Below are 72089 nucleotides of genomic sequence, written 5' to 3'. Positions count from 1 at the left end.
TTACTTATGATACCTCTTTGGTGATCAATGAGCTGATTGTTTATGTCCATCCAATCAATCTTGTGTTTTTTCTTATAATCCAACACCTAGCCCCTTATTCTTCGGAGACTATTCTGCAATTTCCTTTGTAACACAAAGGAAGGTGACCCTGACTTGTTTCCATCCCATTCTTCCTTTATGATCTCTTGAATTTTGGGGTGTTTCAAACTCCAAGCATCGAGCCTGTAAGGCCTTCTCTTCCTTATCTTGTTTTGAGCTTGCAATTGAAGGACGATTGGGCTGTGATCCTTCAATTGAAGGACGATAAATGGTGTTTTGGGAAGTTATATATGCTTACAAAAACTACTAAAATTTGGGGTTAATTGGCTAGAACAATACAACCTTTGGCTCAAGTGCAAAGAACAACACAACCTTAAGCGGGTGCAAAGCGTAGCACCAACTTAAATACGTGGTGCTGAAAATAGCATAAATGGCACCGAAGCACGGAGGTTCCACTGGAGCTAGGGAATCTTCATTTAAGGTTATGTTGTTCCTTGCACTTGAGCCAAAGGTTGTGCTGTTCTAGCCAACTTCCAACTTCAATCTCAAAAAAAATTGATCTCCTCCTTACTCTTCTTCGCTGTTGTGCTACTTCCTCATTTTATGATTTTCTTCCGTGTTCGACGCACCACATATCTTCACATTATCAACAAATTGCATCAGCGCCAATATCGAAATCAAGTCGCTGGATTTACTTCTATCATCATCAATAATTGATGTGTAACAATTGTGGAGGTTAATCTTAGTTTCTCCTAGCTCAATATTCACTGTTGATTCACCAAAGATCACTCCACGTGCTGTTTGTAAAAGGGTTGGTTTGATGAGCGCCTGCTTCGAGGTCGCGTCATGGTCGCTCAAACTTTCTGGAACTCTTCTGTTTTATGGTGAATTAGTACGGAGTGTCTGCTCTTGTGTGCTGGGACTAATGCGAGGTTGTGGTGGATATGGTGTTTGCTGTGGCAGAGGATGACATTGCTGGAGTTGAGGTGGTGTTTGGTGTGGTGAAGGAAGATGATGGTGTTGAGGGCGGTGGTGGCGTTGTAGTGTTGTGGGCTAGGGAAAAGGGTGGTGGTTATGTAGTGTGGTGTAGGGTAGATTTAGTGTCGTGGAGGTTAAGGAATAGTGTGTTTATTAAAATAAGGGTTGTGTTGTTCCTTGCACTTGAGCCAAATGTTGTGTTGTTCCTTGCCAATTAACCCTTAAAATAATGGAGATTCCGTAGCTCTGGTGGAATCTCCGTGCTCCGGTGCCATTTATGCTATTTTCTACACCATGTGTTTAAGTTGGTGCTATGGTTTGCACCCGTTTAAGGTTGTGTTGTTCCTTGCACTTGAGCTCAATGTTGTGCTGTTCTAGCCAACTAACCCTAAAATTTGTCGTTGAGTTTGCAAATTACCAAAAGCCTTCAAAAATAGCAGTGTCCGATTTCATTATTGAGTGTGATAATTTAATTGTTATCAACATCTTTTGTAACCTATACCAATTTTGCTCTGATCATTCACAGTTCACACCATTATTATTAATTGTGCCTTCTTTTTTCAAATTCCATGTGTCCGATTAGGCATATCCTGCAAAGAAGCTAACTATGTTGTCGACCATCTTCCGAAAATAGGACACTGGCTACCATCAACATCTCAAAGTAATACTTCGATAATTATTTTATGATAGAGATCTTATTTCTTAGGAATACTATATGAGGTAGTTAAGGGAAACCCTTAAAGCAAAGATTGCCCAAAATTTTGTTTGTGCTTCCTTTTCAAAAAAAACAAAAAAATTGGGATTATAGTTTGTTCTTTTATTCTATGCAATGTAGTTTATATTTGTAATCCAATCCTAGGTTTGTTTAAAAAGAAAAATAAACTTGAGTATAAGTTATACCAATTTAACTTTAACATCTTTAGATATAAATATCGGTTTTTTCACCATATATTTTCGACAAAATTTTTTTTGTACTGTATATCCCTGTAAGTTTCAAAACTTACCATATACTCCACAATTTTATAAAATTCAGAAAATTTGCTTAATGACTAACAGTCGTTAACTCCGTTAGCCATTAAGCCATATTAAACCCTTTTTAAACCTAATCAACCATCACACCCTTAATTACCCCTATCATAATCTCTCTCTTTTCCTTTTATGTCCCATAACCCACCATTTTGCTTCTCTTCTCCATTCCAAAAAAGTTCACTTCACTACACCTGTAACGCCTCGACTACTAATTCACTATTTAAGATAATCTAATTAGCAGCGAAATACCTATTTAGTCGAGGCATTACTGCCGCACCTTCGGTTAGGAAGGTGCAAGGCTACAATCATATAACATATTTAAACATTATGAGATAATAGTGATAACTTAAACATCTTATGATATAATAAAGTAAACAACGTTAACGTTACATGACATGACAATGATAATTTATATTAAAGTATATGGTCTTACATTCTAGTTAAGTTAACCTTACAAGTTAGTAGCACTATTACTAGATGATTTAATAAGGTGGTAATCCTTGCACTACGCAGTACCATCGTCCCCAGCAGTACCTAAAACATAAATACAAAACGTTATGAGCCGAGGCTCAGTAACAAACTACCCTAGCAACGTAAACTCATTTCAACTCATTTTATTTACAAAACAGGGAGAAAGAATAATTCAAACATTTACGAAAACAATATTCATTCAATTCACTTTAATATTCCATGATTCCATTTCATCAGTTTTTACTCTGGTTGATGTACATCAGTCAGTGCTGGGACGTCTCCCAGTATGTGTATGCACCACTGTGCAAGGGCCTTGGCCCCGGGCATTACCCTACACCAGTAACAGTAGTGGGCCAGTGCCCCAGTAAACAGTAGCGGGCCAGTGCCCCAGTAAACAGTACGGTACGTGCACGACCTTCAGTCAGTCAGTAGGTACAACCAACCAGTTCTTTCACTTTACTTTATCATGTTACATTTCTTTTTATTTAACAGTGATCATGTATTTCAGTAACTCAGTAACTTCCATAATATTTTATAAACAATTCATTTCAGTGATCAGTATGCTTCTGTAACTCAGTATCTTTCAATCATATAAATCTCAGGATACGAAACAATGTAATAAATCCCGCAACTCAAAAACACATGTTCATAAATCATCATCTCAGTAGCATAAAAAAAACGCATTTCAAAGGAATTGCGGGTACCAGCAGTAGTTGTTACCTTGATTGCAGAATATAATAATAATTCTTTCTTATGTCCGTGATATCGTCCTTACTGAGCTCCGAGGAACGAGTTCTTTTAAGTTTTAAAACGAGTATTTTATAAGTTAGAAATTAATATAAGTGCTCCTTAAGTATGATTCTTAGTTTATAGTATTGTTTATATAAGTTATAAAGTCTAACTTATTTAGTGATTACGTAATATATTGAAATAGTTTATCCAATAGATATTACTTAAAAATTGCATTAAAAGTATTATTCTTCAATTAGTCATATCATAAGCTTATAATTTAATAGTTGCATTCATATAAGTGAGCTACTTATTAAAATTACAAGTAATATATTATTATAACTTTTAGACTAATTCAAGGGTATATGCTATAACTTAAATAATCTAAAGCTTGATAACATAAATTTTATACTACTATAATAATATTTGCTAAACTTAGGTGAACTATTATTGGTGAGTAATTTTCTTAATTAGTTATAAGCTTGTACTAATCTTATTGTTATCACTTGGCTAAACTTTTTAGAAGTACAGATATGTTTAACTCAATTAAGAATTTGTAAACTAAACTATAAAGTCAACCCATAAAACACAAAAAGGGGAATTTAGTATTACCTACACCAGACACACACACGCAGGAGCGAGAGAAAGAATGTGGGTCAGCGACGGAGGCCTGTTGGTGGCGTCAGTTCGCGGCGGCGACGGCGACGGGCGAGGCAATAGTGACGGGCAGAAAGGTAGGTGTAATATCCTAAAAATCTTAAACATACTTAAGTGAGTAATTAACATAATAATGTAGTTAGAATATATTTTATTTTATTCGTTCCGCTACTTAAGCAACATATAATAAAATGATTATAGAATTTTAACATAAAAATTTACTAACTTAAATTATGACGATAATTTATAATTTACGATTTTATGAGTTAAACAAGAAGGCTAATAAAGTTGATAATTCACTTAAAGTACAAAATGTCAACATTTCACCCAAGATTTCACTAAGCCACGTTGATATATGTTAGTGTGGAGAATTTCTGATTTTTGGTTGAAAAAATAAAAAGGAAAAAGAAAAAAAAAAAAGCTATGGTCAATCCCCATTAATGGTGTCTTCCTCCTCACTCCACCATGTCCATTTGTCATTCATGCAATCACAACTCCCTTCTTCTTCTTCAGTCAAGATATGTCCCCAACCCATCACCATTGCTTCTTCAAGTTAACAAAATCAGATTATTTACTTCACCATCTTCCTCCCAACCACTTATTTTAACTCCCAAATTTCCACTATAAATAGCCATGCAAACTCAACATCAAGAACACACCAACAATCTTCATCCCCTCTTCTCTCTCTAATCAGAAACTCAGTCAATAATCGCCGGAAAATTGTAACTAAAAGAAATCAAAAAAAAAAAGAGAGAAAAACCCCCAAATTCATTCTCTCACTCCTCTGTTTCGGCCCCCCACAACCGACCACCGGTCGCCGCCGGCCGCGCGACGCCGGTCTCGCGCCACGAACCAGTTGCGTCCCCACCTCGTGTCGTTCGCCGACCACCGCGCAGCTCGCCGGAGACCCGCGCCAGCACCCTCACATTCTCTCTCTCTCCCCTTCGCACTCTCTCGCTCCTCTTCTCTTCGCGCGCAGTACCGCCGACGGGCCGCGCTCGCCGAGACACCGGATACCACCGCCGGAGATTTCTGCTGCTCGCCGTCGACCACCTCAGTCGCGATTCGTCCTCCCTGCTCCTAGTAACAGAGGTGATGCTCATCTCCTTTTTATTTCTGATTTCTTATAATCAAGCCCAAGTCAAAATTCCTTTTCTTAGTTATATTAGTTTTGGGCCAAGAATAGTTTAATTAGAATCTAAACTAAGTAACTTAAAACTAAATCCTTGTTGATGGGCCTAGATGTAGCTTGAACTTGTTCCATGGAATTACTAAGTTATATTAGTGGACTGATTTATATTAGTTGAACCAACTCAATTAAATTGTTGCATGTTTATTAATTGGGCTCAATCTGATTTTTGATGGTGTTAGTCAAACTACTTACTAATGGTTAGGCTAATGGAGTTAAATGAAACTGATTTAGTGCTTTATTAAGCCATGTTAGTTTAATTTATTAAGTCAATCATAATAATGGGCTTATAATCTGAATTTACTTAGTTAAATCATTTAAGTTAATCTTGTTGCTTTAATATATTGAGCTTTAGTGGACTAATTTAGTTAGTTTTACTAAAACACCCAATTAAGTTGTTTAAAACTAATTAAAAATAATTCATCAAGCTTGTTGTTTATAATTAAGTTTAAGTTATGAGTACTTCACTAATCTTTAAGTTCACTTATAATAATTAGTTACTTGACTTGTTAGTTTTAAATGACTAAATAATATTAAATAATATTAATGGATCTATTATAACTTTAAACTTAATTATTAATGGACGACTAATTAGTTATTAACTATGAACTAGAATAAGTTATGTTTTCGAAAGGTATATAAATGTAGTAATATAACTTTAATGTTTCGATAATTCTAAAAATATAGCTAAATGAGTTATTTTATTAATTAGTTGTTAAAGAGTCACCATATTTAAAAAAGTTATTAACGATTAAGAAATAATGACCTTTAAGGAGACCTTTACGACGTTATAATAACCGTTATGACCTTAATAAGCGCTAACTAATATTTGGCTTAAAAGCTAAATAACGAAACGTTCATTAATAAAATTATTCTTGAATAGATTAAGGAAGATAAAGGATATTACAAGCCTCCCCGGCTATCAAGGTTATTAAGCAGGAATCCAGGTAACGTCTACTGCTAACACCCGCATTCCCCTTCAAAGTATGTTTTATGATCATGATTAATATTATGTTTTATATATGGATTGCGGGAAATGAAATGTTTTATGATGGTTATTATGATATGATGCTATGAATGATGATGATGACGTTATGATGAAATGAAAGAATATAATTATTCACGATGATGATGTTACTTAAAACCAATGAAACATGATAAATTCAAGTGAAAGACGGTTCTTGGCAGTATGATACGGGCACCGCAAGTGTCACCTATGTTGTGACCGCCTGACTGTTTTCTACGGGCACCGCAAGTGTCACCTATGTTGTGACCGCCTGACTGTTTTATGATACGGGCACCGCAAGTGTCACCTATGTTGTGACCGCCTGACGGTTTAAATGATACGGGCACCGCAAGTGTCACCTATGATGTGACCGCCTGACTGTTATATGATGGGAGACGTCCCCTATGTTATGATGTACTAGCCAAGTTACCAAAGTAAAAGATATATGATGATGAACATGATAAAGAAGATAATGTAACCTACTATGATATGTTTGTGAAATGTTTTACTTATTCTCTCTCCTGTTTTTAACTAAAATGATGTGAAATGAATTTACGATGTTAGAGTAGTATGTTACTGAGCCTCGGCTCACGACGTTTTGTTTTATGTTTTAGGTACCGATGGTGATAACGGGATGGCTAGCAGTGAGGATTTAATTAATATCTAGATTATATAGACTCTCATGGTTTTAATTTAAGTTTATGTCAAAACTCTGATTAGTAACTAAGTTTCTATTAATCAAGACTAATGTTGGATCTATATTATGCTTCATGTTATAAATGTTTAAGTTTATGATTTTATGTCGCCTTGTATTTTCCTTATGGAAAGTACGGCGGTAACGCGCCGACTATCTAGGTTCCGCTGCTAATAATCGATTAATTAACTTAACCACGATGATTAGAGGTCGGGGCGTTATAGTAGGGGCTGATGTGCGGTGGTGCGGTGGTGTCGCGGAGGAGAGAAAGAGACGAGTGTGCAGGGGGGGTCGAAAGAGACGAAGGTGCGGCGAGAGAGGAGGGCGACGGTCGGCGGTTGGTCGGTTGGGTGTGGGTTCGCCAAAGGTGGTCGGAAAGTGGGGAGGTGGTGGCTGTGTGGTGGTTGTGGTGGTGGCCGAAACAAAAGAACAGAGGAATTGAAATTTTGTTTTCACTTTCTTTTAGTTAATTTAATTTTATGAATTGTTGTTGATTTGTGAGGAAAATTTCAAACTCAATCTCCCTATTTATAGAAGAATTGTTATCTCACAAGATGAATTTCAGAATAAAAATTCACCAAACCATGAGCATCCATGGATTTTCAAGAAAAACAAGAAGCTTAACCACTGTTTTTGAGTGGATTTCAGTGGGTTTAATGAGTTTGTGAGGAAAAAAGTATAATTATAAAATGTTTGCTGGTTTTGTAAAACAAGGGAAGAAGAAGAATTCCATGGCTTGAGAGTTTTGGTTTTGCACGCCATTGACAAAGGAGGAAGATGATTTTCCTCTTTTTCTTTTATTTCTTATTTACTGATGTTTGGTTGGAATTGGGCTCATTTTATGAGTTGGAGTTTCGTTTGCTAATTTTATTACTCACCTTATGTAATACATTCAACCTCCAAATTACTTACAAGGTTGACTAAAGACTTTAGAATTTTAATTTGTGAACCTCAATTATCCCTAAATTATTAAACAAGGTATTTAATAACTTAGAAATTAACTTAGAAATTTTTACTTATTATAATTGGTTCACTTTTAGTTTAGTAATTAAGATTAGTTATTAATTAAATAAAATTAGAACTTGGGGATATTACAACACCTTCGTCCATGACTTTCTTCCTCATCTTTGATTTTCGTCGTCCTTGTCATCAAAAAAGAATTTTGTCATTATTATTTATTACACCACCTCAAGCACCCCCACACTTTCTCCTCTCTCTCCACCTGACCCTCTCAATCTCTGGCCACCATCACCAACCACACCCTCCCTCTTTAACAGCAGCGTCGACGACTCACCACTTCTCACATGCACCCCCTTCTCCAACTCTCTCTCCTAATCATGCTGCCACCAACATGGGCAACTCCATCCCTATTGATTTCTCTCTCCTCAAAACCCTAATTTCTTGCTTTAAGAGTTTCCTCGTCCTTCCCCTTTCTTCTACTAATACGCCATGCTTTAACTTCACTCCTCACCAGCTCCTCACCAGCATTTCGATCTTCTTCGTTTTCAGCAACAACAACAAAAATCTGGTGTTGAGCTACACGGTAAAGGGTTGTGTTGATAATGTTGGCTTCCCTAGCACTGTTAGTAGTTTTGCAAAGGATGAGAATTTGGTATTGAAGAAATTTAAGTTGGAGTCGGGATTAGCATTGTTTAGAGTGTGGTCTGGATCGCACCAAACCACAACCCAAATCGTTTTTCGCAGTTTGGTTGGTTTGCGATTTCAAATTTGTGGCTTGGTTTGATATTTCAAGCAATCCGCAGTTTGTGGTTTGGGCTGGGTTCAAATTTTTGTAACTCGAAACTTTACCATAAATCACAAATTTATATGATCTTTTTTTGAAAAAAAATTATCTATTTTGATTTTATTTCTAAATAAAACTCAACAAACTCATAAACATACGAGTTTACGAGATAATATGATAATAAAGTTAATGCGAGTATTTGTTTTAGGTCTTTGCGCTTTCATTTATCAGTCATCTAATCATTTACTCCTCCTTGCAATCCCCTGCCTACCGCACTTATCTGCTCCTCCGACCTCCACTCATTTGCTCTGTATTTACTATTGAGTTTTATAGAATTATGTATTTGTTTTCCAACAACATTGTACCATTTTTTTTAAAAAAATTTAGATTACAAAACTCATTTCGCGGAGGAAAGATATGGTTAAACCACAAATCGCACCGCACCAAAACATTTTGTGTGGCCCGATTTAGTTTGGTTTGGTTTGGTTTGGGAAAAAGTGTGGTGCAGTTTGGGTTGGAAAAATGTCAAGTTGTATATTTAAAGTTTGGTTTGGGTTACCTTCCAAATTGTAGAAACCCAACCCACGAACAGTCATAATTGGGATTGTTTACAGAACGTGAATTGGGTTTGTTTTTTATGTTGAGAGGGGTTAATGGGTTTGTTTTTTGTGTTGGGAGGGGTTAATGGGTTTGATCCCAATTGGAGGATTGACCCTCGTCTAAATTGGGCTCATGGTGAAGTCCAAATGTGAAGGAGGAGAGGGGTGGCCGAAAAATGACTGGTGGTGAAAATAGAGTTGGAGGGGGTTGGGTGGTAAAAGAGGAGGAAGATAATTATGGAGAAGGGAGAGGGATGAGTGAAAAGGGGTTCGTTAGAGTTTAATGACTAATGTAGTTAACGAGAGTTAGTCATTAAGGCATCATGTTGACTTTTTTAAAATTTGGAAGGGGGTATATGGTAAATCCTAACACTTGTAGGGGTATGCAAAAAAATTTCTCGGGGGTATATGGTGAAACTTGTTAGAATTTAAAAAAAAAATTTGTTAGAATTAAAAAAAACTTATTAGTAACTTCAAAGATTTTGTTGTATTCCATGTTTTGATGATGCCAAATGATTAGCTCTTGTATAGTTTTTATTTTGAAAAATATAAAATTCCAAAAATATTGTCAAGTGAATTTTTATATATCTTGGGAGAAAGATTAATTATATAATGTAGTCAAGATATTTTATTTTCGCACTTTGATTTATATTATATGGTATGGTTAATAAATCTATAATTGAGAATATTTTGTGAAATTTTTTTTTGTTATTAGATGCAAAATTGTTGCTTGTTGCGCGCAATTGGTGGAATGAAGGGTGGCTAGAAATGTGGAACAAACCGCTTGAAGATCTCTAACTACCCAAGTCCACCTGCTGTATTTGTGTCCACTAACGGATAGTGGAATCTGTTTTCTACCGTCGCAAAGATCATGGAGGGTGTGCAGCGAAAAATAAGCAATGATTCCCACAGCTTAGCAAGCATACAATATGAGCATGTGGAGTGAAGAAAATAGTACATAAGCTATTTAAGGAGAAAGACTTGTTCGAAATTACTACAACTTTCAAGCATCAAAAGTTTATCTTAACGTAGAAAGTTTTTCTATATTTTCTTCTTCTCCTACAATCACATTTCATTGTAATTCTCTTAGTGTTTGGGTGAGAGAAATTTCTGAGAATATCCTTGTAATCAAAAGAGAAAGAAAGAGCGAAAAGAGAAGATTTCGAGTGAAGTCAAGTGAGTGTCATCAGTTCAAGGGGAACTGAGTGACTGGAAACAAGTTCCTAGAGGAACAGAGAAGGGTCCAGTAATAGGTTATAAAGAGATTCTTTTGGCCTATTTTAATAAGTGAAGTATTGAGTCAAAATCTCTTGGGATCAAGGTTTTTTCTTCCTATTGGGCCTAGGCAGTTTTCCTTGTTAAAATGTTGTGTGCGTTTTGTCTTTCATTCCAAGTAATTTTTATTCCGCAATTCAAAGTCGAAAATTTTCCCTCAACTGCAATTCACCCTCCATCTTATAGTTGGTTTAGTGTTCATACTAGAATAACATATTTAAATTGGAATCCAAAGATTAAGGACTCTAAGAAGTTATACCTTTATCGCCTAGGACTGACCGTGTAGATGTCGGAGGAATCAATCTTTAGCGTTGATAAAGTGAGTTCTTAAATGAAGATCCAATGGAGGAATAAGAATTAATGATATAGGTTGAGTGTGTTTGAGAGAATTTTTTGAGAGGTTTTGATGTTTAGATATGTTGAAGTATATGCATAAATCAAAAATGGGGTATTTATAATGAAAAATACGATTAGAATTCAAAAAACAGAAGCTGTAGATAAAAAAGAAGCTTGCGCGGCTTATCGCATCAGTGTCGCGTGCCACGCAACGGTGTCGTGTCGAGCATATCCCATGCTTTTTTTTTTTTTGAAGAAGTTCAATAATGTTCATCTTAAATAACTTTTTTGACTTATCTTTTCTCGAAAGTTATCATTGAATAACTTAATTGGGTTTGAAAATAATTAATTAAAAGATTTATTTTGAAAATATGATTTTTTGAAAATACCTTAATAAAAGATTTATTTTGAAAAATAAATTAATTATCATGAATAATTAATTGGGTTTGAAATTAAATTTTCTTTCAAATGGGCTTTAAAACATATTTGGACACAAAAAGGATTTTGAACAAGACTTGTGATTGCTCCTCTTCATTTCGGACCAAATAAGACGACAATATGATTCATTATAGAGCACTAAATTGTGCAGACATGATTATATGTTTGCTAGTAAATATATATAAATTCTCAAAATCTAGAAAATAGTGTGTGGTTCGAGCTATTCCAAAACTATTGCATGAAGTATATATTGTTTAAATTTCTAATAATAAGGTACACATATTATTATATGTAGTTGTACTAGCAAAATCGTTAAAATGTTTAATTAGAAAGTAGCTTAGATTAACCAAGATATTTAAAAGTACTTAAATAACGTAAGAGAATAGGTTGTAATTAGCTTCTTACCTTTCAATTGCGGGGCGTATTACGTTAGCTAAATCAATGCTATCCACGTTGGCCAATTATTCGATGCAAACGGCCAAAATACCGAGAACAATTTGTGATGATCTAGATAAAAAAAGTAAGAAGGTTCATTTGGGGTGGTAATGAAGACAAAATGAGCTATTCATTCGCTTTCATGGGAATTGCTACAGAAACCAATCAATCAAGGAGGCATTGGAATTTGGTCAGCTCGACAAGCTGATGCAACCTTTTTGACGAAACTTGGTTGGAGGGTACTCACATAACCGAATGCATTATGGTCGCGGGTTTTACGTCACAAATATTTCCACGGTAGATGTGATGTGGACATGTTTGTAACAAAACATGGTATGTCTAATGTTTGGGCTGGGATAACAGATAATGCAAAAGTTTTAGGTGCAGGGATGAGGGTAGCAGTGGGGAATGGAATGAAAACCCCGTTTTGGGATCATAAGTGGGCAATGAACCAACCACTCAGTGATGTGATAATTCAACCTCTCCCTATGGAACTAGCAGGGGCCACGGTAAATGAGTTGTGGGAACCCACTCTTGGTTGGAAATGGGAGGTGACTGCTCCATATCTCTCCCAGGATCATCTCAAAATGATCCAAGCACATGAAATTCATGAAGATACTGAAGAAGGTGATTTAATCTACTGGCAAGGGGATAATAAAGGCAAATTCTTGATCAAATCGGCCATAAGTATTATGAGGCATGAAACACAAGTAGTGGATGAAGAATGCTGGGATTTAATATAGAGAGCTCCCATCCAACAACGTCGACATGCTTTCTTATGGATGGCTTGTCATGATAGACTAATGGATAACTTGAACAAATTCAAGCGCAAATTAATAGATGACCCAAAATGCTACATTTGTGGTCATCATACTGAAAATGCTATTCATATTTTTACGAGGTTGTCCAGCTGCTATCATGGTATGTCAAACTCTTGGAGGCCCGACTATTAAGAATCTTTTTTCTTGTGGCAACATTAAATAATGGATCACAAACAATCTGAAGATCGATGACCAGGTCAATCTGAACATTGGCCTACACTTTCCGGGATCACGGTCTGGTGGCTTTGGCGTTGGAGGAACAATAAAGTTTTTGACAATAGCGCAGACTTTCCTATCGATTATGGGGCTTTCCTACAAATAAGGTTCGATGAAATGCGAAGAGCTCTTCGTAACGAGAAAGGGTATGATACCCCCATACGCAAGAAGAAAAAAAGAAATCTTTGTACAATGGAATGCCCCATCTGAGGGATGGTATGCTCTGAATTCAGATGGTGCATCTAAGGGCACACCTGGTATAGCAGGAGGAGGAATGCTTTGTACAATGGAATGCCCCATCTGAGGGATGGTATGCTCTGAATTCAGATGGTGCATCTAAGGGCACGCTTGGTATAGCAGGAGGAGGAGCAATCATACGCGACTATATGGGAACTTTTGTTTGAGCTCCCTTAGCTCACTTTGGGATATGTTCGACCTTTAATGCGGAGGTGCTAGCCCTCCACAGAGGACTGCAATTGGCTCGTAACTTGCAAATCACACATCTTTTGATTCAGTTGGACAATTTAGCATGTGTGCAGCTTCTCAAAAGCAAGGAAGATGCAAGTGGGGAATTTGCCCATCTCATAAACCGTTGCAAGAAACTCATTGATAATTCCGCCTGAATTGTGTGCATTACACATGCTTATCGTGAAGGAAACCGTGCGACTGACTGGCTTGCTAATCATGGCGTAGTCCAGAACTGTAGCCTCCATATCTTACATAACCCCCCTTCTTTGTTAGAATTTTAGCTGAGGATGTCCAAGGCGTGGCCTTCCCACGTTCGATGACTCATTAGTTTGGCAGTTTGTTGCCTTTTTTTCCTTTACTTGGTTTTTCTTTTGTCTTATTTATTTCCTTTGGCTTGGCCTCCTCTGAATCAAAAAAAAAAATCATGAAGTGCAAGGCCTTTGAGAAGATATAGTAAGGTTTGTTATCTTTTGTTTTGAACTATAAAGTTATATGAAATTGTGCAACTCTTAATAAGGACCTATAATAATTTTAGTTTATTTAAATAAGTTCAAATTAACAAAAATAAGTTTCGTTTAGTATAGTTAATAAATTATACTTCATCTGATCTTTTTCATACATTTGACACACTTCTAAGCCATAGATAATGGCCTAATGGTATTAGCATCACCTAGGATTTAATCTCACCTTTTGCAAGAAGTATCTATCCTTATAAGCGGCTTTAACTTTTTTTTTTTTTTTTTGAGGGGAGCGGCTTTAACTTACTTGACACACTTCTTTAGACATATATATTTGTTAATGCATTATTTTAAGGGTAATGTTATATGTAGCTCTTAGGGTTACATATAAGCATTAAATACATTTCTTTAAATGGAAACAGTTTAAGAATTCAAGACACATTTTCACATCGACTGAGGTAATAAATGCTTGATTCAATATTTTATTTCCATTTTAAACACCTTATAAAGGGCTATGTATATCATTTTCCTTATTTTAACTATTAATATTTCTATAAAATTAAAAATTATATAAAACTAATATCTAAGGATATACATATCGATTTACTAACTTTCAGACCTAGTATAAACCCCAATTAACCCTACCTTTCTGCTAAAGAGTTTAAAACGAATTTCTCAACTAGAAGTATAAGTTTCCATAACTTTTTGAAAGAAAACGTCAACCTCGAACCAAGTTTTGGCCACCCCTTGATATTTCTCTCTTGCTTTCTTCCTTGTCTTCATAAGTCATTTTCTGTCCAACTTTAATTCACAGCGAATAGACATAGTCCCGCACCATATAGACAGAATTACATAATTATGTATTTGCTCCAAAAGAAGACAATATATTGACATATTGTGTTATACCATTCGTTTATAAAATCCTTTTCATCTCCGTGTAACACAATACTAGAAACATAATCAATTATTGAAATATATGTATTAAAATAAATCTTTTTTTTGAGGGGATATGTATTAAAATAAATCTAATTATATTTTACTTGATAATTAATTTTGATCAAAAATTTAAATATGTATACAGTTACAATTTATCAAGTTTGACCATTATTAACAATATAAGTATGTTGTAACTAAAAGAATGAGAAAGTATTAGGGTGCATTATATTCACCATAAAAGAAGTTTCAAGTCCGATCAATCCAGTTCATATCAATTCAGATAAGTTTCAATAAGGTCCAATTAGGTTTGATCAGGTCCAATAAATTCTAACCAAGTCCAACAAGGTCCAAATAGTCAATGATCAATAAATTAAAAGTTCGAATTTTATTTAGCTACCACTATAATTATATAGTATTATAATCACACTATTGTTTATTATTTATAAAAATATTAGTTGATTATGTTATTAGTGAAATAAGGTTAAGGTTAACAATAATAATCATCTTCATTACAATGTTTATTACTACAAACATTATACTAGTGAAATAAGGTTAACAATAATAATCATCTTCATTACAATGTTTTATAATTTGTCTTTAATTATTATGTCATAACTAATTTCGAGGGATAGTATTTGTTATTTCTCATCAAAAAATTTGTCAAATAAGGTAAAATAAGTTTCAATCAGGTCCAATAAGTTTCAATCAGGTCTAATAAATTCAGTTCAATTGAGTTTAGATAAGTTCATATAAATCAGGATTTATAAGGTGAAGAGAACACACTCTTAATTTGTACAAATATAAATGATCTAATGTTAATGTTTTAGCATAGATAGTAAAAAAATCATTGTCGTCCTTTTCTAGGTTTGATTGCAACTAAGAGTACTAAGTAGTACTATTTGCAAATCGAAAGTTGCAACGGTGCACTTCTAATTGATCAAAATTACAATGTGAGCACTAGGGTGATAATGGGCATGACAAGCTCACGAAACAGTTCGGGCTCGGCTCGGTCAAAACTCGGCCAAAGCTCGACTTGTTGTGACTCGACTCGAGTTTGGGCTCGGCTCGAGATTTAAATGAGCCGAGCTAAGTTAAGGAAAGCTCGGCTCGAAAAGCTCGTGAACAACTTGATTATTACTTTATACTAAAAACATATTTTATATTAAAAAAAATTTATATTAAAAAAAAATTATATTAAAAAAAATTTATATTAAAAAAATATTTTATATTGAAATCATCAATGACGATATAATCATTGAACTCACTTTATACAAATTTTTCGCAAAATAAATTTCCCAAACGAGCTCAAGCCCATAGTTGAATCCGAGTTCGAGCCTAATCGAGCTCACAAGCCGAACTCGAGCAGCAAAAACTAATCACGAGCTCAAGGCGAACTCGGCTCCCCTAAGCTCGTCGAGCTGAGCCCATGAAAAGTTAAACGAGCTCGAACCGAGCCTAATGCTATTTCGGCTCGGCTCATTCGATAAGCACTCCTTGTGCGCACAACAAGAAAGGCTATGATTTGAGGGTTTGTTTTGATTTGATTTGGTTTTTGATGGAAAACAAAAATGAATATTATTATATCTTTATTTGGTTTGATGGAAACTTATGGAACTTAAGGTGTTGTTTGGTTGACATTGTTTAATATAAAAAAGAAATTCTAAGAATTGAAATTTTTTGGATTTGTTTGGTTGACAAATTCATGGAAAGTAGAAATTTCAAAGAAGTTTTAGTTTTCACAAAATGGAGGAAATTACTTACTACATAAGGGGGCCTCGTAAGTGAAAATTCGAATGTGATTTCACTTCCCATGAATCATCAAACAATATTTAGCAAATTCTAGGAAATATAATTACATGGGAAAAATAAATTTTCAAGAAATTCGCACTCCTTATATTCAACCAAACAAGCATTAAGAAGGAAAAATAGTTATTAGGCCCGGACTATGCTCCGGGTAAGAAAAAATTTCATTTATTAATATAATACTTTATCATAATAACACTAAATACAACTTAGTCTAGTGGTTAAGACTTTAGTATATGTACTTGAGATCTTGGGATCAGACCCTATACTATGCAATTTCTAAATTTTTTTATTGTACATGGATCACATGAATTAAAACTCCCTATAGAGAACGCCATGTGGCACATTTTCTTATTATACACGCCTTTTAGTATATTTACTAGTATTAGGCTATAAGAAAAAAAATTATTTATTAATATAATACTTTATGATATATAATAACACTAAATACAACTTAGCATATTGATTAAGACTTTATGCACGTTTTTTAATATATTTGTATAGATAGATAGATATAGATTAGAGTTGTTGGGAAGGATAAAATATAGGAAAATTAAATTATGGAGAAAATTCTTTTTGACGATAAAATTATGGAGGAAATTTACATAGAAGAAATTTGAGAGGATGTAACACACTTTCCTACCTTAATCTTCGTATGTAAATCTCGTCCAATCAAACAACAAAGGTAGAGAAGATCATTTTCCAAACAACATTGTCATCAAAAGAAAGAGAGCGTGAATCCTTGATGAATCAAAAACTCATTTGCTAAATCACGCCCTAAATTTTTCTAGTAACGCCCTGTATTTGTATAAAATACTGTATTTTAGTATTTTTTATTTTGTTTTTTTCATTTTCTCCTCTTTCCTCACTTCCCCTTCTTCTTCCACACCACCATCACCTACATGTCCCCTCCACCACCACCAACACTACCACCTCTCATAATGTTTTTTTTTTTAAAAAAAAAAAACCAAACAAGTTGCCATGCTTACCATAATTCTATTTTTTTTAAATTCAGGCAGTACGCATTGCTACTCAGTTATTTCCAGTACTGTCAACATGTGCTTGATCCAGATGTACCAAGAACGATGCTTCAGTTACTACTTGGTACTGGACAGGACAATGAAGATATTGATCTTGAAAAGTTATCATGTTGATATTATCTGAATCATTTCATGGCTTGATTCATGAGCATATATTTGGCAGATATATCTTGTATGGGTGGAGTCCTGAATGTCCAGTGGATTTTCCAGATTGACAAAGAGCAAGCCTTCTTTTTCTGAATTTTTTTTAAAAAAAAATAGGTAGGCGTCCACCATGGACGCCCCACCACCGGTGGAGGCGCCCATGGCAGACGCTCCACATGGTGAGGCGTCTGCCATGGGCGCCTCCACCGGTGGTGGGGCGTCCATGGTGGACGCCTTTTTTTTGAATTTTTTTTTAAAAAATTTAAGGGAGGCGTCCACCATGGACGCCCCACCACCGGTGGAGGCGCCCATGGCAGACGCCTCACCATGTGGAGCACCTGCCATGGGCACCTCCACCGGTGGTGGGGCGTCTATGGTGGACGCCCCCTTAATTTTTTTTGTTTTAAAAAAAATTTCACTGTAAATTGAAATAAAAAACAGAGGGGTGATGGTCGGGTATGCGGTGGTGGTATGTCGGGGTAGGTGTTCCGGCGGCGGTGGTGCAGTGGTGTTCCCGCGGTGGTGGTGCGGCGGTGTTGTGTGGTGGCACCGGTGTCTAGTGGTGAGTGGAAGAAGATGGGAGAGAAAGTGGAGGAAGAAGGGTAAAAAAATCTGGAAAATGAGGAAGTGAATCAAGGGGAGGAGAGAGAAAAAATACAAGTATATAAATATGATATAAAAATACCGTATTTAGGGCGTTATTAGGAAATTCTAGGGCGGTGTTTAGCAAAGCCCATGAAAAATGTGGCCACAGTTTTAGAGCGCTACACCTCACATCACACTCACCCTCTCGAACACATCTTTCACCAAAAAAAAAGAAAAAAAAAAAAAAGAAAACATCTTTCTCTCTCATCGTACACATTCAGCCATTTTCTGCATATTTTCACACTTGAATCTCTCTCCTATAAAAACCCCAATCTCCAACACTAAAATTACACATTACCCACTTTCACAAACACCTGAAAGAAGAAGAGAGAGAAAGCAAGGAGTTGTAATTTGTAAAAATGGCGAGTGAAAGTGAAGTGAGCAACAAACAGATTATATTTAAAGACTACGTTGTTGGGTTTCCTAAAGAATCAGACATGGAAATCAGAACTTCCAAAATACTCCTGAAAGTTCCAGAAGATTCTACTGGGATTCTTCTTAAGAATCTTTATCTATCCTGTGACCCTTATATGAGGAGTCGTATGAGCAAGCATGATCGCCCTACTTATGTCACATCTTTCCAACCTGGATCGGTATTATTTTATTATAATTTTGTATACCCTTAATCAATTGTTTAATTATTACACTGTTGGTTATATTTTAATGGTTCATTACTCAATTGTTTAGTGTTATCTGTTGTCTCTTTTGGCTTAAAAAATGATTGTTTTTGGAGGTTAGATAGCAATTTAGGACAATGATTCAATCTCAAGTTTTGAGTGTTTTGTGGTGTTTGCAATTGGTGATTTTTTGCAATTGGGCATATTTTAATCAGACATGATTTTCTGTTGTCTCTTTTGGGTTAAAAAATGATTATTTATGCTGCTCTACATTCTAATTGGAGTTGAACAAACAAATCAGGGGGAAAATATAATACTGTTTTGATGTGTTTGCAATTGGTGATTTTTTTTTTGTTAATTGTTTTGGATTATCTAATATTTATGCTAGCATAAATAGCAATGTTGATTGGGAGATGATATTATCACTCTTTTCATTTGAATTTGACAAACTTATGAATAGTAGCAAGACAAATTGTGTCAATAGAGAAAATCATGAATGGAATGTCAATCCTAGTTATGTGATTTTATTTACAATTTTTTTTTTATCTCTACTTAATACTACTTAGAAAAAACATGTTAGGGATGGATTTTCAGTACCATGGATGTTATCTTACAAAACTATGATAAAAATCATTACCATTACTACCATTTATAAGTGCCTACTAAATTGAGCTATAACCTGTCTTTATGTTCCTGCTTAAATAATTGTGATATAGGTTCCGTTTGGTAGGGCGTAAAACATTTTCCAGGAAAATTGTTTTCCTCTTTTTTTTAATTTTACATTGTTTGTTTTGCAAAAAGAGTGTAAAACCATTTTTCCTTGGAGTAAAATTGCTCTCTTAATGTTGGAAAACCATTTTCCTTTCAAAATGAAAGGAAAAATGTTTTCCTTCTCTGTCTTGTACACATCTCTCACTATCTCCTTACTTTCCCTTTTTATTTTCCTCTTTTTTTATTATCATTTTTCTTACATGGAACCAAACAACTGAAAACTAGTTTTGAAATTGTGTTTTCCCTTGTAAATTATTTTCCATGAAAATCATTTTACAGTAAAAATGTTTTACGTCCAACCAAATGGAGCCACAGTGTTGTATGGGCATAGAAGTGCTGACAGTGTTAGTGATGAATGTGATACTTAATCTTCCTTGTTTCAGAAATTAGTGATAAAGGTCTTTCCATTTAACACAAAAGTTGGATTGATATGGTGAATATTGCAGCCTATTACGGGATATGGAGTTGCCAAAGTTGTGGATTCCCGGCATCCAAACTTCAAGGCAGGTGACCTTGTATGGGGAATGACTGGATGGGAAGAATATACTCTTACTACGCTCACAGATCTGTTTTTCAAAATTGAGCATACGGACGTGCCTCTTTCTTACTATACAGGACTTCTTGGTATGCTGCTGTGTTCATTTCTATGCTATTTATCTAGTTTTGAAGTAGTAAATTATATTAGGTTTCGAAATTCTTTTTGTCACTTTTTTCATATAGCTGATCATTACTTCTTTTGTAAGAAAGTAGTTCACAGAAAAAAAAAAAAAAACCTTCTCGCTGCCTGAATAAGACAATGCGAAAGCCCAGTCTGGATGAGAAGTTAAGATGTACAGTCGTCTCCCTCATCTACCTTAAGAATAGTAGAGAGACTGTTTTTGGATGTCCCTTTGTTAACCTTCGTTTTGGGAAAAATAAGGAAAGAAATGAGGTGCTAAGTAAAGACTGCTGGAAATAGATGCAAAATTTGGTTGGAGGGCTGGTGACAAGGGGGTAGGACTTAGTATGACCAAAAGTAAAAAAATATAATAATGGTATTTAGTATGCTAAAAGTAGTAGTACTAATAGAGGCTATCATGATATAGATTAATATAAAAATTAAAAAATAATACATAAGACAGACAATTCTACTTGCAAGGAGGGAAACAATAAGGAAAGGGTGGAATAGTTTTGCTGATAATAATGGTAAGAAATGAGAAAATCAGCTGTACAATTAAGGATAAGAAATGTATTAGAAGATAGAGGCATTGGCCAAATGGAAAAAGCTGGAATCACAAACCCTCAAGGATGGAGGAGGAGGTAATCGGTAATCCCACATGATCGAGGATTTACTAGTATTAGGAGGATGGAGTCACCAAACTTTGGTCACATAAACTCTGTCATGGCATATCCCTATCCAGTGACATCCTTGACACAGTCAAGGTAGTTGAATCTGTGTTTCATGACCTGCCCCCTAACACTTGTTAGGCCTTCCTTTAATTCTGTTTGAATTTCGATACTTCAGTTGAATGCTAGTGAAAATACCATGAAATTTTCAGAAAGTAGCTTAACACCCAATCAGGCAAATTGATATATAATGGTTGTGCCTAAATAAGATGAGTCAGTAAATGAATACATGAACGCACTGTAAAGTGATCTCCTTCCTAGGCTTTGTTTGAAGCAGTGGGCGGTTCTTTAGGGGCTCCCTTGATACCCTATGTCTGCTTGCAGCATCTTCTTTTGACTGTGGAGTGTGTACTGATTTGCCGAGCGGAGAAGTGAGAAGATAAGCTAGAAAATATAGATTGCTGCTAATTGGAAGCTTAATTTAACTGAAATAGTTACTTTATTTGCCATGTAAAACCAACCTTTTATCGAACATGATGGGTTATGTTAGTGAGAAATTTTAGCTTCCAACGTGATATTTTGGCGAGGAGGAGTTGATTAATCGACTCTACTAAAGACACAGAGAAATGGTTGCTTGGCCATGGATTGGTGACTGGTATGTTAATTGTTATGGGAATCGATATGTAGTCATGAGATTCAAGGATCTGAGATTGTTCACAGAAGTTGGACTTCAGCATGTGAACTAGAAACTGCAGGGAACTTCTTAAGCTAAGGATTTGCAAATTAGATGGGAGGATATGTTTCTTGCTTAGTTTATCCAATATCAAAGATATAGGATTTCTTCTCAATTACAAGTCAAAAACGTTTTATGTTTTTGTCTTCTATTGTTCCATAGGTATGGCTGGCATGACAGCTTATGTTGGTTTCTATGAGCTTGGATCTCCTAAGAAGGGAGATCGTGTATATGTCTCTGCAGCATCTGGTGCTGTTGGTCAACTAGTTGGACAACTTGCTAAATTGACTGGTTGCTATGTTGTTGGAAGTGCTGGAAGCAAAGATAAGGTAATTTTTTTGCTGCTCTGTTTGTCTGTCCTCTTGAGCCTTATTTAATCTCTAGCATTGAGAGTTTTTGTTGACAAAACAGATTGTTCTTGGTGTAATAAGTGTAGTTTTTTAATGGAGTACTAGTTTAATGTACTAATTTTGTAACTCTTGATTTTGAAGCAAAATCTATGGTATCTTAATTTCTGGATTATCAATCATCTACAATGAAGAAGCTCATACAGTTAAAAATCTTTTGCTGATTTTGAAACTTTATCTGGTTTGATCTTGAGATCCTCTCAAATATCCTGCATGATAGGTTGATCTATTGAAAAACAAGTTTGGATTTGATGAAGCCTTCAACTACAAGGAAGAGGAAGATTTGGATGCGGCCTTGAGGAGGTAAGCATTCATGCACAGCAAAATGCAAAGTACAAACATGTGATAATTTTGGGAGAGAGGGAATAGATTTCTGCTTTGTCCAGTTCTAGTATAAGTTGTTATTTGCATAACATAGAGAACATTTTGTTCTATACTGGACTATGCTAATTCTCAATCGCACCTGCTTTCACTATTGCACAATTGTTCTTAGATGCTCGTACGTTAATATCTTGTTGTGCTTAGGTATTTCCCGGAGGGCATCGACATTTATTTCGAGAACGTTGGAGGGAAGATGCTTGAGGCTGTTTTATCAAACATGAGAAACAATGGTCGAATCCCAGTCTGTGGAATGATATCACAGTACAATCTTGTAGAGCCGGAGGGCGTTCATAATTTGTTCAATATTACCACAAAGCGCATTCGTATGGAAGGATTTATTGTGGGTGATTACTATCATCTTTACCCTAAATACCTGGAAATGATCTTACCACACATCAGGGAGGGTAAGATTTCTTATGTTGAAGATGTTGCTGAAGGTTTGGAGAGCGCTCCTTCAGCCTTGATTGGGCTCTATTCTGGCCGTAATGTTGGGAAACAACTTGTTGTAATTGCTCAGGAATAAGGTCTATCAAACTAAGCGTGAATGTCTTGTGTTCAGCGTGTAAGTTGTGATGTTCGGAGCGTAATTATATGTTTCTTGTTCTTGAAAAAGAGTTGTTTGTAGCTGTTATGGTGAATATGCAATTCATAGTTCCTGTACTAGTGCGTTTTGCATTACTGTCTGTACTTTATAAAATTGATTCAGATCACTTGGTCAGCTCAACAACTTACAGTAGACTTGTGGAAATTTGCATAATGGGTGTGTCTCAATGTCACTACTGCAACTCTCTCACTTTCAAAATCCTAAAAGAAATTATGAAAAATGAGTTTAATCATGTCAACCTATTTTTAGTCATATCACAATATAAAACCATTTATTTCTATTAACCCAACCTCAACTTTATCCAATTTATAACCATTCAAAACACACTTTTTTCAGATTATTAAGAAAAAAGTGCATCTGATACAAAATGTAATATAATTCATCAATAAAGTAGCAATGCCTATAATCAGATCATATATTATGATTTATTTATTCTCTGATAAAACATACTTCCTTTTTATAATAGATAGAATATTGTTTTCAGTTTTTTTGTCAGATAATATAAACTCAAATAGAAAAGGTTTTTGTGCACAAAGACCTGATAAAAAAATTGCAGAGAAAGATCGAATATGGTACTTCAATTGACAATTTAAGACCACTTTAAGAATTCCAGTAAAGAAATCAACATCCAGTGTTAATCTCGTCTTTTCCTCCAATTTTTCACTCTCTTTAATCCCCCTCTCCCTAATACTGAATATAAAACTTCAATATTGTTGCCTTCTTCCTCACTATTAAAGCAATGGGTTGAAGGCTTGAAGTTGTAAACTTGAAAAATCATATTTAATATTTGGTATTTGATCTTATCCGACAAAAAAAAACACAGACCAGAAACTATTTTCTAATTCTCAACCTTTAGTTCTTTGACAATATTGATACTTCCTCCGTTTCATTTTACTCGCTACACTTTCCATTAGGGGAAGTTTCAAATTACTTGCTACACTTTTTTTTTTGGGCAATAAACTCTCTATCTCTCTCCTCCCATATGAGTCCCTTTTCTTTTTACTCTCTACCTCTCTCTTCTCCAAAAATTGCCTAGGAGTTCGTGAAATGAGAAGTGTAGCGAGTAAAAAGAAACGGAGGAAGTATTTGATAGTACAAGTGCACAAGTGCATTTTCCACACTTGCTAACAAAAGGACATGAAGAGATAAGTAAAACGTGGCCTCCAGTCCATTCAAGAAGCAAAAAAAAGGTGGCTACAGCCTACAGCCTACAGCCTACAGTGTCAGAGCTGTATACTTCATACTCACACTTATATTCTCTCTCCTACAAAATCCAAACTACATTACTACAACTCTTCTTACAACCACAAGTACTCAAGTACACACTACCCACATTCAGAATAGAGAGAAAGCAAAGTAAAGAGTATCAAATAACAATGGCGGCTGAAAATGAAGTGAGCAACAAACAGATTATTTTCAAAGACTACGTTGTTGGGTTTCCTAAAGAATCAGATATGGAGTTCACAACTTCCAAGATAATCCTGAAAGTTCCAGAAGATTCTAATGGGATTCTTCTTAAGAATCTCTATTTATCCTGTGACCCTTATATGAGGAATCGTATGAGCAAGCATCATCGTCCCACTTATGTCGAATCTTTCACACCTGGATCGGTATTACTATTTTTTTTTAATCCCTATTAGGCTATTAGCATATTTGCATTCATGGTTTATATGCTCCCCAGTCTTTGTCAATTTTTGTGCTGCATGTAAGTTTATCGGCTTTTTTGTCAGAGAGGACATAATATAATACAAGTTTTGTAGGAAAAGATTTAATAATTTTTTTTTTGTCTAAAAGGACCTAATAAAATACTTCCGATTGTGAACAATAATCACTTTATGAATTTTCGGCCAAATTTACCATTTATCGGCGTTGACTTTTTTTTTTTTATCCCTAGTTCACTTTTTAATGTTCTGTTTCTATTTTACAGCACACGAATTCCTATTGAATCCCCAAACTTAATATTCCTGTTGGCTTAACCTTCTCCTTGTTCATCTTTAAATTCAACTTCAATGTCTCAAATTGTGCTTCAATTTTCAATTTATCAGCCTTCATCAAAGCCATTTCTTGCTTTACCACCTTCAACTCATTCAACAAAAACTTTTTCTCATCAACAAGATCATTAATCACAATTGGTTGCCATTGTGTCATCTCATCATCCACCCATCTAAAGAATTTGCACCCCCTTTGATTTAAAATAGGAACAGAACATTAAAGAATCAACTAGGGGTAAAAAAAAAGGATCAACGTCGATAAATGGTAAATTTGACCGGAAATTCATAAAGTGGTTCCTGTTCACAATTGGAAGTATTTTATTAGGTCTTTTTTGACAAAAAAATTTTGTATTAGGTCCTTCTCCACAAAATTTGTATTTTATTAAAAAACCCAAGTTTATTTAATAGATTTTGTGAATATATACCTAAATTATGATCATTTTTGTCAACAGAACAACTTATGAGTGTGTAGACATATTGTACAAAAGTGATCATAGACAAATATGGATATGAAAAAAAATTGTACAAGAATGAAGTTGCTAAGGTAGGACTAGGGGGATAAACTCTGCGCAGCTTGCTTTATTGTCGTGCCAAAGATCTTCTTGATTTAACATAGGAGTTGATATTTTCATTTCCTTGTTTGAGAAAATAGTGATAGAGAATTGAACTGATATGGTGAGTGTTTGCAGACTATCACGGGGTATGGAGTGGCCAAAGTTCTGGATTCCAAGCATCCAAACTTCAAGGCAGGCGACCTCGTATGGGGAATGACTGGATGGGAAGAATATAGTCTTATTAAGTCTCCATCTCCGGAGATGTTCTTTAAAATTGAGCATACAGATGTACCTCTTTCTTACTATACCGGGATCCTTGGTAAGTTGCTGTATGCATTTTATGTTACTCATTCCGTCTCAAAATATAGTTCCCATTTTTATTTTGGGTGTCCCAAAATATAGTTCCTATTTTCATATTTAGTTCCACATTTTTCCGTAATTTGTCTAGAAAAAATGTGTGCCATCATTTATTTGCTTCTTGAATTTTGTTTTTTCCTTTATTTATTCAACCAAAATGTTACAATTAATGCTCTTTTACCAATTATTTTCCACTCTCTCTCCTAAAATCATCTTTTCCATACAACATTTATTTAAATAAACAAGAAATCTTTACCATCCCTCTTATATTCTACTTGCATAAATTACCGTGAAAAAAGGATAATGGGAACTATATTTTGGGATGGAGGGAGTAATATTTAGATATATTGATTTTGAAATTGTTCACTAAATTTGGTTTAGAACCTCTCTTTCTCATTTCTTTTCTCATCACTATATTTTAAGACTTGCAGAGATCAGACTATTTTATAATGTCCCTCTATTGAAGTTTGTTTTGAGGAGAATAAGAAATAAAAACATGCTAATTGAGTAAATATATTGCTAACAGTTGCCGAAGTTGTTGGTGGGTTGTTGGTAGGGGGGGTTAGTACTTATTAGGACCGGATGTAGAAGAAAATGAAGAGTTTTTGTTTCAAATTTAAATGATTGTTCAGTGGAGATTCGATTAGTTAACTCAAATCTCCTATAGAGGAATGGTTGCCTGTTCACTGATTGGTGATTGGTGGGGTTACACGCATCAGTACGTGGTCATGAGATTCAAGTATCTGAAATTGTTCGCATAAGTTGGGCTGTAAAATGTGAACAAGAAACTTTAGGGACAACCTTAATGTATAGTAGCAAAAGGTAGTTCTTGCTTGGTTTATCTAGCATTGCAGTTTTTTCGGTGTCCTCACCTTGCATTGTCTATAGCCTTTCTAAATGTTAAAATCATTTTCTACCATTCTGTAGGGATGCCTGGCATGACAGCCTATGTTGGTTTCTATAAGGTTGGGGATCCTAAGAAGGGTGATCGTGTCTTTGTCTCTGCGGCGTCTGGTGCTGTTGGTCAGCTAGTTGGACAACTTGCAAAATTGAATGGTTGCTATGTTGTTGGAACTGCTGGAAGTAAAGAGAAGGTAATTTTCTTACTGCTTTGGTCTTTATGTTTGTATGTCCTTTACCTTAGGCTCTGAGCGTCGAGAGTACTTGTTGACAAAACAGTTGGTCTAATTGGCAGAGAGTTCTTGAATACTAGATTTATATTCTACATCATTCAATTCTTTATATTGAAGCATTATTTATGGCATTGTGTTGCTCAATCTCTATTCTTGATTTATCATTTATCTTGAATGTAGAGGCTCATAGAATTCAAAAAGAAAAACTTTTGCTGCTTTTGAAACCTTTAAGGTTGTGTTTGGGAACATGGATTTCATTTCAATTCTAGAATTTCAATTCTTGAATTGTAAATCCCCACATTCAAATCCAAATGATTTATTTGGGAAAAATTAGGAATTTCAAATGCATAATTTGAACATGTTTGTAATGGTATTGTTAATGGTGGGAGAGAGAAGAAGGGGGAGAGTGATGAGAGAGGAGATAGAAATAAACTGACACTTATTTTGGATTTGAAATGACATATGTTTTGGTTGGATTTCAAATTCTCCAATTATGCCTTACTTCTTATGAGTCTTGGATTTGGGCCAAATACAATTCCAAATTCTTAGATGATCCAAACAAGTGATTTGGCCCAATTCCAGAATTTCAAATGAAATTCCTGAATCCAAACAGGCCATAATGGGTTTTCATTCTCAAATTTCCTGCATGGTAGGTTCATCTGTTGAAAAACAAATTTGGATTTGATGAAGCCTTCAATTACAAGGAAGAGGAAGACTTGGATGCTGCGTTGAGGAGGTGAGTTTCTATTCACCAAAAAGTGCAAAGATATATATAAACATATCTTTAACATTATATTGTGAGAGAAAAGAATTTTTAAATTACTAATACTAGAATTGCTAGTAACAAGAACTCACATAAGAGTAACATCCGAATGTTTGCAGCAGTTGTTACATAGACTAACTAATATCGCATTACTCAAATATTACAATCTTGCACTGTTTAGGCATTTTCCAGAGGGCATCGACATATATTTTGAGAATGTTGGAGGTAAGATGCTTGAGGCTGTTCTTGAAAACATGAGACTCAATGGTCGAATCCCTGTCTGTGGAATGATATCACAATACAATCTGCAACACCCAGAAGGTGTTCATAATTTGTTAAATATTATCCTAAAGCGCATTCGAATGGAAGGATTCATTGTTTTTGATCACTATCATCTTTATCCTAAATATGTAGAAATGATCCTAATTCCTACCAAACATCAGGGATGGCAATATTTCATATGTAGAAGATTTTGCTGAAGGTTTAGAGAGTGCTCCTTCAGCCTTAATTGGGCTTTTCTCTGGCCGTAATATTGGCAAGCAAATTGTTGTAGTTGCTCGCGACTAAGACGACAACATAAATTTATATGTTGGGTTAAGCATGTAATTATGTGCCTGATGGTATTTGGAGTGTGATTTTCATGGTGTATTTTTCATTCATGCTTATGTACTTGGCGTCCCAACCCTCTATTATAGTGTCTACAAAACACAAATAAATGTAATTAAATTGGGTGAATCTCATTCCTCCATTAGTATTGACTAATTTTTGAATCATTGATAGAATTGACTTAAATATTTCTAAACATATTTAAAATGCTAGAGTCTTACATGTATATGGTCCACACTAAAATTACTATGGACTAAAACGTCATGCATGTCAAAAATTGTACACAGAATTAATATATAATGATCCGTACTTTGATAAAACAATCTTTTTTGTAACATACATTCTAGTGTTTCATTTAAGTGAATGGTTCACTGTTTTTAGAAAAATGGTCCATATGTTTTAAACAAGGGTCAATATAATAAAATGGAACATAGTAATGGCATTATCACTGGTGGAAGCGTAACCAACATCAGTGGTAGGAAAAACGTCGGTAGAGGAGAAAGTATCAACCACCACACAAACACCAAAAAAACATAATCTCACCGCAGTAAACCATAACATCTAAAAGTTATGTTATACTCATTGGAGTTCACTCATAAATTCACCAAAGTTAATTAACTCGTACTTAAACTCTTACTCCTGCTAAAACAGTTAACATAATTGGTTAGACAATAACTCATTAGTTAAGAAATTGTTCCAGATTTTACTTCTTCGAACATATTTTTATTAGAGGTCATCATGGGTCGGGTCGGGACGTAAAAAAATTATTCATTGGTCGGGATGAGCCAAAATTCGGTTCGAAATTTTGTGACCAAAGTCCGCTATTTCGGGTCAAAATCTGGCTAGGCCAAAAAAATTAGCTTGCCCAAAGTTCGCCCGAAAGGAAAAAAATCGGGACCTTCCCGACGCAGGCCAAAAATCTTGCCTAAATTTCGGGAAGGGCTGATTCGATCTGCTCTAATGTTTATCTAAAAGTACCTTCAAATAATTTTTTTGTCCACCGCAGTTTAAGAGTTTATGTTATACTCACCGTATTTAAGTATGAGTTAACTACGGTGAGTTTATGTTAGACAATAGTTAACATAAACTCATCGTAGTTAAGAAAAAATTATGAGATGAAGTATATAGAAGTATCTCTATTATACTAGCATTTTTTGCACGCGATGCGTACTTGAATTCTTTTCAAGACAGAAACTCTATTTTTTCCCGAAAAAAAAACTTATTATAAAATCCAAAATTTGAACATTAGACATACAAAGTATAATTATTTTTAGTTGCAAAATTTAATTGGTTTAGTCTCTGTCACTTAAGTTTCTCACCAGTCTCTTTTTTTTTTCTTTTCAAGGTCAAAATTCTATGAACAAAATAGAAATTTTATTGAATTTATCTATGATTTCTAATATTATAATTTGTACACTACTTCATATATTGTGAAGAAAGTGGACACTTAGATTTCAAGTCAAATTTTTGTGAGTATGTATTGACGTTGTAGTGTATTGGTTGTAGTTTGTAAGTTAATTTTTTGGTTTTTGTAACGTTTCATCATTTGAGTGCTTTGTATAATGTAAATTATGCAATTCTATGATTTGAGTTGACTTGTGAGTGACTGTTATAATTTTATTTCAAGTATTTTTATTTGAATCTCCTTTTGGTTTGTAATTGGATTTGTAATTTAGAAAGGAAAAGGGGTAAAATAAAGTTTCCTGATTATTTGAGTGATTTGTGTGATTTTTATAACATGATTTTCTTAATTGTATGAGTGATTTGTAAAGTTTCTTCTTTTAAGTGATTTGTGAGTGAATGTTGTAAATTAACTTTCGGTAATTTTTTTGAGTCCAAATTTTAATTTTGAGATTCCTTTTGTAATTTAGTGAGGGAAGGGGGGCAAAATAGTCAGTTCAAAAAAGGACACCATAGCTCCCCCCTTCCCTTATCTTTTGAACTGACTATTTTGCCCCCCTTCCCTCACTAAATTACAAAAGGAATCTCAAAATTAAAATTTGGACTCAAAAAAATTACCGAAAGTTAATTTACAACATTCACTCACAAATCACTTAAAAGAAGAAACTTTACAAATCACTCATACAATTAAGAAAATCATGTTATAAAAATCACACAAATCACTCAAATAATCAGGAAACTTTATTAAAACTTAAAATTAACATACAAAGTAAAACTAATAACCTAGAACGTCAATACATACAAAAATATTTACTACAAAAATTTACTTATTAATCACTATTCTCAAGAACTATTCACAATTACATACTCACAAAAGTTACCTATAAATACAAATTTGAGATAAGCATAAGATTTTGACGGCGATATTACACATTCATCCATCGGCAATTTGCGAACTTCGAAAAAGGTACATAATTCTTTTAACCTTCAAAATTATTTCACATTAGTTGAAATAAACAATAGCAAATTAGACTGTTATGTAGTTAAAAAAATGGAGATGACAACAATGAGTTCAAAGGGCTTTTATACAATCAGACTTAAATTTAATTCATTTTCAAATAAAACAAATTTAGTTTTTTCTTAAAAAATGCCAATATTTAAATTTTTGCCCATAACTTTTGCAAAAAGTCTATGTTCAGAATTAAATTTTTTAAAACAAAACAATATCAAACTTTTTGCGAATAATTTTTGCAACAATCCATTTTCAGAAAAAAAAACTATATTAATTTGCGAAAAGTAACGATTTTTGTTTTTCTAAAAAAAATCCAATATCAAATTTATGAAAAAAAAATCAAAACTTCATTTCAAATATAATTAAAGCTCAAAGTGTTAGAATTTAGAAAAGGACAAAAATTAAAATGTTGAAAATTTTTAAAAATCAATGTGCAAACATAATTTAGAAGTTAGACAAGGAAAAAAAAACTGAGGTGTATTTGTAGTGAAATCATAATTTAGAAGTTAGACAAGGAAAAAAATTATTTACTTTTTCATAGTGTTTCCTATATGTAATGAAACTTTTACATATATTTGGACATATCTCTTTCTATTATATAATAGCGATTAATTATCAAGGTAAAAAGGTTTATGTAAAATATCATTCAAGAATTAATGTACAACATATCTCTATTATATAAGGGAAGGGGGCTATGGTGTCCCCGAATGAAGATACTATTTTACCCCTTTTCCTTTCTAAATTACAAATCCAATTACAAACCAAAGGGAGATTCAAATAAAAATACTGGAAATAAAATTATAACAGTCACTCACAAGTCAACTCAAATCATAGAATTGCATAATTTACATTATACAAAGCACTCAAATGATGAAACGTTACAAAAACCAAAAAATTAACTTACAAACTACAACTAATACACTACAACGTCAATATATACTCACAAAAATTTGACTTGAAATCTAAGTGTCCACTTTCTTCACAATATATGAAGTAGTGTACAAATTATAATATTAGAAATCATAGATAAATTCAATAAAATTTCTATTTTGTTCATAGAATTTTGACCTTGAAAAGAAAAAAAAAAAAAGAGACTGGTGAGAGACTTAAGTGACAGAGACTAAACCAATTAAATTTTGCAACTAAAAATAATTATACTTTGTATGTCTAATGTTCAAATTTTGGGTTTTATATAAGTCGGAAAAAATCGAGTTTCTGTCTTGAAAAGAATTCAAGCACGCATCGCGTGCAAAAAATGCTAGTATAATAGAGATAAGGGAAGGGGGGAGTAACAGTGTCCTCTATGCCTATTTTGCCCCTTTACTTTTTAAATTACAAAAGGAATGTCAAAATCAAAATCGACACTCAAAGAAAACTAACGAAAATTAATTTACAACACTCACTCACAAATCACTTAAAAGAAGAAACTTTACAAATCACTCATACAATTGAAAAATCACGTTATAAAATCATCCAAATCACTCAATAATCAGGAAACTTTATTAAAACTTAAAATTAATATACAAACTAAAACTAATATAACTAGAACGTCAATACATACAAAATATTTACAAAAATTTACTTACAAATCACTATTCTAAGAACCATTCACAATTAATGGTGGGTCATGATAAAAAAATAGAGGTGTATTTGTAGTGAAATCAGAATTTAGAAGTTAGACAAGGAAAGAAAATTATTTACTTTTTTATAGTATTTCCTATATATAATGAAACTTTTACATATATTTGGACCTATCTTTTTCTATTATATAATAGCGATTAATTATCAAGGTAAAAAGGTTTATTTAAAATATCATTCAAGAATTAAAGTACAACATATCTCTATTATATAAGGGAAGGGGGGAGCTATAGTGTCCCCGAATGAAAAGACTATGTTACCCCCCCTTTCCATTCTAAATTACAAATTCACTTACAAATCAAAGGGGGCTTCAAACAAAAATAGCAAAAATATAATTATAACAATCACTCACAAGTCAACTAAAATCATAAAATTGCATAATTTACGTTATGCAAATCACTAAAATGAGAAAACTTTAAAAAACTTAAAAATTCACTTACAAACTACAACATATGAAAAAATTGACTTGAAATCAAAGTGTCCACTTTCTTTACAATTTATGAAGTACTGTACTTAATTCAAAAATCAACTAAAAAATTATAATATTAGAAATCATAAATAAATTCAATAAAATTTATTTTGTTCATAGAATTTAACTTTGAAAAGTAAAAAAAAAAAAGAATGGTTAGAGACTTAAGTGACAGAAACTAAACCAATTAAATTTTGCAACTAAAAAAAAATTATATTTCGTATGTTTGATGTTCAAATTTTGACTTTTATGCCAAAGAAAATCGAGTTTTTGTTTCGAAAAAATTCAAGCATGCATCGCGTGCAAAAAATTCTAGTGTTATATAAATGGTTGTTATGTAAAAAAAGAAAGGTAATTATATTTAAATAGTGGTTATTATGTACTCCATCCGTTTCCTAAGGATCTTTCCTCTTTTCGTTTAAGTGCGTTTCCAAAAGATTTTCTCTTTTTTACTTTATTCCTTATTTGGATTTTTTTTTCCCTTTTTACCCTCTCATGTTCTTATCATATGTCCACCATTACATTATCAATTCAATTTTACTCCCTTTTCTCTACTATTTTAACCCCTTTTTAGTTATTTATTTATCTTAACCCCTTTCTCTCTCTCCTACTTTACCCACCCCACACCCCACACCCCACACCCCACACAAATGGATCCTCCTTGTATCTGTAGGAACAGTAACAAGGAAGATCTTTAGGAAATGAAGAGAGTATTGTGAATCAGCTCTACACAACTCTTCCTCATTGGTTAAGAAATTTTTCCTGATCTTACTTGTTTGAACATATTTTTATCTAAAAGCATCTTGAATTTTTTTTTTGTCCAAATATACCTTTAATAATATTATGTTCATTGGATAGTACATGAATTATGTAATTAGGGCCAATCGGTCAATTCACAGTATTGACTTCCATTCTTCTATTCGATACTTTTTTCTTTGTTTTTGTAGGTTCTTCTCCCCTCGTTACCTTTTTTCATTTTCCTCCATCTATTTCTTCCAACTCCTTTTTCAATATACAATGTTGGAAAATTTACATCCCAAACTTTTAATGACTATTGTATGTTTATTGTAATTATTGTAGAGCATCATGTGCCTCATGTACATACCAAATGTATGTTGTATCATTAATCAAGAGACTATAATTAATTGCAATACCATTAAAAATGAGATCAAAATTTCCCTCTTCTACTTGGGGTCATGCTATATTATATGCAGGAACATTGATAAGATTAAGGTCGACAAGTTTTCACAAATTCTCACCGTTACAATTAGCATCAGGTCGAGAATTTTTGGGTGCATTGTACATGCACCTAATACTCCGCGCGCCGAGCGCGCCAAAATTGGTACACAAATAAGGATGAGAATATAAGTTGGATTTGATTATCCATCAATCATCAAAAAAATTAGAGCCAATGACTAGCGATCGATTTGTTTACGGCTCCATTTGCCGACTGTTATTTTAATGAGACGGTATTACATCCTTAGGGGAGAGAAAGTGGACCCCACAAAACATAAAAACGGAAATTACATTGAATGCCAAACAACTGTCAATTTTGGATACAAGAGAAAATTCATGTGAACAAGAAGTTCAGAAAATTGTTCATTTTGAAAATATTGCAAACCAATTATCAAATGTATTCACATATACTAAGAAAGTGACACAGTCACATGTACCGGCTAAGAATTCCCTTACACGGTTTAAACTTTCTAATGACAATAACGCCATTAAAAAATGAGTGAATAGCACGCCAAAAACGTGGTAGACCACCTGGTTCCAAAGACTCAAAATTGAAATAAATGAAAAGGCAAGGCGAAACAATATCAGAAATTGACATAGGTCCTCCAGCGGAGCATGATGAAATTCCCGATGAAAACAAAATAAACATAAGCATGTTCTAGAAGAAAAGGAACAAAAAGCACAGACAACAACAAAACCTCAATTAGTTATGTTTCTACAAAGAAACAATGGAATCGTAAATAGGTTGTTTTGAATGAAATTTTTGCTTACTCCATAACGGTTGAAACGACATACGATGAAAATGATATAGAACTAATTACAGTAAATGAATGTCGTTGTAGAAAAGATTGGCCAAAATGAAAAGAAGCAATTCAAGCAAAACTGAAACCACTTGAAAAATGTGAGGTATTCAGATGAATAACTCGAAAGAAAATGGTGCAAAACCAGTTGGGTACAAATGGGTATTCATGAGAAAATGTAATGAGAAAAATGAAGTTGCTAGATATAAGTCAAGTCTAGTAGTCTAAGGTTTCTCGCAAATGCTATGGATTGATTATAATGAGATATATAGATTCTCTATTTGTTGATGTAACTACAATATGATTTCTGCTAAGTTTATCAGTTTAAAAAAAAATTGCAAATGAGGTTAATTGTCGTAGGGACTGCATACTTATATGGATCACTTGACTAAATTTCTATGAAAATCCCTAATGGACTAAAGCTACCAAAATCACATGCCCAAAGAGATGCTTTCTAGAAAAAATGATAAAGTCACTCTATGGGTTAAAACAATATGGAAGAATGTGGTATAATCATCTTAGTGAATGTCTATTGAAAAAAGGATTCAAAAATAATAAAATTTATCCTTGTAGATTCATTAAGTGATCTAGATCAGGATTCATAATCATTGTTGTCTATGTCGATGATTTTCATATTATTGGAACTTCTAGGAACCTCGAAATAACTGCAAAATACTTGATGATAGAATTTGAGATGAAAGATCGAGGGACGACACAATTTTTGCCTTGGCTTGCAAATGAAACATTTGAAAAATGAGATTTCTTTCCATCAATTAAACTATATAGTAAAATTTTTGAAACGTTTTTCATAGACAAAGCCCACACATTAAGTTCTACAATGATAGTGTATTCCTTGAATGTGAAAGATGATCCAATTCATACCACGAGAAGTCCGCGAAGAAATTTTTGATCTTCAAGTATCATATTTGAGTGCGATTGGTGCCTTAATGTACTTGGCTAACAATACTCGACTTGACATAGTTTTCTCATTAAACTGGTTAGCTAGATACAACAATCCACCAACAAAGAGACATTAAAGTGGAGTTATACACTTATTGTATTATCTTCGAGGAATACAAGATCTTGGATCATTTCTATCAGTCGAAACCAAATGTGTCACTAATCGAATATGCAGATGTTGGGTACTTATCAGATTCACAAAAGCCCAAGTCTCGATTCGATTATCTATTCACTTATGGAGGTACTGTAATATCTTGGAAATCCATGTAACAGGCTTTGACCGCCACATCATCTAACCATGCAAAACTAATTCCTCTTTATGAAGCTGGAAGGGAAAGTGTAATGGTCGAGGTCAATGATCAGCAATATCCAAGAAGAATGTAGAATGACTGCAATGTGAATGGGTGTAAGCTTCGCTGCTCGAAAACACCCAGTGCTGACCACACTGAGAGACACGAACGCGCAACGCAAAGGGAGTTGTGAGGGAAGCACTTTTCTAGTAACTTAGCAACAAATATTAGAATTAATGTAATTGTTAGAAAATGTTTCACAACAATTAAATAGAGAAAAAAATACTTTGGTATTTTGGTTAACCGTCCACTCCAAAATCATAACCGTAACCGTAACATTTAACCGCTAATTTAATCGGTTCAGTAACCGTACCATTAAAAATAAATTTTTGTCGGTACGGTAACCATCTATTTAGACCGATTTTTCGGTTTCGATTTTTTATGACACCCTTACTTGTTATAGTATTTTTGTAATATAAATATGGCTCATAACGGTGGCTCATGAAATTTTCCATATAAATATGAATATGTATTATAAAGTGGCTCGTGAAATTTTCCATATTTCCCCAAAAAAAATAGTTGTTAACCTTCCTTAAATATGGCAACACAAATTTTTTTCTACAATTTAAATAGGGAAGAATTGGATTTGTATAATGCAATACTCATATGATTTAGTCTGAATCAATTGAAGTTATTAAGATATTATGAAATTAAGAATATAGTAAGGATTTTGGGAACTTTTTTTCTTCGATTGTGATTTGGATATTCGGTGAATTTTTTTCTTGTCGAGTACTTTGTTGGGGTTCGCTGTCTCGCCGGATTACTCTGCCTCGTTAAACGGTGGTCGACCGTGGTTGCCGGCTTGCCGTCTGCCAAAATCCATCGCGATTCGCGTATTCAGTTGGTTGCTGCTATCGGAATTGTTGTCTTGCAGTGTCGCTGAATGCTGAGTGGTCGGTTGCAATTGACTGCTGCCGCTGCCAGATTTATCTTTAGCACTTCACTTGTTCAAGGTGTTGTCCTTCCATCTCTATTCTCTGTAAATTATGCTATGAGTGTTGTGTTGTGTTGTGTGTTTGATTTATTTTATGTGCAAATTGCAATGTTGTCTAAAAAACATTTATTTTGTTCTATTATAAATTGGATTTTTTGAAGGGGTCCGATCAACTATTTTGCCTGTGGTCACAAAAAGATCAGGAGAGGACTTATGTACAATAGGAAAAAAAGAAAATATTTCTCCGCTATATTTCAGTTTACAATCTTTCTATCCCCTTTATTTCAGAACATTTCTGAAATTATATATAGTACAACTAATTTAAAACACCCTATTAAAAGAACAATTCGTCTTGCATGGACCCGGTTCACACTAAAAATAGTGTGGACCAGGCCCAGGCACGTGACCGGTTAAAAAGTAATCACTAGAAAATATTTAGTTAAACGCATTACAAGAACATACACTATATCAAAAATAGATACACTATATGTTATAACGGACGTGAGAGAGAAACAAATTATGAATGCAAAAAACGATAAAAACAGACAACAGATTTACGTGGTTCACCAATTTGGCTACATCCACGGCAGAGAGAGGGAGAATATTTTATTATATGAGAAGAAAGCAGATTTACAGAGAGAAAAGAAAGTATTTCGTGATAAGAAACCCTAGAATATAAACAGAGTATTTATATCCCGTCAGAAAAACGCGAAAACGCGTTAACCGGGCAGCCGCGCGATCGGGTCGGGCGAACCCGCCCGATCGGGCGGTAATTTACTTCCTCCCCAGCTTCGTTGCGCACCCGGTCGGGCGAAGTCGCCCGAGTCGTTGTTCGGTGACTCGCCCGATCGGGCGAAACAGCCCGATGGCATCGGGCGAACTCCTTTAACTTCTTTCCTCAGCTCAGTTACGGGCCCGATCGGGCGGCCTCGCCCGACCCGATCGGCGGTGCACCAAAACAGCCCTCGAAGCCTTTTGACGCATTTCCACAAACATATTCAAGGCATAAACTTCTACAAATCTCCACCTTGACTTGAATCCTCTCATAATAACCCAAAACAGATGCATTGATCACAACGCCCAGAATCTCCCAAACACCAGATTTGTCCCAAAAGACCAACCAGACCAGAATTAGTCCCTAAGGACCCCAGAATTGCCCAAGAGGGCAATTAACAATCACGAACATTGAGTAAGTCCAAACAATGTTGAAACTTACTCTGCGGAACCGACTTGGTAAACATGTCAGCAGGATTATCAGCAGTTCCTACCTTTTTCACCTTAATCCTAGTCTCACCCTTAGGAAATGTATCTCACATCAATATGTTTAGTCCTCTCATGATGGACTTGATCCTTAGCTAAACATATTGCACTCAGACTGTCACAGTAAACAGTAGCCTGATCATGATGCAACCCAAGATCACTAACTAGTCCCTTTAGCCATATTCCCTCTTTAGCAGCTGCTGTCAACGCCATGTACTCTGCTTCAGTAGTAGACAAAGTAACTGTAGCCTGCAAAGTTGCCTTCCAACTAACGACAGAACCACCAAGAGTAAATACATAACCAGTCATTGACCTCCTACTGTCAACATCTCCAGCATAATCAGAATCCGAATAACCAGTGACTAAACACTGGGTATCATTCCCATAAATGAGACCAACATCAGAAGTACCTCTTAGGTACCTAAAAATCCTCTTGACTGCCTGCCAATGCTCCTTACCAGGATCACCCATGAACCTACTAACTACACTGACTGCATGTGCAAGATCCGGCCTAGTGCATCAAACTCCCTACTGCACTAGCATAAGGAACCCGACTCATGTACTCCTTCTCCTCAGCAGTTTTGGGTGCAAAAGCCACAGACAAATGATTATTTGAAGCACTTGGAGTGTCTATAGGCTTTGCAGTTGTCATGCCAAACCTTGATAGAATCTTCTGAATATAACCTTTCTGAGATAAGAAAAGTTTCTTCTGACTTCTTTCCCTATAGATCTCCATCCCCAAAATCTTCTTTGCAGCACCCAAATCTTTCATCTCAAACTCAGCACTGAGAAGACCCTTCAACCTCTGAATATCAGACTTAGCCTTAGCAGCTATAAGCATATCATCTACATACAGAACCAGATATATGAAAGAACCATCACTCAACTTGTTATGGTACACACAGCAATCATACTCACTCCTGTTGTAGCCCAACTCAATCATGTAGCTGTCAAACCGCTTATACCACTGCCTAGGAGACTGCTTTAGCCCATATAGGACTTCTTCAATCTGCAAACATAGTCTTCTTTTCCCGGAACTTGGAACCCATCTGGTTGTGTCATATAAATCTCTTCTTCCAACTCCCCATGTAGGAAAGCTGTTTTCACATCTAGTTGCTCAAGTTCAAGATCCTGATGTGCAACCATTGCTAGTAGCACCCTGATGGAAGTATGTCTGACTACTGGTGAGAAAATCTCATTATAATCTACCCCTTCCCTTTGTGTGAACCCTCTTGCAACAACCGAGCTTTATATTTAACCCCCTCAGTAGGTGAAGACCCCTCTTTCTTCTTGAAGACCCATTTGCATGTCACAATCTTCCTTCCTTAGGACGTTTACTAACTCCCAAGTCTGATTTTTATCGAGAGACTCCATCTCATCTCCCATTGCAGCAAGCCATAAAGTAGACTCACTTCCAGAAACAGCTTCCTTATAGGTGGATGGCTCATGATTTTCAACCTCCACCTCCTCAGCAACCTGAAGTGCATAGGCCACCATATCTTCAAAACCATACCTCTTTGGAGGCCCCACACCAACTCTTCTAGCTCTATCAAGTGCTATGCTTGGTTGATGAATTTCAGATGGCTCTTCTTCATGTTGATCTTCTCCACCTTGGTGCTGTGATTCACTCTCAGCCTGAGTGACTTGCAGCTCCACCTGTTTATCAACATCTCCACTGACGGACTCCACAGTAGACTTTACAGAAGGGTTAAGCATGGAATTTTCATCAAATATTACATTCCTACTAAGTATGACACGATTTTCAGAAGGTGACCATACTCTATAGCCCTTAACCCAATCCCAAAACCAACAAATCTACCCTTCTTAGCTCTAGGTTCTAATTTTCCCTCATTTACATGATAATAGACAGTAGAACCAAAAATTCTCAACAAAGAGTAATCTGCAGGCTTACCAGACCACACCTCATAAGGTGTCTTGCAGTCAATACCTGTGTGGGGTCCCCGATTGATCAGATAGCAAGCTGTACTTACAGCTTCTGCCCAAAACCTCCTAGCCATCCCAGCATTTGAGAGCATGCACCTTGCCCTCTCCAGAAGTGTCTGATTCATGCGTTCTGCAACTCCATTCTGTTGTGGCGTGTTTCTAACAGTATGATGGCGAGCAATCCCTTCATTTTTGCAGAACTCATCGAACTCAGACCAACAGAACTCCAGACCATTATCAGTTCGCAGCCTTTTGATCTTCCTTTCAACTTGATTTTCCACTAAAACCTTCCACTGTTTGAAATTCTTGAAAGCATCACTTTTATGCTTCATCATAATCACCCAAGTCATTCTTGAATAATCATCAATCATAGACACAAAATACCTGTGACCTCCAATAGATGCAACTCGGGAAGGTCCCCAACAATCAGAGTGAATATAATCAAGTGTACCTTTAGTTGTATGAACCGCCTTTGGAAACTTGCTGCGATGAAGCTTCCCAAACACACAGTGTTCACAAAACTCTAGGCTCTGCACCTTGTGCCCACATAGAAGATCCCTTTTGACAGAATTTGCATCCCTCTTTCACCCATGTGCCCAAGTCTCATATGCCACAACTTGGTCAACTCCTCCTTGTGAATCTCAGATGATGCAACAGCAGCAGAATCTGTCATAGTAGACCCCTGAAGAATATATAAGGTACCAACTTTAATACCTTTCAGAACCACCTTTGAACCCTTGTAGACACTCATAGCTCCACCTTCACCTTGAAAACTGAACCCCTTACTATCTAGAAGACTCAGAGATATCAGATTCTTTGTCATTAATGGAACATGCCTAACTTCGTTCAAGGTACAGAGTGTACCATCATGAGTCCTCACCCTTATAGAGCCTATCCCAACTACTTTGCAGGCAGCACTGTTAGCCATAGAAACATTGCCTCCATCTATCTGCTTGTAAGTTGAGAAACCACTCCCTGCATGGACTAATATGATACGATGCCCCAGAATCAAGAACCCACACATCCCTACAATGTGACTGGCTATTAACTACTAGGGCCAGATCTTCCTCAGAATCACCTCCAGTTTCTGCCAAAGCAGCAGAACCTTCACTTTTATCCTGCTGTTTCTTTTTCTTAGGACACTCATTCTTCCAATGCCCCTTCTCCTTACAGTAATTACAGATATCAGTAGTTTTAGGACCCTTAGAATTCGAATTTTTAAAGTTCGTTTTCTTTTTACCAGATTTCTTTTGTCCCTTCCCTCCAGTAACTACTAATCCAGATGCCTGATTTTCTGTACTAGACCCAGAAGCCTGGTGACGGACTTCTCTAGTATGCAGAGCAGATCTTACTTCTTCTAACGACAGACTATCTTTACCAACAATAAATGAATCCACAAATTCTCATATACATAGGCAAAGATACCAACAGAATTAAAGCAGCATCCTCATCATCTACTTTAACATCAATATTTCGCAGATCTAATAAGATGGTATTTAATTTATCTAAATGATCTCTTAAAGACGTACCTTCCTGCATACGCAGGCTGAACAGACGTTGCTTCAAAAGCAACTTGTTGGTTAGAGATTTCGTCATGTACAAACTCTCTAACTGCAACCACAGACCAGCAGCAGTGTCCTGCTCCGCAACTTCAGTAATTATGTCGTCAGACAGACACAACATAATTGTTGAATGTGCTTTCTCCTCCAGAATTTCCATCTCAGCGGTAACGAATCCGTTGCCTTCTTGGCCAACGGTGCCCACAACCCCTGTTGCTTCAGTAAAGCCCGCATCTTGATTTGCCACAGACTAAAACTATTCCTCCCAGTAAATTTATCAATTTTGACATTCATCCCAGACATCTTTCTCACACAGATCGATCACCAAAGCTCTTGATACCAATTTGTTATAACGGACGTGAGAGAGAAACAAATTATGAATGCAAAAAACGATAAAAACAGACAACAGATTTACGTGGTTCACCAATTTGGCTACATCCACGGCAGAGAGGGGAGAATATTTTATTATATGAGAAGAACAGATTACAGAGAGAAAAGAAAGTATTTCGTGATAAGAAACCCTAGAATATAAACAGAGTATTTATATCCCGTCAGAAAAACGCGAAAACGCGTTAACCGGGCAGCCGCCCGATCGGGTCGGGCGAACCCGCCCGATCGGGCGATAATTTACTTCCTCCCCAGCTTCGTTGCGCGCCCGGTCGGGCGAAGTCGCCCGAGTCGTTGTTCGGTGACTCGCCCGATCGGGCGAAACAGCCCGATGGCATCGGGCGAACTCCTTTAACTTCTTTCCTCAGCTCAGTTACGGGCCCGATCGGGCGGCCTCGCCCGACCCGATCGGGCGGTGCACCAAAACAGCCCTCGAAGCCTTTTGACGCATTTCCACAAACATATTCAAGGCATAAACTTCTACACTATATGATACATAGGTACACTATATCAAAAATAGATACACTATATCATAACTACGTACACTATATCATACAGAGGTACACTATATCATAACTAGGTACACTATATCCTATAGGAACACTATATCATAACTAGTTACACTATCTCCTATAGGAAAATATTTACTTAAACGCATTACAGAAACATACACTATATCAAAAATAGGTACACTATATCAAAAATAGGTACACTATATCAAAAATAGATATACTATATTATACCTAGGTACACTATATCATTTTAACATATGCTATATCATTTTAAGATACGTTATATCATATCAATACACACTATCCTAAACTCATGTGATATGGATCGGGTGCACACTAGTGTTCACTGGGTTCATATTAGTTTTTTTATTAAAAGAAACACTACAGCTATTATAAAAGCCGATATAGCATAATTAGGTGGAAGTATCCATTAGTTGTCAAACAAGAGTACAAGAATATATGATGTGCGTATCAAATTTATTATAAACTATGTGTCACGAAAATGAACAACTAAAGACCAGGACAAATGGCCAAAATGCCGGCACATTGGGAGTAAGTTGAAAATCATATATTCATATGGATCACTTTCAAATGTTCGAGATTACTCAAATTGAGCATAGGTCACATCTGACATCATAACAAAGCTTAAAAACATTATGGGAACTGGCCACGTTGCTGAAGACAGTCAAACTCGCATTTATAATGCAAATATGCAATGATACAATCACAGTCGTCATTGCATCTTTTTTTTTCCACTTTTTTCTCTCCAAAATCACAAATTTGAACATTGTTCAAACCCAAAATAATCCCTTAAAAAGAAAAAGAAAAAACAGCTGAAAAGAAGTAGAGAGAAAAAACTAACAATGGGAAGTGAAGAAGTGAGCAACAAGCAGGTTATATTCAAAGACTACGTTGTTGGGGTACCAAAAGAATCAGACATGGAGTTGATAACTTCCAAAATAATCCTTAAAGTTCCAGAAGATTCTACTGGGATTCTTCTTAAGAATCTTTACTTATCCTGTGATCCTTACATGAGTGGTCGTATGCGCAAGAATCGTGGTCCCACTTATGTCGAAACTTTCCAACCTGGATCGGTATAATTCATTTTTACCCCTTCCGCTTGTTTAGTTATTAGAGTAATGTTCGCTGCAATTGTGAAACTGAACTGATTGGAGCTGAATTAAACTGAACTAAATATAAATTGGGGAGAACATGCTCTTAGTTGATCTACGAAAAAACGGTCTTAGTTTAAAGGGGCCACTTGAAAAATAACGTACTAAAAAAACGCATTTTAAGATAAGTGGTGACAGTTTCACAATGAAATCGTCTTATTTGAGGATTTGCCTTGTTGAGTTGGACAAAGATGCTGAATATATTGACTAATGTGATGCATGTTTAATTTGCAGCCCATCACGGGATTTGGAGTGGTGAAAGTTGTGGATTCCCGGCATCCAAACTTTAAGACAGGCGACCTTTTATGGGGAATGACTGGATGGGAAGAATATAGTCTTATTTCATCTCCATCTCCTGATATGTTCTTTAAAATTGAGCATACAGATGTGCCTCTTTCTTATTATACAGGCATTCTTGGTAAGCTGCTGTGTTCTTTCTATATTTTTTTTTTTTTTGAAATTGTTTACTCAATTTGGTTTAGAAACTAAAAAAACATTTGAGATTGAATGAAATATATATAATTGCACTATGACAAGAATATGATCATTGATGAGATATAATACTTTTGCATACTGTCTTTCATATACATTCTACTTTGACTTATTAGGAGGATTTACTAGTATAATGTGGAGAGAGTCACCAAGAATTGGTCACATAAATTATTGTTCGGTCTACATCCCAAGTTCCACATTGGAAAAATAAGAGGGAGTTATCTGGTTTGTAAGAGTTCACCAACTACATTAGTATGAGGTTTTTTTGGAAAGGAAGGTGAACCAGTTGATGGTACATGAATACAATGTAAAGAGATCTCCTACCTAAGTCCTAGGCTTTGGTTGATTTAGGCAGTGGGGAGGGGGTTCTTGATGGCGCAAAGCCGCAAACTGGACCCTAACAAGGGTAATGGTTGCGGCCTGGCCACGGATTAATGGGTACGGGCATCAATATGTAGCCCTGAAGTTCAACGCATCAAAATGTGAACTAGAAACTACAGGGACCTTGTGAAGGCCTTAAAGAATGTTTGTTCTTGCTCAGTTTTATAAGTTTAAATCATCTGATAAATTTGGCCATTCTGTAGGTATGCCTGGCATAACAGCCTATGGCGGTTTCTACGAGCTTGCATCTCCGAAGAAGGGAGACCGTGTCTATGTCTCTGCAGCGTCTGGTGCTGTTGGTCAAATAGTTGGACAACTTGCTAAATTGACTGGTTGCTATGTTGTTGGAAGTGCTGGAAGCAAAGAAAAGGTGCAAATCTTTATTGCTCTGTGTTTCTGTGTCTTCTAATTTCTAAATCTTGCTTTTCTTGGCATCCAGAGTTCTTGCTGATAAAACAGATTGTTTTTGGTATAATGGTGGAGATTTCTCGATTACTATACTGTAATCGTTATACTCTTGATTTGAAGCATAATTTACAGTATTCATTTTGCTAAATCTCTTTCGTTGATTCGTCGAGCATCCACATTCTACAATTTATAGGATCAGAAATCTTTTGCTTATGTCCTCTCAAATTTACTGCATGATAGGTTGATCTATTGAAAAGCAAATTCGGATTTGATGAAGCCTTCAATTACAAGGAAGAGGAAGACTTGGATGCTGCCTTGAAAAGGTGAGTATCTGTATTCTATGCGATGCAGTGCGACAGATCGCTCTAACTTTGTGCCAAAAAAGCAATAGAATTTGCAATGCCTGAAATGCTAGTACAAAGAATTATGAAAATGGGAAGCACTTTCTTAGCTGAAAGTTCTGCAATATAGAGGCATTTTATCCGTCTATCACTCATTTCTGGACCTCGCCAGATAAATCTTCTTGTAAAGATAACTGGGATGTGCTGATCCATGTATCTTGTTCTGCTTAGGTACTTCCCAGAGGGCATCGACATTTATTTCGAAAACGTTGGAGGGAAGATGCTTGAAGCTGTTCTGTCGAACATGAGAGTCAAAGGCCGAATCGCCGTCTGTGGAATGATATCACAGTACAATCTCGAACAACCTGAAGGGGTTCATAATTTGTTCCACATTACCACAAAGCGCATTCGTATGGAAGGATTTATTGCTCGTGAGTACTATCACCTTTACCCTAAATACCTGGAAATGATTCTACCTAATATCAAGGAGGGTAAGATTTCTTATGTTGAAGACGTTGCTGAAGGTTTAGAGAGCGCTCCTTCAGCCTTAATCGGCCTTTACTCTGGCCGTAATGTTGGCAAACAACTTGTTGTAGTTGCTCGCGACTAAGCTCTGTCGACTATACTTGTTGCATTGCAAGTTGTGTTGAGCATGTGAGTGGTGTCCGGAGTTTAATTGCGTGTATTATTCTTGAAAGGGAGTACTGATTGTACCTTTTACTTAAGAGGTAAGATAAAAGGCCCATCCTTTGGGAAGTAAGGAAAAATTAATCCCAAAGGTGAGCCAGATGAAAACTAAACCCTGTGTTTTTGCCTGATATTCAATAATTTAGCCTCTAAAGTCTAATGCTCCAAGCTGCTTCTACAAGAATGATTGTAATTATTACAACATATATGCAATTTATTGTTTCCTTACTTTGCATCTTGGATCTATCTTTTATATACTCTATAATACAATTATACAAGCAATTCAGACCACTTGATTTGCTCATCAATATGCAGTAAGACTGGTAGGTTAACGGTTATATGATGTGGAAATCCTACTCTTTTCAGAAAGCATTCCAAATTATCAATGGTGAAATAGACTGCAAATTAGGTACACACTAAGTTCATGATATACATCTTACTCCAAAATTGTGACAGTTTGTAAGAAAAGACAGTTCAAAACAGAGGCGGATCCCATAAGACACCTGGGCTACCCAGGACCCCAAAAATAAAATAAAATTTCTGTTTTGGACCTTCATCCGAACATCATTCATAAGACAAATATAGATTTTTACAGACAATTAATGCTAAACACCTTGGTACAATGCCTCAGTGGTATTGTCTATGCTTGAAGACCTTCATTGTGCACTGTACATCCCAGATTCGAAAGCACGCTAAAGCTTTTTGCCATTTTCTTTTTTTTTCTGTTTTTTTTTTCCTCACTTCTTGTTTTTTCCAAGTTCTGTGTTTGTTTAATAACTTTTGTTCATTCATTCTTATATTTCTCTTGCTTCCATCTTTGTGTTTATTTCAAAAATTTTATTATTATCACTACTTATCTTTAAAGCACAATTGCTTTTACTTTTTTGAAAAAAAATGTCCAACTACAATTATTATTAAGCTTCAAATTCATTCCTAATAATTATTTAATACAATATTTTTAAATAAATTACTAAATAATATTAAATTTATTGACAAAATCTAAATTTCTCATCATCATTCCGGATGAATTTTTGAAATTGCGCGAAACCCTCTTACTGCAATTAAATTTCTCATCATCATTCCGGATGAATTTTTGAAATTGCCTACTTCTACTGTAATTGATGTACTAATGAGATCCCCCAAACCTAGAAAAATTTAAAATGCGCATATAATAATCCATAAAATATTTTCAAATGGTTCATGAGTATGGCCCGAACTGTTCGGCTGATTAAGATGACGGAGCTCCGCAGCGATATATAAATTCCGAACTAACTCAGAGACATCATTGATGTTTCACAGTTTCAGTAGCAGCTACTTCTTCCTAAGAGGAGAAAGAAAGCCAAGACAGGCATATAATTGTTTACAGACAAACCGGATAAGAGCTTAGTCTGAATCCGCCTTTGGTCCAACACAAAAACTCATACATACAGATCATGAAATACATCTGGCTCTAGAGTGTACAACAAATTCACAGTGAAAGAATGTATGTTCAAAATGAAAAATCTTATTTCATCTTTCAACACAATTCGTAATTGCATAAGACTTGTTACAATATATAAAGTTAATAATACACAAAAAAAAAAAAAAAAAAAAAAAAAAACAGAAAGCATAAATTTAATGGGATAAATTCACAAGTACATCAAGATCATTGTGAGGAAAGCATTTTGAAGGATAAAGCAGTTCCCTCAAGTTTATCTTGCATTAGATTATTTATCCTTTCTACCATAGAAGGTGTAAAATGATGGGTCCAATCCCCCACTTCCCCTTTCCTGAAGTAACTCTTTTTCTCAAAAAACTTGTTAATAACTCCACTCTTATTAACCTCCAATTCTTTCAGATTTTTTATACTACACAACTCTATTATCTCTTCTACAACACCTTCACTTTCTTCTTTTGAAGAAAATGGCATACCCACAAATTCAGCCAACTTCTTTACGTAAAATCTTGTATCATCTTTCAAATCCTCGTACTTAAGAAACAACACCTTATCAGGCCGCTCTAAGCTTTGCTTCCAGTATCCAACCACGTGTTCGAAAAACGGCCCATGGGCTGTTCTTCCGGCGCAAAAGTCCTCACAGAACTCTTCTATAGTAACATGATTAAAATCTTGATCACCTTGGATATTTTTCATATATTCCAAGAAGAAGTAATACGACGAAACAATCGTGTCCAAGGGATTTCGACTGATGTACAAAATTCGACACGCAGAAGTCTTAATCGACTCAGGAAGAGAGGTGTAAGGCAAGTGTGTATGCAAAAGCCTTGGCGAAGGAAGCTCGTTAAGATGGTGAGGCCGGGGATATTCAAAGGCATCACCATAAACATCAACCTCTAGACGAAATACAAGTTCATGTGGGTGATGTTTAAGCAAAGGGTTTTGGTTTTTCGGGTAGCGAAAACGGTTGACAACAGCAAAGAGTAAAGATTTCAACCAAGTGGTGCCGGTTTTAGGAAAACTAGCAATGATTATATCGGTGTTTCGAGCATGGAAATGTCGTTGGAACATGAGGGTGCTCTTAAAGTAGTTTAAGATATGAGGATGCCAAAAACCTTGATAGTTTACTAGTTCAAGTTTGCTATTTAACAGGGTTATTTTTGGTAGACTTTGCATAAGGTGTTGAACTTCTTCTTCATCTACATGTATTTCCTCCTCCCTTTGATTCTCAGTCATTGTGGATGTATAATTGTTGGAGATAAAGACTCTTAAGTCTTAAAGTTAGTGAAATTTGTTTTAAGTACTAAGAAGGTGAAGCAAAGGTTAATTTGAAAAGGTATGAGAATTTTGCAAACAAATGGAATTTATAAAAGGATACTATTGAATGTTGATGAAGTCTGTGTGACTGTGTCTAAACCCAAAAAGTTTATTGGTTTCCACATGTCTAAAAGATCGGTATGCATGCATACTGATACTGACCTACGTGTGCAGAGCTTAGCTTAGCGCTCAAAATGCCGATATGATTCAGGAACTGATAAGTGATAAGAATATCTTTTTGCTCACAGTTATTTGGGAAATGTATTGTCGCTTTTGTAGACATTGACTTACATGCGTATCTCACATAAGTCATGACTCACTTAGTTCTTATTTTTTTTGGACTTGTTTTAAGTTCATTTTAGTTTTTCGCAGTTTAATTCAGACACTGCTCATGTTCAATTTTTTCGCTGTTCAGTTTAATTTCTCATAGTTCGATTTAATTCAAATTTTTACCGTTTAATTCAGTTTCTCCCGATTTAAAAGAACGGGCCTTAATACACCAAGTTCTTTCAGATTTTCTTCGTATCCTTCCCGCCGAAGAGGTTTAAATATGTGAAAAATAGGACAGGGAATGAAATTGGGGATATATATGAGGAAAAAGAAAAGGAAAGAATTTAACGACGAAGAGTTTCTAACTCGCAAGAAAATTCATGCTCCGAAACCAAGTTTTTTTTTTAATAAAGTGGTTCACAAAAACTGACTTTTAAAAAGTGGTTTATAACAAAATTTTCTACTTTCTATACGATTAAATTACAAATATATTATACTAATTCTTAAAGTATATACTCTCTCTGTCCCAAATTATTTGCTACATTTACTTTATCACAAAGACCAAGGAGGGAGTGGGGACTGGGGACCATTGCCATAACAAGAATTAACAAAAAAACAAATAGGTAAATTTTGGGACCTATGTACTATATATGGAAATATTTACAAAAACCAAGGAGGGAGTGATGGCAAATTTGTAAATAAAGTGTGGGACCTATGTACTATGGCCTTGTTTGGTTGACAAAACAAATCACGGGAAATGCAAATTCCTAGGAAGTAGAAGTATATGAAGTTGTTTGGTTGGCAAAACCATGGGAATTTGCACTTCCTAGGAAGTTCTACTTCCTCCAAAATAGAGGAAGTTACTTACCTAGGTCCCCCTAGGTAAGTAGAGCTTCCCATAAGAAGTTCTACTTCCCATTATCAACCAAACACAATTTTACACTTCCTAGGAATTTCAAATACATGCGAAAAATAACTTCCTATATACCACCAAACAAAACCTATATATGGAAATAGTTACAAATATAGCAAATAAATTAGGACACACCTAAATGGTAAAATATAGCAAATAAATTGAGACGGAGGGAGTAATTCTATGTGATTCTCATCATTGTTCGCAATTAATGGTCTTCTGGAGAGAATTATACATGGAGCTGCAGAAACTGATTTCTATCATATTTATTCCTTACCACCCAACACATTGAGATGATCCTTCCTCTTAATAACAAGAAGAATGTAGTTTCCTCCACAGCTATGTGCCTATGTTGAACGCAAAGGGACATATATAGCCTACTATATTACTCCTAGTGAACAAACAACATATCTATACAATTACAAATACTCCCTTCGCTCTTTTTTATTTGCTACAATTCAATATTGGGAAATCACGTCACCAACTTTGACCGATTATTTTGATTTTTTTTAATAAGTAAAAATATAATCATGTGTGGCTTGATAGCTCCTTCATCTCGATGTGTAGATTCATAATATTAATTTTTCATAAATCATACTTAAAAGGAATAAGAGATATAAAAGCTTAAGAAACGTCTTGAAAATTGTGCAAAAACAATGTAGCAAATAAAAAAAGCGGAGGAGTAACAAGCAATGTGAACAAAAAAACATAATTGACCTTATAAAATTCTAAATTGACATTCTCTTGATATTTCTGAACACATAGCAAATTTAAATAAATGCCAGATTAAAAAAAAAAAAACAGCAAAGTTTTTCCGAATTCCAAAATTATTTTGATTTCCGGATGCAAATGAAAAATCAGTAAATCATACAAAATCAAAAGTTACACAGCACTTAAATCAAATCAATCTACCTATAAAAACAAAAATTGAAAAGAACTTTTAGAAGCCAAAAAAGAAGATTACAAGAAACCTTCAAAGTATTAACAAAAATGGATTTTCTTGCCTGCTTTCTGCATTGTAGTTCTGACAAAAATCTTAGACAGGAAAGGAATATCCACGAAGATATCTTGAGTCCACACCTGACTCTCTAGCCAAAGCCACACGTCCTGTTCGTGCAACCTGTGATATTACATTGATTCACAAAGTGAACATTAGTTTTCTGTTGTTTACCCCCATATCACCTTTTGTGTAACAGACAGCTAACTATTACTTCAATTTAGGCTCTATTCAGATAACTTAAGCCAATAGATAAGTTCGGAACGGTTAAGTGATAAGTCGAGTCGGGATATAGTCGGATTACTCTGATACGTAAAATTCATGTTCAAAGAACAGACTGCCAGTATATCACTATGAAGTTTCACTAAATAGTAAATACTACTACATATCAATTGTTTTAGAATACGAATCACAATGGACTAAATTAAAAAACCTTATCAAATTGTCCATTCATATTCGTTGTGTAATAGTAAGTCATTGCATTTTAGATCAAGGGATACCACAATGTACAACCAACTCCCCCTCAGTGACAAGTCGACAAAGATGATGTAAAGAAAAAAAAGCTGAAAGCTGAAAAATATGCTAACGATGGAAATCCTACCTCGCAGATTCCATAGGGTTCCAACAATCTTTGGAGTGCAACCATCTTATTCACATCTCCAGTGAGCTGGGAGTCAAAAGCCCCACAATCAGAGTCAGAAACTCGGACTTTGTAAAATGAATTTCAGAACAAAGTGCATCAAAGATAAAGACCATGGATTAAGCTAAATGCAACTCATTTTGATGCATTAAGTTAAATTCAACTTAAGAAAACACAAGCACATTATGCATCTATCCTTCATAAACCGAATAACTAGTTCTTGTTCGCAGCCTCAGGAAACATGAAAAAAAGGGACGAACAGTGAAAGAGGTTCCTCAATTTCTTTTAGCAACCTTGGCAATAATTATACCTCAAGTGTAATGGTATGATCAGATACATCAACAGCTTTAGCTCGAAAAATACTGGCAATGTCAAGGACCTCACGACGTGCAGCAGTATTCACAGCTACCTTTACCAACATCAACTCTCGCTCAGCAAACGGTAAATGGGTAAGATCCTTGACCTGGATCAGAAACAAAATCTCATTAAGCAACTCAAGTCATACCCTCTGCAATCGATTACTATCATAATTAATTCATCAGTGACACCTAAATCGTACAACTAAGGTGTATGACACCTTAACCATACAACTAGGTCGTGCATAGGCTATAGCTGATGATAACCAATATCCTCAAATAAGATAAATTCCATTTTAGGCAGTCAAAAAAGTTGTCCTTCCTGTAATAATAAGTTTTGTTTCCCCCTTTACCTTTAACCTTCCATTAAACTTAAACACTTATGTTATGAAAGGGATCATAATTCCAAGTGATTAATCAAACAAATAGTTCGAAAATGTGGTTTTGGTCATGAAAGCATTAACACTCACGGTGATGCAGGAACGGGGATTGATGCGGTTGTCGTAGCGCCATATATTGGCTTAGAGCATGAGATATTCGTTGAACCCCCCTAAAACGCGGTTTTTTTACACCTTTACGATGAGTGTAGTATTGGTCTGGTAGATTGAAGACCTTTACGACGGGCGATACAATATGATGCGGCCGTGTTTTGACACCATGATCAAGCATTTCACTTGAGTTATTTTATTCTCAGCTTATTAATTGTTAAATGTGATACTCATAGGTGTTGCTGCTATCAACAGAGCATATAATCAATCCATATTCCTATCATTGTGGAATAAAGCTTATGACTTATGATTCAAACCATAAAATGTGGGAGAGAAAGGTAGAGCATAGAATGAGGAATGTACAGGCATTTTGGAACTGATTTAGGTTTATGCAAGGATGATCTACTAATTAAAATAGAAGTCATACCTTTTGTGAGACAAATGGTGGAATTATATGGAGCGAGGAAGACAGATCTACACATGATTTTTATTGACATCAAGAAAGCTTATGATAAGTTAGACAGAAATGTGCTTTGGTGGGAAATAGTTAATGATATAGACTTAGTTAATGATATGTATCACATATAATAAAATAAAAGAGACCTGATTATGTTGGTTTAGGCATTTGAGACACCGATCATATAAAGCACTGTTAAGGATAGGGGAGAGTTGGGATTATGGAGACTTTAGAAAGTCAGCCAAAGATCACTTATATAGAGGGCGTTAAGGATGATTTGAAAAATATGGGTTTGCAGGAGCATATAGCAAATGAAAGGAAATCTGAAGGCAGAGGACCTATTTGGAATAACATTGGGGATAGAATCTTAGCTCATGTAGCCCACATCATACTATTGGGATTAAGGCTTTGGCGATGTTTCTGTTGTATTGTGAAGATGACCATTTGCTTGTGTATCCATGTCTTAGCTGAATATAATGATTATCCAATGAAGGTCCTAATTTCTTGAAGAATTCAGTTTAACATAATACCATTGATTGAACAACAGTGCATGTACTACCTCTATTTTTTTTAGATGCAACTTTTGATTATTGTAATCCACCCACCAATAAGGCAAATGTTGCATCTAAAAAAACAGAGAAAGTAGTTTTGAGTCAAATTTTAACCAGAAACAGGAACCCTAATCATATGGTGAATTCCCTCTCACACATATTCAGGGGTGAAAAAAAACCTAGTTAAGCCAAGCAAGTATAACCATTGCACAGTTGCACTTCACCATGATTTCCTTGTAAGCCACACATCATCAGAATCTACACCATCATTCCCCTTACTCCCACTACCTTCCCTCAACCACCGAACGCGATATATATGTGATTTGAATATAGTTTATAGAAACCAAAGAAGGGACTATGGTTTACAAGCCGTTCATCAACTCCATCTATAATGATTAGTCTTAGTTTACCTATATACAAGTATATTGAGTAATATAGTAGCACCTATGATTGGAACAACAGAACATGAAAACAAATAAATGCTTTTGAAGTTCTAACCGCCTAGAGTCATAATAACAGAAATTGACATTAGCTTCTAATCTGAATGTAACAACAACGAACTATCCATCTAGCAACAAGGGCAGGCCAAGTAAATAAGCACCCTCACCTCATGAATATCAACCAGCTTATAAATTTGCTGCACCAATTTGCTAATTGATTCATCTGTACCAGTTACAACAGTAGTGATGCGAGATAGACCCTTAGTTTCCGCATGACCCACAGCTAAACTCTGATATTAATTAGCAAAGACAACAAAGTACACTTAGCTTTTTTAATTGCAGAACTTTCAATCTTCTGATATAGAGTAAGAATGGACTACATACCTGAATATTATAACCCCTTCGAGCAAAAGCCCCTGTAACAAAGTTAAGGACCCCGGGTCTGTCATTGACAAGCATCGAAAGAGTGTGTGACTGGAACCCACTTGTCTGAGTACATACAACCAAATATTAGTTCACTTCTCGTGTCATCAATCACATAATATCGAGATTTCGTCTGAGAAGACGGGTAACCTCAGAAATTATGAAGCAGACATCCCTGCAATTACAGACACATTCTTATCCAAGTCGAGGGAGAAATCCTTTTACAAGAAGTCACTTCTCTTACATATAATGATACTACTCATGTTCGATAATTGCAATTCCCACTTCGTTAAATACTATGTAATAGAAAGCATCCTTTATTAAAATGATTTGTGTATCTATGTGAGCCTAATCATTCGAATAAACTCGAGCTTAACACAGTTCATAGAGCTATTGCAGGGTTGCAACTCTTTCTCAACAAAAGGAGCTACAACATATTAAATTTGGAAGGTTTTGCAACATTTTCTTTCTCTTAGATAGTATTCAGGTAAATTGCTTGTATCCTACACAGATAAACCCAACTTCAGTTCTTCCAAAATCCCTTTTAAACTTACCCGACCCCACCCCCTGTCCCCACCCCCACCCCTTCTACATAATGCCAATCACACAACCATTTTACTCAATTCATTCAAATTAATGCAGGATATTGTCCGCGTATCTGCAAGTCACGATAAATGCCGAAGTAGTTGACAACATAACGTATAATATACTCAAGGGAGAGGTTTTCTAGAGCTGTAAATCAAGTTTTCATGTGAGCAACAAAATCATTGCATCATCTAAATACCCAAGCGATCAACAACCCCTAAAAGTATGTCATAAAGATCAAAACCCCAAAAAGAAAAAAAAAATGAGAGAGAGAGAGAGAGAACATTAAGAAGGTTACTTACATCATCATTCAAGACACCCCAGTGAGCATCAAGGACTTGAGGAACTGCGAAACCATCATAAGGTTCCACAGGATAAACATCACCCTGTATGATCAGAAGATATACTCCATTAAAGCAGTAAGCATTCATTAGTATACATCATTGAGAGTCAGTGAGAAAAGCAAACACAAATTTTGTCACTATAGCACATTCACAGCAATACACTAGAGAAATTCCATAAATGGAAGAGGTCAAGATGCAATATGGCCAAATCCATGACCAGCTGAGACTGGCAAGAAGCCTCAAAACACATTTAGAAAAGGAGTAGTAGGACAAGGCAATGTTCTACAGAGAATAAAGCTAGCGCCCAGCAGTCAAATTTGAAAAAGGGAGACATTTAAATATGTATTCGATTGGTTTTAATTCCTTTTATAGATGCCATATGGCTTTCAATCAACAAAATTGTTCCTCGTTTAAAAAAGTATAGAAAATTTGAACACATAAAGCAAAGGCGACGAACAAAAGCAGAAAGCTCTATGCTAAAATGCTAGCTGAAAGGAGGTACTTAAAAGCCCATCAGTTACCAGGTTGTACTAGAAATTTTTTGTAAAACTAGCGATTTATAATAGTTTAAACTGTAACATGAAAGTTAAGAACCTTTCCTCAGTTGTTTTATTCTCCTCACTAGCTTAGTGCAAGGACTAAAGTGGAAACAAAATATCGCTAAAATTCACTTAGGTTACTTAGACTAGCTTGTAAATTCAGCCGTATTTCAGTAGGCTTAAATTTCTTATTGGCCCCTTGCAAACCCTTTATAACAATACGCTAGCTGAAAATTTCAGTTAACTGAAAAGTTAGGAAAATACAATATAGTGTCCTCTAACAAAGCAGTGCCCAACAGTTCATATTGGGGTTAGACGCATATTATTCTGATAAGCACGATTCTCAGTAAGAAAAGCAAGAGCGACATGTAAATTGCAAACATAAATGGATTCCTAACAAACAAACAAAAAAGATGAGAAGTTGAAGTTCAACTGATCTGAACGACATGAATTTACTTGTCTGACATGATATGTGTGCAAAAAAAAACAATCAAGGAAGGTACCTCGACGGAGAAATCTGATGATTTAGTATCAGGTGCTTGTCTTGCAACTTCAGAAAGGGCATCAACCAGCGTAGCTTCTTTAAGGTCAGGATAAGAAGCTGCTGAAAAACGCCAGAAAGGAGCAGACTCACCCAACTTTTCTCTTCTTAGAGCAATCTTTGAAGAATAATGCATAACATTATCATGTCAAATAGAGTTCAAATCATTGAATAAGAAAAGAAACAAAAGTTTACTAGCTTCAAAGTGACAAATCTCACGCAATGCAGAAACTGAAAGAGCTAAAACATACCTTTCCAGTTCGAGCAATCTCTCTGATACCAAACTTGCTTAGATTTCTTAGCACAGCAACCATCTTTCCTGGATCTCCAGTGACCTAGATTTCAACTTGCTCAGTAAATGTTTTTGTTAAACATCATAATTTTTTGTTGCTAGAAACAATTATGATCTTATAGTTATCATAGTAGCAAACTGTAACGGAATCTTTAAGCCATCACAACTCATAAAACTAAGCATCAAATGTAGCTCCCTACCACCATGCTATGACAGCACACACTATCAACAAAAACAAATATGAGTTCAGTCACAACTAACACCAAGGAGGCTGACAAGTAAAGATGCGAGCCAAAGGTGATGAATAGTACATTATGTCATCAAGTTAACAACTTGAATATAATGATCAGTTTGGTAAACATATGCACCATAATTCTTGACAACTTTTTGGTGTTCAGCAGAGTTCAGACCGATATTCAATCATCTATATGAATGGCATAAGCAACATGCTCCTTTCACAAGATTACATACTACAAACAATTCTTAAGACAGAAATAATCAAATGCTCCTTATCCCAGATTATTCAGTTACTAAATGAAAGTTAACATCCACTTATATTTATTTCTCTACTAGTACTTTGTTCAAGATAGGTGTTGGGTAAGGAATCCATAGAATTCCATACCCTTTGTCAAAATATCGAGTGTCAGCACAGGTTCATAAGACAAAAACGAGAGTCAACGTAAAATAGCTAAATGGCATAAATAAAGCAGCCTTCCTGGCATCAAAGAAAATATAGATAGAGCACTGAATGATATGAAATCCTTGGACATCAGTCCATTTCTAGTTGATAGAGAAAAATAACTTTATTTGCATAATATTTTCATCCATCACCTCTACTGTAAGATACTCTTCAGATATGTCCACAATTTTGGCGCGGAAGATGTCCACCAACCACATTAACTGCAGTGTCAAAAGGAAACAACAAAAGTGATTAACAATAACAAAGTATTACCATAAGTAATAAATCTATAAATTACAATTTCCACAGCAGAAAGATTGAAAGATAAAATACAAGGCACTCAGCAGAAAGATCGCTGCAAAAATGCAACAAAAAATTGTCTCGTAAAGCCAAGCAAGAGCTAATCACTCTCTCTTGGGAGTAAGATAAAATCCATTAGTTCTCAATTTTCAGGGTACTTAAATGGATACTGAATAGTACCTCACCGCGGCTACTTTGATCAGCTCCAACTTTTACAAGCATTAATTCACGTTCTACCTGAGGCTCCCTGGATATATCTTCAACCTATATGTAGAAAATAGTCTTGAGAATAGATTCTAGATAATTGGAAATCGGAAACATATAGACCAGTGTACTTATCATCAAAGAAAATGACAACCTTTAAAACATTCAAAAGCTTCTGAAGTTGTTCCATCACTTGGTGCAACACCTTATCAGTTCCAGAGACAACAATGGTGAAGAGAGCTTTGTCCTCGTTCAACCCAACAGCAAGGGATTCAATATTATAACCTCTTCTAGCAAAGACCCCTGCAATTCGATTTATCATTCCACTTTCATCCCCAACAAATACTGATATAGTATGCCGCATCGCCCTTAGAAATATAAGAAACAACCATAAGTACGGTTATAGAGCATCATATAATACTGAGTCCAGATATATAGTACTATTCATGAAATGTGCAAAATTCACATAACACACTGTCACACTCTGATGATACAGCGTTTCTACAAGCAAACGCTAGCCTTCAATAGCTGATAATGTCTTGCATTAAGGGGGTAAAAGAACAAAAAGAAAAGTAATTATCAACTATGTCAAGGCTTATTGAAATGCAGATAATAACTAAAACTCCTAATTTACCCTCACTTGATCAAATTCCGAACCAGTAGGAGATCATCTCCAAATTCAATTGCATACATCTAAGCTGAACCTAAGATGATATCAAAAGCCATATAAGCAAGAGCATCACTTCTTTTACTTTAGGGAAAAAAAATTCCTCTCTAATGTACATCATTATTTGCACTTCTGTTCCAAGCAGAAATACACTCATGCACAACTCAATTCTAGGCCAATAGACTGCAGAAAGTCTCGAGTCATAGAAGTAAAGAACTTTTGTAGTAATTACAAAATCATGAATCACACTCAAGGGCACCAAATGACTCTTAAGATACTACTGCTGGTTTGTACAGGAGCCTGATAAATACTTTACAAAAGATTAAAAATACATATCTGATAAAGAAAAAACTTGAGAAGATTTTAAATAAACTGTCATCTGTCACTCAAACACCCAAGTCATCAGCATAATCCGTCTTTTAAGTTAAACAATTTCCTAAGACGGCTCTTCTAATTCTACTATCCCTCTATTACTTCCGGGCTAATCGAACGAATTTCCGAAAGGGCTAAACCCGGAGTATCTGGTTCAATGTGAAAAGACTAAACAATAACTCTTTTTTTATCTTCCTGGTGGAATGGTAGACAAACGAATTCAGACTCTTGGGATGAAAACATTGAGGTTGTGTATTTTTAACTGGTTCAATACCTGAGGGATTGTTATGGATCGGCTATTGTTTCTTCCATTGATCATATGAGAAATAATGAAGGCTTGTAATATTAGGTGTAAACCCTATATATATATATATACATATACATATATATATTACTGTGCCAGGCACCCTAGAAGCGTGAGCCTTCATTATTTCTCATATGGTATCAGAGCCTAGGTTATTCTAAAACCTCAATCCTCATCTCTCGATTTAGTAGCTCTCCAAGTCTTGGATTTTTCTCCTTCTTCATGTCTCAGTCATCAACGCCTCTGCCAACGAGTTCTCCGGCTGCCACAGTGGCTGCTACAGCCACCTTTTCGGCTGCTACTCCTCTGTCTCAGCTCTCTGCCACCAGCGTTGAGGTGCGCATTCCCTCCGCTTCATCCACGTTCCGAATGCCAGAGCCGATCACTTAAACGTCCACCGCGACCGACCCTGTTGTCCGGAGACTTTTTCCCACCAATTATTTAAAGCTGGGCAAAATTCTCAAGGCCCAACCTCTTTGGGTCTGACCTTGGCAGGTATATTGGCACAACTCAGACTTTCACATCTCCAATTTTTGGTCATGGTCCGCCCGGTTTTCATCCACAAAGCCCAAGTCTTGCACACATGTCTTCGAATATGGTTTTCTGCTCCTAATGTCACCAACATAGTGACTACTAGAATTAGTGTAGTGGAAGATTATCTACCGCGGCGTACTCAATTTGAGTCCTTTTTGGTTTCTCATGGTCTTCTTTGTATGGTTGATGGATCAATTGTTTGTCCCTCACTTTTTGTTCTTGATTCTCATGGTCGGGAAATACGTAATCCTAACTATTACAATTGGCTTAAAATTGATCAAATTGTTCGTTCTTGGCTCTTTGCTACTTTGACTCGTGATACGTTGATTAAAGTTTATGATCTTAAATTTTCCACACCAATTTGGGAATGATTACAAACCCGTTTTATGTCTGCTAGTTTAGCTAGAGCTATGGAGTTGAAACGAATGCTTTCTCATGTTAAAAAGAAGGATAATCAGACGATGGTCAATTTTCACGTGACATAAAAATTATTATTGCCTCTCTTGCTGCTATTGGATCTCCTGTGTGTCAATCTGATATTATACAACACACTATTCTTGGCCTTGGTTCGGAGTACGAGTCTTTTATTATTGTTGTGACTCACTTTTCCGGGCAAATAACATTTGATGAACTACGTGCTAAGCTGTTGGTTCATGAACAACGGATCTTGTACCTCCGGGATGGTGACGAGGGCTTAGCTCAACACCAAGCATTTGCCGCTGGTACTGCTCCTACAGCTAATCCTTCTTCCAGTACGTCTGCCCATCAGTCCCAGCGTGGCCAGCAGCCTCAGCGCAACTCCAACAACAATAACCAACAGCAGGGTGGTCGTGGCAGCCACATTCGTGGTCGTGGGAGTAGAAATCGTGGTCGTGGCACTCCTAAGGCTACCACTGCAGGACAACATGCTTCCACTTCAGCCCAATCTTCAGGAACTTCATCAGTTGAGGGGGTGTTTGGTTCGGCCCCTCTCCCCATTGTTTGCCAAATTTGTTTCCACCCTGGTCACTCTGCTATAGCATGTTCGTCTTGTTACAATCAGGCATCTATTCCTGCCTTTGCTGCTCATCCTACGGGTGAACATAACGAGTCCTTGTGGTATCTGGACTCCGGTGCCTCTGCTCACATGACTTCTAACGAAGGTATCCTTACTCATAAAATCCCTTATTCTGGCCCTCTTCATGTGACTGTTGCGAATGGTACTACTCTCCCTGTCCAACATCTTGGTCAAGTGTCATTACAATCTCTCTCTCGTCCCTTAACTTTGAAAAATGTTTTACATGTGCCTAATATTACACAAGTACCCTTAGTACTCTATTAGGTCATGCCAGAAAGTCAACTAGGATTTATTCTCAGGATTGTCATGTAACCAAAACCCCAAAACTTAGACCATTTAAATCTTTTGTATCCTCTCTACTATTAAGAAATTTACCAGGATACATGCAGTGATCAACTTGAAACTCAACAATGCCAAATTATGGTATCTCTTAGACAAACAACAAACAAGGAAACCATTTCATATGCAACAAAACAACCCAAATTTAGCAAAAACCCAGATTCATAATTAACCAATTCACCCATTTTACCATTTACCTTAACAACCCAAAAAATGCAATCATGCATGATTTCTCTAAGGTCATCAATCAATTTTCATGTCACAATAAACAAACTATATGATGAAAAAAATAACTAATAAGAAAATCAAAGCAATAATGTCATTTGACGAAATCAAAGAAGGAAAAACATAAACATATTAAGTGAATAAAAATGAAAGAACATACTTTGATCGAGTAGAGGAAGAAACGCCATTAAAGGGTAAATTACTCTCATTTCCCTGATGATCAACATTGCTAGCAGATACAACCAGTTTATCAAACTCCAAATTCTTCCATTTTCTAGGATTAAAACCCAACATTTGAGGTTTTAATAAGAAAGCATGGGACTTGATAAATTTTTGGGTTTGCTCATTTTTCAGACAGCTGTTTAAACTCGTTGATGGGTGAGTTGACACAGCCGCCATTGTTGAAGAAAAGAATAGAACTTCAGAGCTAGTTTAATGGTGGAAAGTTCGAAGTTTATGGAGGAAAAGGTGGAGTTTTTACAGGAAGGTTTTGGAGTTTGGAGTATAATTTTATGAATTATGCCCTGTTTGTTTGTTTGTTTGTTATTCGGATTGGAAGACACAGTTTTTGTTAAATGTTATGAAAGCCCAAGTATTACGACCAAGTGATAAGAAAAGGAAAGAAATTAGCCCAAGATGCTTTTCAGTTTGGAAAAAGATTGATTCAGCTCTTTCAGCCCAACTGCCCAAGTAAGGTTCAGCGGTTGATAAGAACTTAGAAGTTCTCTTTTTTTTTGGAGGGGAGATACTCGAAAGCCTTGGTGTCACACATTCTGCATACAAGGAAAATTATTCCAACTGATTGTTGTCCAATTTTAGATCTTCAAACTGAAACTTTAGACCATCTTTTTGTCAATTGTACAAATGTGTATATTATGGCATTTTCCTCAAATCATTGGATGGCTACAATTAAAACTTCAGCATTTGTCGTTGTTAACTATACTAGACAAGTTTAAAAGTAATAGAAGCATGCCTAAAATTATCTTGGGCGTGCAGTACGGCGGCGACTTCAGTAGCAGTGTGGCGGTGGTGGTGTGCCGGCGCCAGTGCCCAGTGATGGTGTGTCGGCGCCAGTGCCTAGTGGTGGTGTGGAAGAAGATGGGGAGGGAAAGAGAAGAAGGGAGAAAATGAGAAAAGAAATAAAAGATATACAAATACATTATTTTATACATATGTAGGACGTTAATAAAAAAATTTAGGACGTCATTTAACAAACCAATAAAAAAACGGAGGAAGCATGAAAGCAAAAAGTAGCATGTAAAATCATGTGGTAACCATTGCATCAAGAGAATAAAACCATAAACAAATTTGAATTATAGTCAAATTTGAGTAAAGATTTACTAAAACCTTATTACTCACATAAGACAATCCATATTAGAGAATTAAAAAAAAATTATTTGTTCTTTAAATTCTCCCACTTGGAATGACTCTAAGTCCATGTCAACCTCAATACCTCGTATAATGAAAGGATTGCAAACACTGTGAATAGAAAGCTTTGAACTCTCCTACTTCAAATATGGATGATAGGAAACTTATACATTGATTCATTACAATCTTATGACGTCTTTCTCAAAAACAAATACTTTTTCCTACTTCCTCAGTTTCTAAATAAGTGCAACACTTCTTGTTTTCACGTTTGCCAATGCATTATTTTAACCATTAATATCTTCAATTATCAATAAGTAAAAATTACAAAAAGTTGATATTAAAAAAATTCACATTCAAACGAATCTAACAAGATCCCACATGACTATGTTTTTACTAAAATGCAAATCACCAAAGCTAATTGAAGATCAAACTGTGAATAGTAAACACTATGCAAATGTTGCACTTATTTAGAAACGGAGGAAGTATGTTTTAAAAAATGTCAATGGGTATATGTTACAATTATTATAGAACGGAAGAAATATGACATTATTAAAGTTTATAGAAATTAGGGATGACAATTAGACGAGGCGTGTGCAGAGGATGGTCCTTCCACAACCGCACGCATAAATTTCCATCCCCATTTCCGCCCCACCACCCATTGCGGGGTAAAATTTCATTTCGTACCCACGACAACTTCGGACCCACGACCACTTCGTACCGGCGTCATACTCACTTCATACCCACAACTATCCTCATAATAATTCCAAACAATCTGACAGTTTTACAGTTGCAAAATAAAATTGTTAATAATATAAGTATATAAAAATGGATTTTAATAATAAATATTCTAATATATACTCCCTCTGTTTTTTTTAGATGTAACATATTGACTTTGGGCACTATTCATCCAATACACTTTGACCACTAATTGTTATTTATACATAAGAAAAAATTTAGTCATGTGGGATCTTGTTTGATTCGTCACGGTATACACTTTCTAAATATATATTTTTTATAATTTTTACTTTTATACAATTGGAGATATTATCGGTCAAAGTTGTGTCTCGGCAAATGTGAAAAGTCCAATGTTACATCTAAAAAAAACGGAGGGAGTAATATATAATATATTTTTTAATAGGGAGGAGAGTGCAGATGAAGGAGAAGCGGGGTGGGCGAGGATAGGGTGGGGGGTATAGCATAAAATTCACACTTGCTCGATCCACCACCCATTACGGGTACGATTTTCATCCTCATTCCCGCCAAACCTAGACCATACTTGCCCCAGTTGGGTGGGAATGTTACAGGTTTTCTACTTGACCCGCCCCTTTACCATCCCTGGAAGAATTTCCCTTGTTTTTAGATCACATGTAAAATTTACAATATGTAAATATATTATAAAAACGGATTTTTCATCATATACCCCCTAAATTTTTTTTACTCACCATATACATACCCTCGATGTTTTCAAAATTCACCATTTACCCCTCAATTTCTTATTAATTCATCATGTACCCTTAATGATTAACGACTAACTATTTTGGTCATTAATCCCTAAGTCTGCTATTTAACCTTAATTTATCTCTATTTCATTGATTTACTGTAACATATTAGCATTGAAACAACACCTAAGGCCAAAAAGAAGGAAGGGATTTATGGAGGAAGAGTGTTATGAGGGGGCCATTTTAGTGTTTTAACTGTGGTCAATTAAGGTTAACGACTCAAATAGGGGTAATGGGTAAGTTAGGTTTGCTAAGGGAATTAGAGGTTAATGAATAAAAAAGTTGAAGGTCATTGGTCATTATGGACATATGGTAAATTTCGAAAGAATTAAGAAATATATGGTGAATTTTGAAAAGTACAAATTGTTATTGCTTTTAAGTTGATGATAAGAGCTGAGTTCGATCACTCATCATATGTTATTAGGATACATAATAATTAAAAATGTGTTCAATCTATTAATTAGTCGCTTAAATATAACTATAATTAAATTTGAATTATGTGGATTACATTAAGGATTTTAACAAGTGTAATGAAATTTGAAATTTCTTATTTGTTTTTACATCCTTCGCTTTTTTATAGTTGAAATATCTATTTTTTCACTTGAATCAAGGAAAAGGTGAAAAAAATAAGGTGGATAGAATCATAGAAGGAAAGTATAAGTTTTCCTAAAAAAAAATAACTGGAGTTTAAAAAAAATGAAAAAAACCCTAAGTAGAAAAAGAATGAAAGTCGAAATTGGATCTAAAATTAGGTCATTCAAAACTAGCATAAGCTTTTGATACTTTACAAAGGTTAAATCCATACTATTTATTTTATACAATCTACCATGTTTTTTTTTAAAAAAAAAAACCCTAAAATTTTAGGATATTTCACAATATTTACAAAAAAAAAACACTAATATAAACAACTTATGTTTAGAATAGTTACAAACTTGAATTTCATGCATGACTGGATCGTGTTCACCTCCATGCAATTACGATGTAATATAATTCCTCCGTTTCTATTTGTTCTTCCTACTTTGACTTTTTGTTCCCTAAAATAGATTCTATATAGAAAGAATAAATAGATAATGAGGGAGCAATATTCCCTCCGTTCTTTTACACGGTTTACTCATTTCACTTTGGGAGAGCCATGGCGTAAATCAAAAGTGAGAAACAGAAACTGAAAAGATGGAGAAAGAAATAAAACTTTGGAGTGGACCACTTGTTAGTAGAAATAAAAAAAATTAATAGTATGTACATTGTAGATTAAAAAGAAATTGACTAATAGAAAGTGTATACCTTAAAAAGAAATGGAGAGAGTAATATAATACTACCTCCGTTCCATAATATAATGCTTGTTTCTCTTTCCTAAAGTCAAGCTTTAGAAATTTTGACCAAATATTCTCATTAAGATATACAAAAAAATATACTCATGCAGGATCTTGTTAGGTTCGCCTCAATGGTTACTTTTATAATATCAATTTTCTATATTTTTATCAAATAAGAAATTGGAGATATCGAAAGTCAAAGGTGCATTTTAGAGACTATGCTAAAAGGAAATAAATATTATATTATGTGACAGATGGAGTATTATTCTCATCCACTATGATGATTTCAATACCATTTTTTTTTTTTTTTGTTAAAAATACTAATAAAATGGGAGACAAGTCAAGTCAACGAAAGATATGGATCCAATAATGCCTACATGGCTTTGTCATTGCTGGCCCATTACATAGTCCTATCATAATGATTTGTTCTTTGTTGGGACCCAAAAGTCAATGGAGTCACGTGGTTTTAGTAAGAGTCACGGACAACGAAAATGAAGTAAAGGTAAGATGGATTGATTTAGAGTAATAGAGTTAGTTTATGAACCACTAATGACTAATCCAATGTGTCATTGACGCCTACTGATACAAATAAATACAATATGCAAACTTTGGATCTTCCTATAATCCTATCCTTACGTGCCACCAACCTTCCTTTTGTTTCTAGGGCATGGCCCAGGAGTTACCTGTGTCATCCACTAGTGACTAGAGATTAGTACAATTAAGGTGGGTTGCTGGAAGCAATGATATTTCCATATTCGGTATAGTCTAATATCATGATATTTTAGTAATTTTTATGATAAAAATTAATAATATTAAAAAAATTCATATATTTTCATTTGGAGAGTGTTAGTTGTAATCTAATTGATATATTAGATGACTAATATATCATATCTCAAATAATCTGAATAATTGGGGAGGTGGCAGGAGGCAGGAGGCTTGGTTAGATGGAGCTCAAATAGTTTGAATAACTTGGAAAAGGAAATAAAAGATACAGAAAAGGCCCTAAAAGAAGTGCAACAAAGGAGTATATATATCACAGGAAAGTTGTGATGATGTCTGTGATAGTCTCGAAGCAAAACTTGATCATCTTAACTATAAACATGAAGCTTACTGGTACATTCGGTCTAGGATCTCAAAATTTTGAAATGGTGACAAAAACACAAGTTACTTTCATCATAAAGCCTCCCAAAGAAAATCCCGTAAGAAGATGAAAGGTTTAATTGATAATGGTGGAGTTTGGCAGGATGAAGATGATAAGATAAAGGAGATTGTGGCCTCCTACTACCACGGGCTCTTTTCGTCCATTGACCCCACTCCAGAGATGAAGCAAGAGGTTCTAAAGCATATGAGATGCTTTATCTCGCCGAAAGTGAATGCAGAGCTGATGAAACAGTATAAAAAGGATGAAATTTTTGCCGCACTTCGACAAATGCACCCATGTAAAGCTCCTGGGCCTGACGATATGCATGCAATATTTTTTTCAAAAAATTTGGCATATTATGGGTGATGATGTTGCTGAATTTGTTATGAATATTTTAAATGGAGCTGATATGCCTGACAATGTTAACAAAACAAATACTGTGATGACCAAAAGTGAAAGATCCTACTAATATATCTCAATACAGACCCATTAGCTTGTGTAATGTCTTATATAAGCTAGTTTCTAAAGCAATTGTAATTAGATTGAAAATAATTATCTCTGATCTTGTTACTGGGAATCAGAGCGCTTTTGTGCCTGGAAGGCAAATTCACTAGTGGAAAAAAGGCTAAATGTCACTTGAAAATTGATCCGATTGGCTTGAAAACGGATCAGTTAATGTGCATTTCTCCCGTTGACCAAATGAACCAGGTTAATTTACATTAACTGATCCGATTGGGCATGGTCCGGATCAGATAATGGGCCTTTTTAAAAGGCATGATCGCGTGAGATTCTTTAAATTTGTGCCTTTCTTGTTTGAGGGATGTGTCCTGGGCCCACCTCATATTTACTGTTTATAATCCTCCAGTCATTTTTAAGGTTAGATTTTCCTTAGTCATGCTCCAAACACTCTCCATGTCTCATCTCCCATCTCCCTCTCATCTCCCTCCCCTCTCTCGTCTCTCCTGCCTCCACTGAACTGTAACCCACAAAAAATTTATCAACTTCAAATATCAACCAGCAAAACCCTAAAACATCACATCCATCACTACGGGTGCATTCTATTCAACTTATTGACCCTGAACTTATTGGACCTTATCTGAACTGAACTTATTGAACCTGAACTGAACTTATTGGAACTTATTAAACCTGATTGGACCTGATTCAACTTATTGGACCTGATTGGAACTTATTGGACCTTCTTGAAACTTATTAGACCTTATTGGTCCTGATTGAAACTTATTAGACCTTATTGAACCTGATTGAAACTTATTAGACCTTATTGGACCTGACTGAAACTTATTTGACCTTATTAGACAAAAACATTGACCATGAATAACATAAATATTACCACTAACGTAAATACTACCCCTCAAAATTTTTTATGGAGTAATAATTATTATAATTCGTCCTTTAAAAAATATTGATTATTAATTATCTTTTATAATAATTAATTTAACAAAAAAATTTACTATTTATATATTTGCCTATAACAGCTTCGGCAGACCGCTTAGCCCCGTTCATCTTCGGCGCAAGAGCATAACTTTCACCACTAATATATCTAATAGTCTTGTTTTGATTTTATAAAACACTAGTAGAAAATCAAAAATTAATTAACATTTATTGCTAACAAATTAAAATTGGCACATATAAAAAATTCTCACTCACTTTCATTAATGTGAAGGTAAGTAGATAACATTAACTCCTTCCTTCATTTCTTCTCCTTTCTTCTCCTTTCATTTATGTGAATGTACTAGAAGATAAAAAGAAAACAAAAAGAAAGAGAAAAAAGATAACTCGGGCAAAAATTGCAGATGAAATATGGTTGGATGTTGGTGAAGAAAACGTATTGATTGAAGAGGATGAGATGTAGAAGATGAAGAAAGATATTCCGATGAAGAAAGATACTCCAGTGATGATAATGAAGCAATCAATTGATATCATTTATATCTTTCATTGTTATTAGTAACGAAAACATGTTATCTCTAGTTATTTAAAGAGGAATTGCAAAATATTGTAATTATAATTATTATTATTATTGTTAACCTTAATTATTTGACCATGATTATAATATTATTTAATTATAATATGATCACCTAATAGTAATATGAATAATCAAATAATAGACAATAATACAAGTATAATACTATACATTGTGGTACTTTAATAAAAAAATTCTAATAATAACATAATCAACTAATAGTAATATGAATAATAAAATATTAAACATAATACAAATAAATAATAAAATAATAGACATAATACAAATAAATAATAAACTAATTGACACTAATACAAGTATAATACTATATAATCATTGTAGTACTTTAATTAAAATTCTAATAATAACATAATCAGCTAATAGTGATATGAAATTATGAATAATAAAATAATGGATAACAATAAAAATGTTTATTAAACATTGACTATTTGGACCTTATTGGTCCTTATTAGACCTGATTGGAACTTATTGGACCTTATTAGACCTGATTGGAACTTATTGCACCTGATTGGAACTTATTGGACCTTATTAGACCTTATTGGAACCTATTGCCCTTATTAGACCTTATTGCAACTTATCTGGACTTATCTGAACTTATTGGACCTGAAACTTAATTTTTTAAGTTGAACAGAACGCACCCTGCTTCGTCTCCTCCATTTCGCATCCTCCTTCAGATCAACCATGCTTCGCCACACTAGCCATCGTTGAGAATGAATTACCTTCTCCCTCAACACGACAACAAAATGCCTCGCGTCGCTCGTCCCTTAACCTTCGTCGCTACTTTCCTCTCTTGTTGTCATCGCTCACCCACAAAGTCATCGCTCGTCCATCATCGCTGAAAATCATCGTCGCCCCTCATCGTTCGTCGTTTATCAGCGAAGACCAACATTGCCCAGCCCCTCGCCGTTCGTCGTTCATCTTGCCAGCAGTTCTCTCCTCTATCAATCTTCATCGCTGCACCAATTCAAGATCTCCATTTTAATTGAGTTTTTTTTAATTACCGATTTTTTCATTTTTTAACTCGTTGTAATTCCAGATCTGAGTTAACTTTTTTGCATTTTTATTTTCGTTTGTAATTCGCAAATGTGTTAGTATTTTTATTTCTTTCTAATTAGACTGGAATAATTTATACTTTCGTCTTCTTGTATTTTCATTTAGATCTACGTTGTAATTTTTGATTTTAGGGTTTATGTTTCATGATTTATGTAATTTGTGTTTGATCTTTCCGTGTTTGATTTTTGGTTTAGGTAGATTGTTGCGAATTTTCGGTTTTAGTTTTGAATACATTATACACGAAAATTTGCACTTTTTTTGGTGTATTATTGTTCGCTATTGGGGACAAAAAAGTGCAGTTAAGCGAATTTTTGTGTAAAATTGTTCGCTTACCTGTACTTTTTTGTTTGTTTCTTATCCCAACTTCGTGTATGGCCTGGACACCTACACTTTGTTTTTTCCTATCCCAACTCAACTGATGCGATTTTTCAAGAAAATTGAATCAGTTAATCAAGTTAACTGATCTGGTTTTCTTGCAAAACTACATCAGTTTGTCCCCCATAGCTGCTGCGAGCCCATCATATCCGGACCAAAATCGGATTAGTAAGCCTCGTTTTAACCGGATCGGATGGGCTTTTTTCCATTAGTGATTACTGATAATGCCTTAATAGTTATAAAGTTGTTTCATATGATGAAGCAAAGTAATAAATGCAGAAGGAGAATTATTGTTATGAAATTGGATAAGACTTATGAGTAAGGCCTATGATAGAGTGGAATGAGGCTTTTTGAAATAATTGTTGCTAACAATGGGATTTGATGGTAGATGGGTGAATTTGATTATGATTTGTGTGTCTACGGTGAAATATTCATTTGTCATCAATGGTAGAATGAGAGGAGCAGTGTGTCCTTCCTGTGGTCTCAGGCAGGGTGATCCTTTATCTCCTTCTTTCTTTATCCTAGTAGCTGATGCCTTTTCTAGAATGCTACTAACTGCATTCCAGGAAAGAAGAATACATGGTGCTAGAGGTGGGCACGGGTCGTGCCGGGACGGCCCACGTGCCAAGCCCGCGTGCCTCGTGCCACAACGTGCCGTGCCAAAACGGGCCAAGAAATGTTCGTGTCGTTCCGGGCTCGTGCCAAGTTGTAAAATCTAAGGCCCATGCACGACCCGGCCCACGTGCCGTGCCGTGCCATCGTGCCTTATACAAATTTTAATTTATATTATGAAATTTTAACCAAAATAAGCATGCCAACTTGTGGGTCGGCCCGTCGTGCTCGTGCCGGATTCGTGCCAAACTTTTAGAATGTTGTTCATGCATGGCCCACGGCCCACCACTCGTGCCGGCGTGCTGTGCCGTGCTCATAGCGGGCTTGTGCTGGGCCGGGCTCAAATCATGTCGTGCCGTGCCGTGCCGTGCCGGCCCTCGTGCCAGCCCGACCCATGCCCAGCTCTACATGGTGCTAAAGCTAGTCGAATTGATCCGGAGATCTTTCATCTTCTTTTTGCATATATGTGACAATCTACTTTTTGCTAGAGCTACCCGACAAGAATGCTTAGAAGTAGTTGATTTATTCAACAAGTATGAAGCAACATCTGGTCATAAAATTAATTATGATAGCTCGAAAGTTTCTTTTAGCAAAGGGGTGAGTACTAAACAAAAAGATGATCTGATGGGTCTTTTGAACATGAGACAAGTTAACAGACATGGAAGTATCTTGGTATTCCTACTGTGACGGGAAGATAAAAGAAAGCAGTTTTTGTAGTACTTCTCAACAGGATATGAAAAAAGTTGTAGGGGTGGAAGGAAGAACTCTTATCTCGTGCAGGGAAAGAGATTATCTGACATCAGTTATTCAAGCAATACCTACCTACTTGATGGGAATTTATAAGTTCCCAATTTCGATGACAAATTTTATATCTTCGGCAATAGCAAGGCTCTTTTGGGGTCAAGCAAATGCAAAAAAAAGAATTCATTGGAGAAATTGGAAATCAATTTGTGAGCTCAAGTGCTTGGGGGGGGGGCTCGGATTTAAGGATTTAGAGGTCTTTAATGATGCATTATTCAGGTGGCAAGCATGGTGACTTGTGCAAGGGGAGAATACTTTGTTAGGAAAATTTATGAAAGCAAAATACTATCATAATGTTACTTCCTTGAAGCACCTCTAGGCTACTC

General features: G+C 35.4%; 4 protein-coding genes and 1 pseudogene across 4 annotated transcripts; 3 read left to right on the top strand and 2 right to left on the bottom strand.

Moving 5' to 3' along the window:
- Nucleotides 1–18308: 18308 nt before the first annotated feature.
- On the top strand, nucleotides 18309–23095 carry LOC104889049 (2-alkenal reductase (NADP(+)-dependent)). The gene is made up of 5 exons (XM_010674187.4): nucleotides 18309–18743; nucleotides 19985–20162; nucleotides 21760–21926; nucleotides 22225–22307; nucleotides 22530–23095. The coding sequence occupies exons 1-5, from the start codon at nucleotides 18510–18512 to the stop codon at nucleotides 22906–22908; spliced, it is 1041 nt and encodes a 346-aa protein (XP_010672489.2). The 5' UTR covers nucleotides 18309–18509; the 3' UTR covers nucleotides 22909–23095.
- A 1079-nt stretch (nucleotides 23096–24174) lies between these two features.
- Nucleotides 24175–28560, top strand: LOC104889048 (2-alkenal reductase (NADP(+)-dependent)-like; annotated as a pseudogene).
- A 14893-nt stretch (nucleotides 28561–43453) lies between these two features.
- LOC104889047 (2-alkenal reductase (NADP(+)-dependent)) lies at nucleotides 43454–46564 on the top strand. The gene is made up of 5 exons (XM_010674186.4): nucleotides 43454–43949; nucleotides 44262–44445; nucleotides 45104–45270; nucleotides 45549–45631; nucleotides 45881–46564. Exons 1-5 carry the CDS (start codon nucleotides 43719–43721, stop codon nucleotides 46257–46259), a joined length of 1044 nt encoding a protein of 347 aa, XP_010672488.2. The 5' UTR covers nucleotides 43454–43718; the 3' UTR covers nucleotides 46260–46564.
- A 1239-nt stretch (nucleotides 46565–47803) lies between these two features.
- LOC104889118 (cytosolic sulfotransferase 5) lies at nucleotides 47804–49155 on the bottom strand. Its single transcript, XM_010674263.3, has one exon. It carries the CDS (start codon nucleotides 49005–49007, stop codon nucleotides 47982–47984), a length of 1026 nt encoding a protein of 341 aa, XP_010672565.2. The 5' UTR covers nucleotides 49008–49155; the 3' UTR covers nucleotides 47804–47981.
- Nucleotides 49156–51080: 1925 nt separating this feature from the next.
- On the bottom strand, nucleotides 51081–62220 carry LOC104889046 (acetolactate synthase small subunit 1, chloroplastic). The gene is made up of 12 exons (XM_010674185.4): nucleotides 61766–62220; nucleotides 58262–58475; nucleotides 58084–58167; nucleotides 57756–57824; nucleotides 56884–56967; nucleotides 56595–56750; nucleotides 55511–55594; nucleotides 54585–54689; nucleotides 54368–54490; nucleotides 52219–52371; nucleotides 51870–51935; nucleotides 51081–51391 (listed from the first exon to the last, which is right to left on the bottom strand). Exons 1-12 carry the CDS (start codon nucleotides 62002–62004, stop codon nucleotides 51308–51310), a joined length of 1461 nt encoding a protein of 486 aa, XP_010672487.2. The 5' UTR covers nucleotides 62005–62220; the 3' UTR covers nucleotides 51081–51307.
- Between the last annotated feature and the right edge of the window lie 9869 nt (nucleotides 62221–72089).

The sequence above is a fragment of the Beta vulgaris genome, chromosome 3 (assembly GCF_026745355.1).
Source record: "Beta vulgaris subsp. vulgaris cultivar EL10 chromosome 3, EL10.2, whole genome shotgun sequence".
Taxonomy (NCBI): domain Eukaryota; kingdom Viridiplantae; phylum Streptophyta; class Magnoliopsida; order Caryophyllales; family Amaranthaceae; genus Beta; species Beta vulgaris.
This window is presented reverse-complemented; position numbering and strand designations above follow the sequence as displayed.

Excerpts from the sequence above, each read along its gene's own strand:
- LOC104889049 (XM_010674187.4), top strand. The coding sequence starts at position 18,510 with ATGGCGAGTGAAAGTGAAGTGAGCAACAAACAGATTATATTTAAAGAC. Across the intron at positions 20,163-21,759 it reads TTACTATACAGGACTTCTTG|GTATGGCTGGCATGACAGCT; the intron begins GTATGCTGCTGT and ends ATTGTTCCATAG. Across the intron at positions 22,308-22,529 it reads TTGGATGCGGCCTTGAGGAG|GTATTTCCCGGAGGGCATCG; the intron begins GTAAGCATTCAT and ends TGTTGTGCTTAG.
- LOC104889047 (XM_010674186.4), top strand. The coding sequence starts at position 43,719 with ATGGGAAGTGAAGAAGTGAGCAACAAGCAGGTTATATTCAAAGACTAC. Across the intron at positions 44,446-45,103 it reads TTATTATACAGGCATTCTTG|GTATGCCTGGCATAACAGCC; the intron begins GTAAGCTGCTGT and ends GCCATTCTGTAG. Across the intron at positions 45,632-45,880 it reads TTGGATGCTGCCTTGAAAAG|GTACTTCCCAGAGGGCATCG; the intron begins GTGAGTATCTGT and ends TGTTCTGCTTAG.
- LOC104889118 (XM_010674263.3), bottom strand. The coding sequence starts at position 49,007 with ATGACTGAGAATCAAAGGGAGGAGGAAATACATGTAGATGAAGAAGAA.
- LOC104889046 (XM_010674185.4), bottom strand. The coding sequence starts at position 62,004 with ATGGCGGCTGTGTCAACTCACCCATCAACGAGTTTAAACAGCTGTCTG. Across the intron at positions 58,476-61,765 it reads TCTTCCTCTACTCGATCAAA|GGCGATGCGGCATACTATAT; the intron begins GTATGTTCTTTC and ends TATATTTCTAAG. Across the intron at positions 51,392-51,869 it reads AACCCTATGGAATCTGCGAG|GTTGCACGAACAGGACGTGT; the intron begins GTAGGATTTCCA and ends GTAATATCACAG.